Below are 72,089 nucleotides of genomic sequence, written 5' to 3'. Positions count from 1 at the left end.
GTTACTGCATGCTACTATCTGTTTTTGACTGCATGATACTTTTGTAGGATTTTGTTATATTGCTATGCTATGTACTGCTGTAGACGATCTAGGTTGCTGTAGTGCCTAATACGTGCTTGCTATATGTCTTACTGACATGAAAAAATTTATTTTTCCTTGTTCAGATGACGGATATACCGCCTATTGTCATTGACTTAGAGAGCGACTCAGATACATCTGCTACCTCGCCTACTATTGTTGCTGACTCACAGATCCCGTCATCGCTACCCTCCGGCGACTCTGGCGATTCGACCTCTAGGAACAGTAGCCACGCGCCTGACCCGATGATCATCTCGGACGGAGACGAGGATCCAAAGGAGATTCCAGCTCTACCCAGCCCTAGACTCCCGGGGCCACAACACCATTCCGGTGGTACTGTGATTCCTGGGGGAAATGGGGACGGTCCTTTCCGTAATGAGCGTGGACATTGGGTCAGACGCCTTGCTGATGGACGTGTCGTACCGATCCCACCAGGCAGATATCGACATATGACCACCGGCCAGGCACATCCACCTTCAGATGATTCAGACGGATCGTCATCCGATGGCACCAGCGAGGAAGATTTCGAGGATGATTCCAAGGAGGACCCCGAGGAGGAGCCCGTGCAGCCGCCCTCTACCCCGCCGAAGAAGCGGTATCATTTCGACGGTACTTTTATTCCAGGGGTTAACGGAGGTAAGCCATTCTTAGACGCACGTGGACAGCTAGTTAGGGTCACCGCCCGTAAGCGGGTTGTACCATACCCTGCAGATCCCTTCGTGCGTAAGGTTGCTCGTTACGCACCATCTACTTCCGGTACTGCACCATCTGCACCACTGGCGCCACCTGCACCATCTGCACCATCTGCACCTCCTGCCCCACCCGCATCCCCCGTAGTCAAGGAACTGACGAGGGAAGTGCATATCCTCCGTATCGGATAACTAGGCTCGAGGAACAGATGTCCCACCTGATGGACATCATTTACCCACCTTTACCATAGGATTATTATATTAGATTTCGTTATGTAAACTCTGTTAGTAGTTTCACGTTTTACTCACGTATTGTACGAACCTTATGCGGATGTATGCAACTCTCTTATTAATGAATAGAACTTAATGTTGTTTATTTTTTTTTGTACGGTGTTTTATCTACGCTACTGTATGTTGTATTTGTGGTTTCCGTATCTAGTTGCGTTACTTGATTACTATGTGTTGTTTGCTTCCATGTTAGTTGCCTTATGCTATGTTATTACCTATTGAGTGCTGAATTTTGACTTAAGGTCGAAATTTTGTTCAGTGGAACAATGGCTAACGGAAGAGGTCCGCGAGAAATCCCTACCGCTGCTCAGCTCGAGGAGATGATCGCTGCTCGAGTGGTTGCGGCTACGGCGAATGCCAATCCTGTACTAGCTCCACCAGCTAACCCAGCTGTTTAGAACGGGTGTACCTATAAGGAGTTTCAGAGCTGTAAGCCCCACAATTTTTGTGGTACTGAAGGGCCAGTCGGGCTGACACGGTGGTTCGAGAAGTTGGAAGCTGTGTTCCGTGTGAGCAACTGCTCTGAAGGGAACAAAACCAAGTACACTTCTTGTACCCTGTCAGACGGCGCTTTAACTTGGTGGAACACGCTTGCTCAAGCCAAGGGAGTTGACGAGGCATATGCTACCCCGTGGGAAGAATTTAAGGGAGCTATGATCGAAGAGTACTGCCCCAGAACGGAGATCCAGAAAATGGAAGCGGAATTCTGGGAGCTGAAGGTTGTGGGAACCGACCTGGACGGCTACAACCGAAGATATCTGGAGTTAGCTTTGATGTGTCCCACGATGGTTACCCCTGAATTTAAGCGAATGGAATGGTACTTGTGGGGACTTCCCAAGAGCATTCATGGAAATGTTACCTCTTCGAAACCAGCGGATGTCTCGGAAGCTATGCGCATGGCGCACACCCTGATGAACCAGATCACCTGCAAGGAACCGGAGAAAGCAAAATCAGAATCAGGAACTAGTATTGAGAAGCGTAAGTGGGAAAGCAACAAAGGAAGGGTCTTTGACCAAAACCCAGCTAAGAGGCATGAGAGTTTCAAGGGAAACAGCGACTGGAGGAACCCGAACCCTAGCTCGAACCCTAACTACAAGGGTAGTCTCCTGCAGTGCAACAGATGCTATAGGCATCACACTGGGTACTGCAACATGGTATGTGAGAAGTGCAAGAGGACTGGGCACATTGGCAAGGATTGCAAGATTACCACCCCAGCTGTGAAGACAAACCCTACTGGACCAAGGAAGTGTTTTGAGTGCAGTCAGTAGGGCCACTTCAAGAACGAATGTCCGAACAAGAAGAAGGATGGCGGGCGATCGCGTGGAAGAGTTTTCAACCTGAACGCTAAGGATGCCCATGAGGATCCTGACTTGGTTATAGGTACATTCACTATCAATAACCTGTTAGCCTTTGTCTTATTTGATACCGGTGCCGATAGGAGTTATGTGTGTAGACATTTCTGTTCTAAGATAGATTGGTCGTTAGTACCTTTAGACGAGAGTATTCTTATCGAAGTAGCCAATGGGAAACTTGAGAAAGTTGACCAGATTGGTCGCGGAGGTATTATTAACTTAGCTGGAGTGGATTTCGAGATCGATTTGATACCCATCAAGTTGGGAAGCGTTGATGTGATCGTCGGTATAGACTGGCTGTCCAAGTTAAGAGCCCAAGGTAAGAGCCGAAGTTATCTGTGGAGAGAAGATTCTTCAGATACCTCGCGAAGATGGAGAGCCGCTGATTGTTTACTGAGAGAGATGTAGCTCGACGCTGAACCTTATTAGTTGCATGAAGGCACAAAAGGTTATGAAGAAAGGGCGTTTTGCTATCCTAGCACATGTGAAGAAGCTAGAAGCTGAGGAGAAGAGTGTGGATGATGTACGAATTGTGAACGAGTTTTCCGACGTCTTTCCAGAGGAGTTGTCACGACCCTACTTTTTCCGTTATCTTTTACCGTTAATTATTTAACGACCGTTAACTGTTATTCGTGCCACATCATTTCTATGACCTATATTATTATTTTTGTAATATATATATTAATTATTATGTGTTACGTGAATATTTGTATTCATATTTTAAGTTATACGTTTCTACGTGTCGTGGATTTCTATCCGACGAATCTTTTCAGTTTTCAAACCAACGGTCGAGCTTTCGGGATTTTTAAGTCCTAATTATTTTAAAAATGATATTTTTATGTCATAAGATTATATATAGTATTTATATATATTTTTCGTCGCGTATTTGTTATCTCTCCGAATTTTCAATCGCGTAGTCGTGTTTTCGCGTTTCGGCCTTCGATCGGGCGTTCGGGCAACAAGGAATTTAACATTTTATAATTTGGGCTAAGTGGGGCCCACCCCACTACTAGTTTCAGCCGAAGCCCCATGGGGGAGGGGGGTATACTCCCTTGATTTTTCCTTTTTGCAAATTAATTTCTCATTTCATCAAAAACCTAACTTGTCATTTTGGTCTCTTCTCCCTCTTGCTCCCCTTTGGCCGTCGCCCTAACCACACCCCAACATCATCATCATCAATCAAAAAGCTTGCTTGGATCATCAATTCATATACATAAACGGATTCTACGCGATCTCCTCTACACATCTATACCACTTGATTCTCGATTAGGGTATAAACCCTAACCCTATATTTTTATTTTTTTTTATTTTTCTGTATTTTGATGTTATATTGATAGTATGATGATTACATGTTATTGTATTGATGATTGTATGCATAGAAATGCTCATGTATATATGTTTTCGGTTTGATTGAATTGGGACAGCAGAATTTTCGTTCATTTCTGGTTATGTAACTGATATAAAAGTGAAATTAAAGTGTTTAGATGAGTTCCTCTCATCAAGACATTAATTTTAGACTCCGGATTCATGTCATTTCGATTCCCGGAGCTCTAGATATGATTATAATGGTGTTTTGTTAAGATTAAATTATGAAAACGAATTGAACCAGGTTTGGTCCGACTTTTTGACCACTTTTAGAGTCTTTAGGGTGTACTAGTGTGTTAGGATTGATGATAGGATGAACTTTCATGTTCGGGTCATCAAAATCCGAGCCACGGATCACCCGTTATGACTAAAACACGTTTTTGAATGGATTAAGGTTCCAAGTGGTGTAATGGCTGATCATCATGACTTGGTTACTGTTCTTGGAGTGTTCTTGGTGTACCAATGTGTTGGGTGGTTTGATTAGGCAGAGATATATATAAGGCTCGTCGAAAACCGACACCCGGGGGCTCAAGATATGACCCGATGAACTTTTAATTAAAACTTATGGTTAATTATTAAAACTTATGATATAAATAATAATTTTCATTATTATTAAATTACTTATGATATAAAAAGTAATTATTATAATTTAAGACTCATGATATATATTTATTATATCATTTATTAATTACTTATGATTTAATTAAACTTTTAATTAAACTTATGATTAATAATGCTTTTATTATTAATGAAAAATACTTATGATAAGTATTAAACTTATATTATGAGATTATTATAATAAGACTTATAATAAGGATTAAATAATTATTTAATTATTATAAGGCTTAGTTATAATTTAATTATAATTTAATTATTAAATACTTATGATTTAATAATTTTAATTAGAAACTTATGATATGATTAATAATTCATTATTAATTAATAATACTTATGATATGATTTAAAATTTATTATTAATTAATAATACCTATATTACGACTAATATTTAATTAATTAATTAAATACTTATGTTATATTAATTATATCATTTAAACTTATGTTAACTTTAATAATTCATTTTACTTTAATTAAACTTATGTTATGACATAATTATACATATTTAACTTTAATTAACATTATAACTTATATTATTATTACAACTTACACTTTTAAAATTAATGTTGACTATGTTTGACCAAGGTTGACTTTTGAGTTGACTTTCGGTTGACTTTGACTTTCCGTTGACTTTTGTTCACTTTCTAATTAAGGAAACTTTCCTAACTTAATAACTTTCTAAAAATAGAAACTTTCTAAAAATAGAAACTTTCCAAAAATAGAAACTTTCCTAAAATAGAAACTTTCCTAAAATAGAAACTTTCCTAAAATAGAAACTTTCCAAAAATAGAAACTTTCCAAAAATAGAAACTTTCTAAAAATAGAAAGTGTGCGTCCGTACGCTGTTCCAATCAAACTGATGCATGTTGAGTGTTGTTCTATGTCTACTTGCAACATGTACAATATCTATCATACTAAGACTTGACCCAAATTAGTTATTTATATCGACCTGCTTTATTTATAGGTCGGCGTTGTGATCATTCCTGATCACTTTACTTCATTTGCTGTTCGCTTATTTGTGTGGTTACTTCGTTTGTTATTAAGGTGAGTTATAGTCCCGTTTTTACATACTTTTCAAAGTATATTTTTGGGATGTGATAACATGCATTTTTTTTTACGTTTAGACACAAGTGACAATTAAATTTAAATTATTCGTTATGAGTTGAACAAAATATTCCCTAGTCTGGTAACTGTAATCACTGGTTTCTACTGGTGAACGTGAATCCTACGGATAGATCTATCGGGTTTGACAACCCCATTTCGAGCTAGTCGCGCTAGCAATTTATAATCGAAATGTTTAATCCTTCGTATTTTGTTGTAGATACGCTGTTCGGTGTATATTATTTATTGTGTTTGGCAAGGGTAAATAAAGGGTTAAGTGGTTACCAGGTGGCTCATTGATAACGGAATAATGATTTATGTTTTCTAACATTTTAAATCTTGTGGTCTAAAGTTTATTCAATTATTTAAACCTATAATTCACTCAACCTTTGTGTTGACAGTTTACTCGCATGTTTTCACAGGTACTTGAGTTTATGTGATGCTTCCGCTGTGTTTAGAAGAGTCTGCATGCATTTGGGCAGATTTTATGAAACAATTATGAAACTTTGAACTTGCATTCTGTTTTTGAATAATTTAAATTTGTGGGTTTTGTTGACAATGTTTTATGTCAACTTTGGTATTTAATATGTTGGGTTATTTTAAACTACATATTTTGGTATGCTTTTCTTTTTGGGAAACTTTTGAAATAAAAGAATGCAATGTCGTTTATTAAATTCATTTACGTTCGATCAAGCTGTGGAACCAAGTGACGGAGCCGTTAAGTGTTTTGACGGGGCCATCACAGTTGGTATCAGAGCTCTGGTTGTAGGGAACTAGGCGGTCATAATGTGGTCAACCCGTGGTTTTTAGGGTGCATTAGAGTCTAGTCTACAGCCCGACCCTTTTGCTATAGCATTATTATGCATTTCATTTCGTATGAGTTATATCATAAGCATTTATTTCTATTTGGTATGTGGTTTGTGGTTTTACTATTTGCAGATGTCGACTTCGAGCAACAACTCCATTCCTGCTCCTGCTCCTTCGTCTGCTGCTAGACGCCGTGCTGATCAACCTTAGATCGATGATCCTGTTAACTACTACTTTTCCACCATCACTCACATGAACAGAGCTTACAACGACAGGACGTGTATTAATGCTCTTAGTGATTGTATGCGTACCTTGCCTCATAACGAGGTGATGGATGAGATTCGAGCTAGTATGGATTCGTTTGTTAGCTTCAAGCATAATGTTGGGTTCGAGAACCGGAAGCGTAACTGTGAGGTGGACGCTAAGTTCGAGGCTCTTGAGAGCATAGTTTGTGGTCTGAAGACAGAGTTGGAGGAGGTGAAAGGAATGTTATGGAAGTATGAGACTCCTGCCGAGCCTCATACCGGCCCAGCTTATCACACCCGCTCTAAGCAGATGTGATATGATGATTCATGATTGATTATTTATTTCATAAGACTTAATGTCCTTTTATACATACATTTCTGGGTGATGTACGGCATTTTGTCGAGGATTTTATTAAGGTTTTGTTATGGGATATTTTTCATTTATGTATGGATGGTTATTTCTTTATGACATCTAATATCATTATCATATTTTATTTCTGATGTTGTGACTCTTGGCATGTTATATTATGCGTAATATAAGTTCATGTATGTTAGGTGCTATGTATGTTGTATGATTTTTATCATAGGGTATGTATGCATGTGGTGGTTATTTTTATAACGATCATAACTGTCATGTTATTACTCATAGTGTTCGTTGACTATTAGTTTAATGGTTAATCTTTTTGTATTCGATCTATTACTTTATAACACTAGTATTATTCTTAGTACTATTATGTTATTCTGTTTTGAAGATCATGCCTCCCCGTGAGTCCAACGAAGCCCGTATGCAACGTCTTATCTCCGAAGGGATAGCTGCTGCTATGGCAGCAAATGCTAACGCTAATGTGAATAACAACAATTAGGTGGGATGCTCCCGCAAAACGTTCATGGCAAGTCGTCCACAAGAATTTAGTGGTACTGAAGGACCTATTGGACTTACTCGTTGGTTCGAGAAGATTGAGTCTATTTTCAGGGTTAGCCGAGTCCGAGAGGAGGACAAGGTTAGTTTTGCTAGCTGCACTCTCAAGGATAGTGCATTGACCTGGTGGAACAACTTGGTTAGTAGTTTGGGAAATGATGTAGCTTATGGTTTAACTTGGAATAATTTGAAAGAAAGAATGATCACCCGTTATCGTCCCCGGGGTGAGCTTAAGAAGTTAGAGGCTGAACTTAAGAACTTGAAAATGAAGGGCACTGATTTAGATGCTTATGAGCAAAGCTTCTTTGAGTTGACTCTACTGTGTCCTACTTATTATGCGGATGAGGACCGCAAGATTGAGGGTTATATCGACGGGTTATTTGAGAAGATTGAACATGGGGTTGAATCTAGTGAGTCCCAGACAATTGAAGCTGCTATGTCTATGGCTAATAAACTTAATGATAAGATTTTAAGGAGAAGTAAGGCTGCTGTGACTGAACCCATTGAGGAAGTTGTTAAGAAGGCTGATAATGGGAAGAGGAAGTGGGATAATAACCGCAACCAGAACCAAGGTCAGCAGAAGAAACAAGATACTTCTGGTGCTAATAACCAAAATTAACGTGTTTGTCCTCGATGTTACAAAGCTCATGATGGTTACTGCACGGTTACTTATAAGAGGTGTTCCAAGCAGGGACACATTGCTAAAGATTGTACGGTGCTTCTGCCGGGTTCTGCTACACCTGCTGCGGGTGGTAGTAACAATGCTGGTAACAAAGGTGGGAATGGTAATGGTAATGGGAAGCCGAATAATGGTGGTAATCAGAGAGTGTGTTATGAATGCGGTAAGCCGGGGCATTTTCGTGATGCCTGTCCTAACAAGAAGACTACTGAGAATGCACGTGGTAGAGCATTCAACATTAACGCCAGGGATGCTGAGGAAGATCCTAAACTTGTTACGGGTACATTATGGGTCAACGATTTATCAGTTTATGTAGTATTTGATTCAGGGGCTGATTTGAGTTTTGTGTCGAGTAAACTTAGTCCAAAAATCAAAACACCGTTAACTCCTTTAGACAATACTTATGTTGTTGAGATAGCTAATGGTAAAGTGCTTACTGCTAAGACTGTGTATCGTAAATATAACATTAAATTGGCTGGTAGAGATTTTGAGATAGATTTGGTACCGATTCACCTAGGTAGTTTTGACATTGTTATTGGTATGGATTGGTTGTCTGCGAATCGTGCTAAGATTGTGTGTTATGAGAAAGCTATTTGTATTAATAATGTGGTTGGAGAGCCACTGATGGTTTTTGGAGATAAGAAATGCAGACAGTTAAATCTTATTAGCTGTTTGAAAGTTCATAAACATCTTCGCAAAGGCTGTCATGCTATTCTAGCCCATGTTGTTGATTCAGATAGAGAAGAGAAGAGCATTGGCGATGTTCATATTGTTAGAGATTTTCCCGAGGTATTTCCCAAAGATTTACCTGGCCTTCCGCTTCAACGCGCGATAGAATTTCAAATTGATCTTGTTCCCGGTGCTGCTCCTGTAGCACGTGCTCCTTATCGATTTGTGCCTTCCGAACTTCAAGAATTGTCGAGTCAACTCCGTGAGTTGTTAGACAAGGGTCTTATTCATTCTAGCTCGTCCCCTTGGGGAACTCCTGTTCTATTTGTTAAGAAGAAATATGGTTCGTTTCGTTTGTGCATTAATTATCGTGAATTGAACAAGCTTACTGTTAAAAACCGATACCCTCTACCTCGAATTGATGATCTGTTCGATCAGTTTCAAGGTTCGTCTGTTTATTCTAAAATCGATCTTCGATCCGGTTATCATCAAGTGCGTGTTAAAGAATCTGATGTTCCGAAAACTGCTTTTTGCACCCGTTACGGTCACTTTGAATTCCTTGTTATGCCGTTCGAATTGACAAATACACCTGCTGTGTTCATGGACCTCATGAACCGTGTGTGTAGACCCTATCTGGACAAATTCGTTATTGTTTTCATCGACGACATCCTTATTTATTCTAAGAGTGATGAAGAGCACGAAGAACATTTGCGGTTAGTGCTTGATCTGTTGAGAAAAGAAGAGTTGTACGCTAAGTTCTCTATGTGTGCTTTCTGGTTAAGAGAAGTTCAATTCCTTGGACATATTGTTAGTAAACAGGGAATACAAGTTGATCCTGCTAAGATTGAGGCGATTGAAAAGTGGGAAATTTCGAAAACTCCTACTCAGATTCGTCAATTTATAGGGTTGGCAGGTTACTATAGGAGGTTCATTCAAGATTTCTCTCGTATTGCGAAACCTCTGACTGATTTAACGTACAAGGGGAAGAAGTATGAGTGGAAGGATGAACAAGAGGCTGCTTTTCAAACTTTGAAGAAGAATGAAACGACCCGTCCATATTACTATAAACGAGGTACGTTATTCATTGATCTCAATAGCGAGGTATTTGACCTCTATATAATACGTTTTATAAAATATTGCATTCTTATTTCATAATACATATAAATAAGTGTTATTAGAGTTAAGTTAGAAAGATTAGATTAGTTTTCCAAATAAGTTTAAAATTAACTAAACTATGTTCTAGTAGTTATTAGTTATGACTTCTTATATATATAGCTATAATCATATGAATTGAACAAGAGTTTTGGTAAGGCTAATACCTTGATTTAAGAAAGATAAGTAGCTGAATATGAAGAGGATTTCTAGAGCTTGAAAGACTCCTTGAATTGGTGCTAAAAGATACCAAACTTGGAAGCAAAAATTGAATCAAAGTAAGTGTTCTTGATTGCTTCTTATATGATGATTATAGATTGTTTTTGATGCTAAAAGATGAAGAAAATGCTTGGGGATGATCTAGTATAAAGATGGGAGTATTTTGAGAGAGAATTTAGAGAGTATGAATGAGAAAATGGAATGGGAAAATGGGTGTATGCATAAAAACGTTTTTAGGGTATTTATAGGCAACTTATGTTGTCCATTTTTGACTAATATCAAGTAAAGTTAAATTGATGTTGTCATGCATGACATAATAAGATTGATAATGTCATGCATGACATAATATATCAATCATGCATATTTCTATTGGTATATACCAATAGTAAATACTTCTAGAAGCTGCGTATAATACGCGTATAAATACCGTATAAATACCGTATACATACAAGTAGCATTCTTGAGAAAAATGAACGAAAATATGAATATAGCTATCCCTTATCTGTATTTGTATATTATTAAGTGTGTTTATACTCATTGTATGTAAATACATTTTAACATAATACATTGTATGTAAATACATTTTAACATAAGTTAATTTCGTCGTTTAAAAAAAAAAAACATATATACTGTTCAAAAACTCTTTAAATTAGTAGTATGAGAATGTATATATAATACCTTGTTAATATACTTACTGAGTTATTTAATTATCATATTTTCAAGTTAAATATATATATATATACATATATATACATACAAGTTATGACGTTCGTGAATCGTAGGAATAAAAGGGTGACCAAAAGCTTGTGTAAAACTCTTTCCGGAGGTTCAAGACTTATTAAAATTCATTGCTTATCAAGTCGGAATTATTAAATCATGTAGATAGTATAATCAAGTAGTCGGAAAAATCCGAGTCGTCACAGTACCTACCCGTTAAAGAAATTTCGTCCCGAAATTTAAAGTAGTACCTATTCAACGTATGATATCAGTAAACAGATGTGGGTACTTCTGCTTCATCTGATCTTCTCGTTCCCAAGTGAACTCGGGTCCTCTCTGAGCATTCCATCGGACTCTAACAATCAGTATGTTGCTTTGCTTGAGTCGCTTGACTTCCCGGTCCATAATTTCGATGGGTTCTTCGATAAAATGTAACTTTTCATCGATTTAGATTTCTTCGAGCGGAATAGTGAGGTCTTCTCTTGCCAGGCATTTCTTCAAGTTTGAAACATGAAAGGTGTTATGTACCCCGGCAAGTTGTTGAGGTAACTCAAGTCGATAGGCCACCGGTCCAATGTGTTCGATGATTTTAAACGGCCCTACGTACCTTGGGTTAAGTTTACCCCTCTTGCCAAAGCGTATCACACCTTTCCAAGGTGACAATTTTAACATAACCATGTCGCCAACCTGAAATTCCAATGGCTTTCTTCAAACATCAGCGTAGCTCTTTTGATGACTTTGAGCGGTTCTCAATCTCTCCTTGATTTGCACAATCTTTTCGGTTGTCTCATGTATGATCTTAGGACCAGTAAGTTGTCTGTCACCTACATCATTCCAACAGATAGGGGATCTACACTTTCTTCCATAAAGTGCTTCGAATGGTGCAGCATTAATGCTCGTATGATAACTGTTGTTATACGAGAATTCTGCCAATGGTAAATACTTATCCCATCTGTTCCCAAAATCGATCACACATGCTCTAAGCATGTCTTCAAGAGTCTGAATGGTCCTTTCGCTTTGCCCATCGGTTTGAGGATGATATGCAGTGCTCATATCCAGACGAGTTCCTAGAGCTTCATGTAGTGATTGCCAGAACCTTGACGTAAACCTACTGTCGCGATCGAATATAATGGAGATAGGTACTCCATGTCTTGAAATGACTTCCTTCATGTATAATCGTACCAATTTCTCCATCTTATCCATTTCCTTCATAGGCAGGAAATGTGCAGATTTGGTGAGACGGTCGACAATTACCCAGATGGTGTCATAACCCCATGCAGTCTTTGGTAGCTTCGTGATGAAATCCATGGTTATACATTCCCATTTCCATTCTGGGATTTCTGGCTATTGAAGCAACCCTGACGGTTTCTGGTGTTCCGCCTTAACTTTGGAGCAAGTTAAGCACTCCCCTATATATGTTGCAATATCTGCCTTTAAATTAGGCCACCAAAAATGTGCCTTAAGATCTTGATACATCTTTCCTGCTCCGGGATGTATCGAGTATCTCGTCTTATGCGCCTCGTCCAAAACCAATTTTCTTAACCCTTTAAACCTTGGTACCCAAATGCGTCCATTAAAATACCGGGTTCCGTCTTCTCGTATATCAAGTTGCTTGTCTAAACCCTTGAGCATCTCATTTCCAAAGTTTTCTTCAGTAAGAGCTCCTCGTTGAGCCTCCTTTATTTGTGAGGTGAGGTTCGTACGAATTTTCATATTCATTGCTCGTACTCGAATCGGTTCTCTTTCTTTCCTGCTTAAAGCGTCAGCTACTACATTTGCTTTCCCGGGATGATAACAAATTTCACAATCATAGTCGTTTATTAGCTCAACCCACCGTCGTTGCCTCATATTCAATTGTTTTTGATCGAATATGTGTTGAAGACTTTTGTGATCAGTGTACACTGTACATTTGACCCCATATAAGTAGTGTCTCCACATTTTCAATGCAAAAACAACTGCTCCTAACTCCAAATCATGTGTCGTATAATTTCGTTCATGAGTTTTCAACTGTCGAGAGGCGTAAGCAATAACCTTTGTTCGTTGCATGAGAACACAACCAAAACCTTGTCGCGATGCGTCACAATAAATTACGAAGTCTTCGTTTCCTTCAAGTAATGATAAAATAGGCGCCGAAGTTAGTTTCTTTTTCAATAGCTGGAATGCAGTTTCCTGCTCTGAGGTCCATTCATACTTCTTCCCTTTGTGTGTTAACGCGGTCAATGGTTTGGCTATTCGGGAAAAATCTTGAATAAATCTTCTATAATAACCAGCTAAACCCAAAAATTGGCGTATTTGTGTCGGAGTCTTTGGGGTTTCCCATTTTTCAATGGCTTCGACCTTCGCGGGATCAACCTGAATTCCTGGACTGCTAACGATGTGACCAAGGAATTGTATTTCCTTCAACCAAAATGCGCACTTAGAAAATTTGGCATATAACTGTTCTTTTCTTAATAGTTCCAGCACCAACCTTAAATGTTGCTCGTGTTCTTGCTCGTTCTTGGAGTAAATAAGAATGTCATCAATAAAGATGATAACAAATTTATCTAAATACGGACTACATACTCGATTCATGAGGTCCATAAATACAGCAGGTGCGTTTGTCAACCCGAATGGCATGACCAAAAATTCGTAGTGACCGTAGCGTGTTCTAAATGCGGTCTTCGGAATATCTTCTTCTTTTACTCGCAACTGATGGTAACCCGATCTTAGGTCAATTTTGGAGTAAACACGTGATCCTTGCAGCTGATCAAACAAGTCATCAATTCTCGGCAATGGGTACCGATTCTTGATAGTTAGCTTGTTTAACTCGCGGTAGTCTATACACATTCGGAAGGATCTGTCTTTCTTCTTAACGAACAGGATCGGAGCTCCCCATGGTGAAGTACTCGGTCGAATAAATCCACAATCTAGCAATTCCCGCAACTGACTTTGTAGTTCTTTCATTTCAGACGGTGCGAGTCTATACGGTGCACGAGCCACCGGTGCAGCTCCCGGTACTAGATCTATTCGAAATTCTACAGATCTATGCGGAGGTAATCCCGGTAATTCTTCCGGAAATACTTCGGGAAAATCTCTTACCACAAGCATGTCACTAATGCTATTCTCCTTCGTGTCGATCTTCTTCACATGTGCTAAGATAGCATAGCATCCCTTCTTTATGCACTTTTGGGCCTTCAAACAACTAATAAAGTTTAGCTTATGATTACCATTTTCTCCGAACACCATCAATGGTTTCCCGTTCACGCAGGGAAAACGAATCGCCTTTTTATAACAAACAATTTCCGCTCTCATCTTAGACATCCAGTCCATACCAATAATTACATCAAAACTACCCAACTCAACAGGTATCAAATCAATTACAAATGTCTCACTAGTTAATTTAAGCTTACGTTTACGACAGATTTTATCAGCTTTAACTAGTTTACCATTTGCTAATTCTACAATACATTTATCCTCCAGGGGCACTAAGGGGCAATTTAGTTTAGAGCAAAATTCATTACTTATGTAACTTCTATTGGCACCAGTATCAAATAAAATATAGGCAGGTAATTCATCGATAGTAAACGTACCCGTAACAAGCTCCGGGTCTTCTCGTGCATCGTTAGCATTTATATTAAATGCTCTTCCACGGACTGTACCATATTCACTCTTTTGGTTCGGGCACTTGTTCTTGTAATGGCCCTTTTTCCCGCACCCATAACAAACAACAGCTTCAAGAGCGGCTTTATTAACACCTGTGAGAGGAAACCTACAATTTTGAATATGATGCGCTACTTTGTTGCAATTTTTACACACCACCGTGCAATTTCCAAAGTGATGTCTCTTGCATTTCTGGCATTGGGGTTGTTTCCCCTGGTAGGTATTCTGGTTCCTCTCATTACTCACACCCTGCGAGACTTCTTGCTTCTTGTTGTGGTGTTGATAGTTGTGATTCTTATCACGATTTTCGTTCTTCCTCTTGTGGTCATTTGTTTTGACCTCAGCAGCCGCCTTTTCCTTGTTTCTTTCTTTGATTTGGTCCATTAACTTATGGGCCATCTTGCTTGCTTCGTACATTGTTGTTGGATTAGATGCACTTACATTTTCTTGGATTAGCTCAGGTAATCCTTTCACAAACTGTTCAACTTTTGCTTCTTCATCTTCAAATACTCCAGGACACATTAACGCTAGCTCTGTGAACCGTTGCTCATAGGCGGTGATGTTATCACCCTTGGTGCACAATTCCCTCAACTCTGTTTTCAATTTATTCATCTCGTTTCGGGGGCGATAATGCTCACACAACAAGTGTTTAAATGCTGCCCAAGGTAGGGCGTAAGCAGTATTCTCCCCCACGTTTGCTAGGTAGGTATTCCACCATGTTAAAGCGTTATTTTTGAAAGTATGAGTAGCATATTTTACACGGTCTCCTTCTGCACAATTACTTATAGCAAAAACAGCTTCTACTTTTTCAATCCAACGCTTTAGTCCAACTGGACCTTCCGTTCCTTCAAATTCATGGGGTTTACAACTCATGAAAGTTTTGTAGGAACATCCTACACGATTTCTGCTGTACCATGTTGAGTTCCACTGCTAGACCCTGACTGGTTGTTTTTGTTAAGTGCGTCCAATACTGCGGTTACATTTGCAGTAAGAAAACTACGGAAATCTTCCTCGCTCATGTCCATGTGCTGTTTGTTAACTGGTGCCATTTCCTTTAAAAATAGCCAAATGATATAAATTAATCATATATAGAATATTATAAGTAGTTAATAGTACTTTGTAGCATACTAATAATATGAACTAATTTTTATAAAAGCCTTTTTTCTTCTTATTGGCATTTTATAATTGCAGTTCGGGTAGTACCTACCCATTAAAGTTCATACTTAATAGCTAGTACACAAATTAACTACTGCAATCAAGAAAATATTCTATCATGAAAAACTTAATACATTAGTACTTCACGCTTAAACTTTTGGTACAATATTTTACAAAAATACAATACCACTATTTTACATAAAACACAGGTAAGATAAAATATAGCACACGATAACTATTATACAAGGCGTGAAGTATGGTAGCTGCTGGGATAGATTAAAAATGACGAGACTTCTTATTGTTTTGGGACAAATCTGGGAAATCTGCGGGATCTGGGAAACCAAAGAGTTTTCGCGTCTCAGCTACTGACATCATTCTCATTCTAGCGGTACGTTTGTACCTTGGTCGGGATGGTGCCTTAATAGAGTTAATAACAGGAGAATGACTAGGGGTAGAAGTGTTAGGTTCACTTTTAGCAATAAATCTTTTATTATACTCCGGATCAGGAAATTCTGGTGGGCGGACCACAAGTTCCTTTTCCTTATTAAATTCTGCCTCTGTAATTTCTTTTACTTCGTTCTCCTCAGGTTCCTCCTTCGGTTCCTCTGGGATTTGTGAATCTTCCCAAAATGCGTCCAACTCCAGGTCATCATCGTCATCAGTTATATAGATGATTTCCTTCGGATCATCGTCGTTATCAGATAAGTCGATGACTGGTACTTTTGCTGGAGATTCATCTTCGGAGTCACTGATTGTGATAATGAGATTGGTGCTAGAAGTAGGCATCTATCACACATTAACTACCACATTAGAAATATATCACATAATATTTACATGCTATAATATTCAATTCCCGACCACAAATGATAAGCAATAGTTTTCAAAAACAAGTTCGGTCAAAGTCCAGACTCACTAATGCATCCTAACAAATACCGGTCAGACACACTAATGCAATTTCTAGTTCGCTAAGACCTCTGCTCTGATACCAACTGAAACGACCCGTCCATATTACTATAAACGAGGTACGTTATTCATTGATCTCAATAGCGAGGTATTTGACCTCTATATGATACGTTTTATAAAATATTGCATTCTTATTTGATAATACATATAAATAAGTGTTATTAGAGTTAAGTTAGAAAGATTAGATTAGTTTTCCAAATAAGTTTAAAATTAACTAAACTATGTTCTAGTAGTTATTAGTTATGACTTCTTATATATATAGCTATAATCATATGAATTGAACAAGAGTTTTGGTAAGGCTAATACCTTGATTTAAGAAAGATAAGTAGCTGAATATGAAGAGGATTTCTAGAGCTTGAAAGACTCCTTGAATTGGTGCTTAAAGATACCAAACTTGGAAGCAAAAATTGACTCAAAGTAAGTGTTCTTGATTGCTTCTTATATGATGATTATAGATTGTTTTTGAAGCTAAAAGATGAAGAAAATGCTTGGGGATGATCTAGTATAAAGATGGGAGTATTTTGAGAGAGAATTTAGAGAGTATGAATGAGAAAATGGAATGGGAAAATGGGTGTATGCATAAAAACGTTTTTAGGGTATTTATAGGCAACTTATGTTGTCCATTTTTGACTAATATCAAGTAAAGTTAAATTGATGTTGTCATGCATGACATAATAAGATTGATAATGTCATGCATGACATAATATATCAATCATGCATATTTCTATTGGTATATACCAATAGTAAATACTTCTAGAAGCTGCGTATAATACGCGTATAAATACTGTATAAATACCGTATACATTCAAGTAGTATTCTTGAGAAAAATGAACGAAAATACGAATATAGCTATCCCTTATCTGTATTTATATATTATTAAGTGTGTTTATACTTATTGTATGTAAATACATTTTAACATAATACATTGTATGTAAATACATTTTAACATAAGTTAATTTCGTCGTTTAAAAAAAATAACATATATACTGTTCAAAAACTCTTTAAATTAGTAGTATGAGAATGTATATATAATACCTTGTTAATATACTTAATGAGATATTTAATTATCATATTTTCAAGTTAAATATATATATATACATACAAGTTATGATGTTCGTGAATCGTAGGAATAAAAGGGTGACCAAAAGCTTGTGTAAAACTCTTTCCGGAGGTTCAAGACTTATTAAAATTCATTGCTTATCAAGTCAGAATTATTAAATCATGTAGATAGTATAATCAAGTAGTCAGAAAAATCAAAGTCGTCACAAAGAAGTTGACTACCGCTCCAATATTGTCACTACCTGAGGGTGATGATGATTTTGTTGTATATTGTGATGCTTCGCGTCAAGGCTTTGGTTGTGTTTTGATGCAACGAAAGAAAGTTATTGCGTACGCGTCACGTCAGTTGAAGATTCACGAACAGAATTATACAACTCATGATTTAGAGTTGGGAGCTGTTGTTTTTGCGCTTAAGATTTGGAGACATTATCTTTATGGGGTTAAAAGTACTGTGTACACAGATCACAAAAGTCTTCAACATATCCTCGATCAGAAACAGTTGAATATGAGGCAACGAAGATGGATTGAGACTTTGAATGATTATGATTGTGAACTTTTATATCATCCGGGTAAGGATAATGTTGTGGCCGATGCGTTAACTCGTAAAGAAAGGGCCGAACCTCGTAGGTTTAGAGCCTTGAATATGACTGTTCAGTCCCCAAAATAATTAAGGATTTAATTATGACAAAACAGAATTTATTTACACTAAAATGTTATGTGCAGCCAGCACATGTTTGTTTATGTATAGTCAGCTAATATAGATGTGTCGAGTGTTTAGTATGCTGCCTAGTCTACCAGCACAAGGTAGAGTGTATTCTTCAATTCAGCACAGGATGTGTACTCAGCAAATCAAGAATATCAAGTGACTCAGCATATGAAGAACCAGTAAGTCTGGATAGCAGCATACAACACAAGACCGCCATGCTCCATTACAAGCATGGTAGTTTCCCTGAGTGGTCTACATCTGATGTGCGCAGAGGTGTATATGAAATAGCTTTATTTTTACAACTAAATACTATTAAATACGATACAATTTTACACAAGATATTTATTTATTTATAGAATGGATATACTTAAACCTTGCTACAACACTTATAGGCAGTGTACCTAATCGTACAGTAGTGTAGTTTTTAGTAAGTCCGGTTCGTTCCACAGGGAGCTAGTCGAATTTAACACTATATTTTATAAAATATAAATATATATATATATATATATATATATATATATATATATATATATATATATATATATATATATATATAATTATTATTATTATAAAAGGGGGGGGTTTTACCATTTAACGACCGGTTTGTCAAATTTTTAGTTTTAGCAAATAAGATAAATTGCGATAAAGTAAAATACGAGTAAATAAAATAACGATGAAATATGAAATAAAAGTATTATGCTTATTTAAACTTCCGTAATCATGATGTTTGACGTTTTGGTTATATATTATTATCCCGGGTTAATTGTTATTTGGCCTGGTTTATTTGATACGGCTATCTGGCTTTTGCCCATAATAGTCCATCGGTCATAAATATAAAGTGCGAGTGTCCTCGTCAAATTACCCTTATACCCGAAGTCAAATAGTCCAACTAATTAAAGATTTAAACTGTGACACAGTTATCACTTCTGTCAATAATTACACCAGCTATCACTGTATGTAATCCACCCCTGTTTTAATTAGATATGAATATGAATATTAATTTACCCACTTGATCAGTTTGAATACTCAATTACCCAATCCGAATAATTAATTAAATGATTATAATAGACTCCGTATGAACGTCACTAAATAGGACAACCATAATCATTATTAATTATTTAGATTAATTAATTTGAAGATAGGTTCGACAGACTCCAATGAGTTGTCACTCGATTAGACAATACCCCCCATCTATTAATAGTCCATAGTCCAATGTCCACAAGTGTCGGTCTTTGTCCAAACATTAATTATGGTCCAAAGTTCAATAACCCGGTCTTTAATATTTAGTCTAACATCACGATTACTTCGGCTCAAATAAGCATAATAATAACTTAGTTACGAGACATTAAAATAAAAATTTTAAACATAACTTACAGTGATTAAAAATCGCGTAGTGTTACACGGACAGAGTTTTGACTTACAAAACCTTAAAACATTTGTTACAATAACCTTATTATTGAAATTATCTTAACTTAAAATTATAACATAAATACAGAGAAAGAAATTTAGTATTTTGAAAAAAAAAATATTGGTATGGATTCAGCAGAACTCGGCTGCTTTTATAGGCATTTTCGAATTTCATTGCTCCGTTATCGCGTAATTATTGTGCCTTGGGGCTCCGCGATCGCGGAGTTCCCTTTTCCAGCTGGTACCGAGTTTGTAATCTAGCTTGTCGACATAATATAATATAATATAATATATAAATAATTAATTATATATTATATTATATTCTTGTGCATAGTTGACTTGTACTTTCAGCTCCGTTGAGTCGTACGTTGATAGTTGGTTCATGTGTCGTTTCCGGATTTTCGAACGTGTTTTTGTATGCTGAGATATCTTGTACTTTGCGTTCCGCGACTTGTACTTTTTGTCATTTTTGGAAGTTAATCATCAATAAATTGAACCACTTGAGTTGTATCTTGTACTTTTGAGCTTTTTGGTCATTTGCGTCTTCAATTTGTCGAATCTGCCTTTTGTCTTCACCTTTTATTATTTAAACAAATATCACTTGTAAATAGAACAATTTCAACTAAAAGCTTGTCTTTCTTGAGGGATAATGCTATGAAATATATGTTCGTTTTTAGCATTATCAAATATTCCCACACTTGAGCGTTGCTTGTCCTCAAGCAATATAGTCTTGAAATAAAAATACTTGAATCACTTCTTTATTCTTCACAATTTGTACATTAGTGACTTCAATACGGCGGTATGAACAATGATAGTAACATTGTGGTTTACAGTCCCACATGACTATAAAAATTTAGATCCTTTCGGAAATAGGATCTTTATGAAAACATTTGATCTTTTGAAAATTCAAGCTAGGTTTTACCCTAGACAGGTTTTCCGGAATAACCCTTCACCGGTGTTTGCAAAATTGTTTTTGTGGGTTGTGGGTTTCAGATTTTTTTTTAAAATTTTGGCTCAAAACTTGTGGTTTTGTGTCACCCACTTGCTAACCTTGTATTAGGAAAGCACACATCCAGTCTACTTGTCCCGTATATTACCTTTCGGTAAACGACCGTCCGGTTGTAAAGGAAAGCGTTGAACAAGCAACTGTTAAGACGATGTCTAATGACATGCGTATGATTATGGTCTAAAACGTGTCGGATGCAATTACTATTCTTGGTAGGAGCAAAAGTAAAGATCACCCTATAGTTTTTTGGTCTGGCACAAGGTCCTGTCTCCGACCATGCTATGCAACCACCGTTCTTACGGTTGACACCCGATTTGGTTCAGGTGACCTAATGAATTCTGACGAAATCTTAGGATTTTACGTTCAATGGTAATGAACGCATTGAAAATGGGTTTTTCAGAAAACAAATCAGTTTTAATTTGATCAAAATATTTTCTCGTTCAAGCTCGAGTTTAGATATCATCGAATTCCATGAGTTTGTAATTCTCAATCTTTAAAGTCAATCTCAAGGATTGAGTAATATCAGGCTTAAAAGCTGATTTTTAATCTTTAAGGAGATTTTCCTTTCTGGGGATATGATTCATTAGTCTTATCCAGCTAATTTGCACGGCGCCCTCCCCATATTACGAGACAGATCCTCTCATGGTTAGGATAAGTCTGACCACTTGGCAACCCTGTTTGATGCTGAGGTCCGTGGATTTCCTGCTGATTTTAGAGATGACTTTTCTAGATTTTTCGTCAACCTACAGCTGGTCTGGACGACAACTTCTTGACCTAAATCAAGAAGCGCGTGTCTTTTTCGGAAGACTTTACTTCCTATAATGATGGAATTGATTCATCATGTAGACCCATCTTTCTTTCAAATATATTACAATAAACCGGGTAAAACTGATTAATATTGTCCAAAGCAAAAGTACCTGCAATAATCTTGTACAAAAATGTGTGATATATGTTTTAAATAACTTGGTAATTCTTCCCACACTTAGCTTTTATTTATGTTTTTCTTTCCCTTTATTCCATTTTAAATGAATTCAAGCATTTTAAGTTGTTTCTCAATTTATGTCCTTTTCGAGATAACGATAAATTCGGTTTTATCACCAAATTTTATCGTTCATAAATATGTATAAACATGATTTTGAATTCATGTAATTGGAAATTTTGAAAAATTTTACTAGAATTGGGTAGTCAGTATATAAGACTAGGGCTGTTCTTTATTATCAGAGAGCACTAGATTCTAATACAACTACTGCTTTACTAGTATTTTTAATGGTAACCAAGTGTTTAAATCAAAAATTTTTAAAATCCGAAAGAATTTAATCCCTTCCCACACTTAAGATCTTGCAATGCCCTCATTTGCAAGAAATCAGTAACAATTTAAATTATTGAGGGTGATTAGCATAGAAAAATGATTAAATTTTACCAAAGTTTCCAAACATATTGGCGTTTGTTCGCTGAATGATAAATGGTGCACATCATTTGTTCATTCTGTCTTGTTGTTATATCACATTTGTTTTTCGTTTTGTCGTCAAAATTAGTAGCTTTTGCTGAACTTAATGCCAGTCTTTGAAAATGCGCTGTTTTACCCTGTTTTGTACAATTTACAATATACATACATACAAATATAAACATGCATGGTAATTTGAAATGGGACTTAATATCCCACTTTCAAATCCTAAATGTGAAATATTAGTACACATAATAAAAATATTAAAAATTACATAAAAGTATCACAATATAATATGTTTAAACATAAATAAATTTTAAAAATTTTGTTTTCCTTATGGAGCGAGGGTGTTTCGGATCGTTGTCCTAGTCCGTCCCTTGACAAAATTTTAAAATTTGTCAATTTAAAGCGCGGTTTTAAAAGCAAAGATTTTTGGGTTTTTTAATGTTTTTGGCATACTTTAATTCAATAAGATTAAAAATAATGATAATAAAAGTTCTCGTCCCTCCCTCGGGTAGAGCAATTTCTGTTCAAAGACCTAGTCTTCAACTCACGACGAATTTTTAAAAATCATATTTTTAACTTAGTGGAATAAAGTAAATTTTTGTTTTTAAATTCACACCAAACTTAATTTAAAATGCATAAAATTAAAAATTCATATTTTTAAAAATTTTAAAAATTCACACCAACTTATATTTTATTTTTGTTTTTATATAAACAAACTTATATTAAAAATATAAATTTTCAAATATTTACAAACTTAAAAATATTGATTTTAAAAGGTTCACCTTATTAATTTAATATTTATATATTAATTTTAAAAACATGGTAAAAATTAAAAATAAAAATCTTTTTGGTCTTTTATCCCACTTTAATCAATCAAATATTAACAAAAATATACGTCCCTCTTTTGGGTAAAGTAATTTCGGTTTTATCACCTATTTTTACTCTTGACGAATTTTTGGAATACTTTGAATTGATTGATTAAAGATATTTATACCTTATGAATAAACGGTAAATTTCGCTGTGATGTAATAAATTTTTTTATGATATTAATAATTTCGGTTACGTATACCTAGTTTTATTGAATACTAATTTAATACTTTATAGCGAACAATTCAGCGTTTATTATCAAAAAGTTAAAAGTAATAAAATAATTAAAAACTTACCTTTGAAGCTTATTAAACCATGGCTGATATCAAATGCATGCTTCATCTTGTAAAACCTAAAAACAAAAAATTCAGAATGGGGGGAGAGGACTAGTTCTTTAGGGTCTGCTAGTAGAAAAGACCAATCGAATTCCATTCTCGGAACTACACGAAAACAGAATATCAAACTAGCATGAAATTATCTTTAAAACTTTTGAATCTCCCACACTTAGCTAGCTGTGGTGTTGAAATCGTGATTAACTTCATCGTCAATTTCCATCAGACCATCATCAACTTGCATATCTGTGATTTTTGTTTTAAGCCATTGGTTGGTTTCTTTTGTAATCTTCACAAAATCAACTAATTTCTCTTTTTCTTTTGATGACAGATTAGATACTAATCGGTTACATAACTTAAAGTTCCCCTTAATCCTAGCATTGTGAACTCGTTTATAAAGCTTCTTCATTGAACTATTAATAATGAGGTCATCTAATTTCGTATCATTAGTGGGGTTCTGTGTTTTCTGGTCATCGTTAGGTGTTACTTCATCTTCCCCACACTTAGGTGTTTTAACATTGTTAAGCACTACCGTTGGAGTTATTGGTTCAACGGTTTTGGTTGGTGGAGATCTAGACTTTCGACTCACAAAGGTGATCGATTTTTCACCATCATTAAGTGTCATTCTACCTTCTCTTACATCAATTAACGCCTTGGTGGACGCTAAGAATGGTCGACCTAAAAGTAGAGGAAAGTTTGAGTCTTCTTCTATGTCTATGATAATAAATTCGACTAGAAAGATTAAATTACCTACGTGAATGGGTAGGTTATCAGCAATTCCAACTGGGTGTCTAATGGTTTGGTCAAAGAATCGAACACTCATCTCTGTTGGACTTAACCCTCCTAAATTTAACTTCTTATATAATGAAAGAGGCATAATACTCACACTTGCACCTAGATCTGCTAGTGCATTATACATGACACAATCACTAAGTAAACAAGGAACAATGAATTCACCCGGATCACCCGACTTAGGTGGAAATTCTGGTGGAATAGTATTCAATGGTTCTATTTTGACAGCTTTAGTTTCTTGTTCTTGCTTACTCTTCCTCTTCCTTTTCGAAGTATCATCAACACAAACTTTATTACCTATTTCTTGCTCATAATCAACTTTTATTGGAAATGGAATAGGTGGTTTGTATGGTGCATATATTGGTTTTTTAAAACCTGGTGGTGGTGTGATTTCTTCATCGTCTGAAATCTTTTCCTCTTTTATTTCTGGTTTTTCAGAATTCGTTGAAACCATGTTAACATTTTCATTTCGAGGATTTACTTCAGTATTACTTGGTAACTTTCCTTGTTTCCTTTCACTCGTCAGGCCTGCTAGAGTACCTACTTGTTTTTCTAGATTTAAAATGGAAGTTTGTTGAGTTCTAAATGATTGATCAAACTTTTCATTTGTTTGGGTTTGAGTTGTAATAAATTGTGTGTGAGATTCCATTAGCTTTGCCATCATGTCTTCTAAATTTGGCTTTTTATCTTCGGTTTGTTGTGGTGGTTTATATAAGCCTGGCCTTTGTTGATTAAACGTGTTATTTTGAGTTGGTTGGTTATTTAGACCTTGTTGGTTGTACGAGTTATTGTTTGGCCCATTTGGATTATAAAGAATGTTTTGATTTCGATTAAAATTTGGCCTTGGCTGTTGATAATTATTCTGATAATTATTTCCAGGCCTTTGGTTCATGTATGAAATATTCTCTCTTTGTTCCATTGTTTGTTCAATACTGAGACAATCTTTTGTCAAATGTGGTCCTCCACACTGCTCACAACTAATTCGTATTGAGTGAATATCTTTAGTCATCTTTTCCATTCGTCTCTCGACAGCATCTATCTTTGCGGAAATGGAATCAAAGTCATAGCTAGAATCGGCTCTAGCTGCTTTAGATGATCTAACGATATCTTTTTCTTGGTGCCACTCATGTGAGTGGGAAGCAGTGTTATCAATAATTTTGTAAGCTTCAGTTGCGGTTTTCTTCATAATGGAGCCACCAGCTGCTATATCAATGTTTTTTTTTTAGGAGTGATGTCGCATCCTTGGTAGAATATTTGTACTATTTGATAAGTGTCTAAACCATGTTGCGGACATCCTCTTAATAACTTTCCAAATCTTGTCCATGCCTCATATAGAGTTTCATTTGGTTTCTGTGTGAACGTAACAATTTCTCCTTGAAGTCTTACGGCTTTAGATGCCGGAAAGAATTGTTTAAGAAATCTTTCAACTAAAACATCCCATGTATCAATCGCCCCTTCAGGTAACGATTCTAACCAATCTTTAGCTTCCCCAATTAAAGTCCAAGGGAATAACATAAGATAGATTGTTTCATCTTCAATTTCTCGGATTTTAAATAAAGTACAAATTCTATTAAAGGTTCGAAGATGTTCGTTGGGATCTTCTTTTGGTGTACCACCGAATTGGCATTGATTAGTAACCATATGGATGATTTGTCCTTTGATTTCAAAATTTGGTGCATTAATGTCTGGTTGAGTAATTGCATGACCTTGACCAGTGCGTTTAGCTCGCATTCGGTCTTCCATACTTAGAGGTTCCAGATTTTCCATGATTGAATTTGTTGAATCTGAATCACTAGAGGATTCTGATTTAATGGGTTGTTCCTCGTCAATCTCCATTTGAATGATTGGTGGTTCTGGAGGAAAGATTAATGGTTCAGGATCTCTGAATTGTTCCTGAATATTCTCCGGATTCTCAATTGTGAGGTCGGGTTCAAAAAATGGATTATCAGAAATTTGAATTGAAGTACTTGGTTGACTGGATGACGATTCTAAAAATTCAATTGCAGCAATATTTACTAAATGTCTTGATCGAGTTACAGGTGGTGAACGTATAAAAGGTGGTGAATGTTTTGCTCGGTGCATTCACTGAATATCCTATTAGTTAAAAAGATAAAAATTATATAAGTATCAAATTAATAGATTTTTCTGATTTTGCCCACGTTTCGAATAGCCAAAAGATGCAGCAGGTAGCCAGGACCCTTTAAATCGGAAGTCCACAACTCGCCACTAACAAATCCAACTATTACTACGAACCAGAAAATTTGGATGTCTATCAATTTAACTGCTCACAATAATTTTTCCGTCGAAATTCTAAAGAAATTCTAGATAAGAAATAGAAAATTCTAGGTCCTAAAAACTAGAGCGTACAAAAAGAAAAAGAAAAAGAAAAAGATTGCGTCGAAAAACGTCGAAAAATAAAAGGTCGAAAAATAATAAAAAGAACGTAGTGCGTTGAAACTTAAAAGTCTAAAAACTAAATCTAAAAAGTTTATGCCTAAAGGTATTAAAACTTAAAAGGAATCTTATAACTAAAATGGCAATACTTAAAAAGTACTAAAATCTATAAACTTATTAAAGCGATAAGCGACGTCGTAAAATTCTAAGGTGCCTGAATCTTAATCTAAAGAAAAAGCACTTAAGGGATTTTACGGCAAAAATTATAAGTCTAGAAATAAAAATTACTACGGCAAATATTAATTTAAATTTAATTACGAACGATAATTATTACAAATTACGAATTAAACGATAAAAATACAAATTATAACTAAAATGCTAAAAATACAATTTTTATAAAAATATTATCTTTATATTATTATTTTATTAAAGTATTAATTTTTATATTTAATTAAAACTAATTAAAACATAAATATAACAAATTAAATTAAAAACCCTAAATAATTAATTAATAATAATAATAATTAATTAAAACCCTAATCTGCAATTAATACTCCTGTCAGAGGCGGCTCCGTGTTCGCGGAGTTCTCTGCGAATGAAGCTCCGCGATCGCGGAGTTCAACAGAATCCGAGTGTAATTGGGCTGGAACAGTATCTGGCCCAAATTAAATTTTAATTATATATATTTTTTTTTAGATTTTTAAGTTTTATAAAATACAAAATATTATATTTTTACAAAATTAAAAATAAAGATTAAAAATTTTAATATTTTACAAAAATATGGCGTTTAACCGATTTGGTGTTCCCCGGCAGCGGCGCCAAAAATACTTGATGTGCGCAGAGGTGTATATGAAATAGCTTTATTTTTACAACTAAATACTATTAAATACGATACAATTTTACACAAGATATTTATTTATTTATAGAATGGATATACTTAAACCTTGCTACAACACTTATAGGCAGTGTACCTAATCATACAGTAGTGTAGTTTTTAGTAAGTCCGGTTCGTTCCACAGGGAGCTAGTCGAATTTAACACTATATTTTATAAAATATAAATATATATATATATATATATAATTATTATTATTATAAAAGGGGGGGTTTTTACCGTTTAACGACCGGTTTGTCAAATTTTTAGTTTTAGCAAATAAGATAAATTGCGATAAAGTAAAATACGAGTAAATAAAATAACGATGAAATATGAAATAAAAGTATTATGCTTATTTAAACTTCCGTAATCATGATGTTTGACGTTTTGGTTATATATTATTATCCCGGGTTAATTGTTATTTGGCCTGGTTTATTTGATACGGCTATCTGGCTTTTGCCCATAATAGTCCATCGGTCATAAATATAAAGTGCGAGTGTCCTCGTTAAATTACCCTTATACCCGAAGTCAAATAGTCCAACTAATTAAAGATTTAAACTGTGACGCAGTTATCACTTCTGTCAATAATTACACCAGCTATCACTGTATGTAATCCACCCCTGTTTTAATTAGATATGAATATTAATTTACCCACTTGATCAGTTTGAATACTCAATTACCCAATCCGAATAATTAATTAAATGATTATAATAGACTCCGTATGAACGTCACTAAATAGGACAACCATAATCATTATTAATTATTTAGATTAATTAATTTGAAGATAGGTTCGACAGACTCCAATGAGTTGTCACTCGATTAGACAATACCCCCCATCTATTAATAGTCCATAGTCCAATGTCCACAAGTGTCAGTCTTTGTCCAAACATTAATTATGGTCCAAAGTTCAATAACCCGGTCTTTAATATTTAGTCTAACATCACGATTACTTCGGCTCAAATAAGCATAATAATAACTTAGTTACGAGACATTAAAATAAAAAGGTTAAACATAACTTACAGTGATTAAAAATTGCGTAGTGTTACACGGACAGAGTTTTGACTTACAAAACCTTAAAACATTTGTTACAATAACCTTATTATTGAAATTATCTTAACTTAAAATTATAACATAAATACAGAGAAAGAAATTTAGTATTTTGAAAAAAAATATTGGTATGGATTCAGCAGAACTCGGCTGCTTTTATAGGCATTTTCGAATTTCATTGCTCCGCGATCGCATAATTATTGTGCCTTGGGGCTCCGCGATCGCGGAGTTCCCTTTTCCAGCTGGTACCGAGTTTGTAATCTAGCTTGTCGACATACTATAATATAATATAATATATAAATAATTAATTATATATTATATTATATTCTTGTGCATAGTTGACTTGTACTTTCAGGTCCATTGAGTCGTACGTTGATAGTTGGTTCATGTGTCGTTTCCGGATTTTCGAACGTCTTTTTGTATGCTGAGATATCTTGTACTTTGCATTCCGCGACTTGTACTTTTTGTCATTTTTGGAAGTTAATCATCAATAAATTGAACCACTTGAGTTGTATCTTGTACTTTTGAGCTTTTTGGTCATTTGCGTCTTCAATTTGTCGAATCTGCCTTTTGTCTTCACCTTTTATTATTTAAACAAATATCACTTGTAAATAAAACAATTTCAACTAAAAGCTTGTCTTTCTTGAGGGATAATGCTATGAAATATATGTTCGTTTTTAGCATTATCAACATCAGACGTACTATTCAACAGAAGTCAAAGACAAAGTTGAACAGAAAAGGACACGTGTCGGCGGCTGACAAGTGACCTTACAAGACCACGTGGGAATGCAGAAGTTTAACCTATGTGCAGACATGGGTTATCCTTTGTCAACGCCTAGGGAACACAATGAAATGTCCCGTTCTTATTGATTAAAAACGTTCCATATTAATTGATTTCGTTGCGAGGTTTTGACCTCTATATGAGACGTTTTTCAAAGACTGCATTCATTTTTAAAACAAACCATAACCTTTATTTCATAGATAAAGGTTTTAAAAAGCTTTACGTAGATTATCAAATAATGATAATCTAAAATATCCTGTTTACACACGACCATTACATAATGGTTTACAATACAAATATGTTACAACAAAATAAGTTTCTTGAATGCAGTTTTTACACAATATCATACAAGTATGGACTCCAAATCTCGTCCTTATTTAAGTATGCGACAGCGGAAGCTCTTAATAATCACCTGAGAATAAACATGCTTAAAACGTCAACAAAAATGTTGGTGAGTTATAGGTTTAACCTATATATATCAAATCATAATAATAGACCACAAGATTTCATATTTCAATACACATCCCATACATAGAGATAAAAATCATTCATATGGTGAAAACCTGGTAATCGACATTAACAAGATGCATATATAAGAATATCCCCATCATTCCGGGACACCCTTCGGATATGATATAAATTTCGAAGTACTAAAGCATCCGGTACTTTGGATGGGGTTTGTTAGGCCCAATAGATCTATCTTTAGGATTCGCGTCAATTAGGGTGTCTGTTCCCTAATTCTTAGATTACCAGACTTAATAAAAAGGGGCATATTCGATTTCGATAATTCAAACATAGAATGTAGTTTCACGTACTTGTGTCTATTTTGTAAATCATTTATAAAACCTGCATGTATTCTCATCCCAAAAATATTAGATTTTAAAAGTGGGACTATAACTCACTTTCACAGATTTTTACTTCGTCGGGAAGTAAGACTTGGCCACTGGTTGATTCACGAACCTATAACAATATATACATATATATCAAAGTATGTTCAAAATATATTTACAACACTTTTAATATATTTTGATGTTTTAAGTTTATTAAGTCAGCTGTCCTCGTTAGTAACCTACAACTAGTTGTCCACAGTTAGATGTACAGAAATAAATCGATAAATATTATCTTGAATCAATCCACGACCCAGTGTATACGTATCTCAGTATTGATCACAACTCAAACTATATATATTTTGGAATCAACCTCAACCCTGTATAGCTAACTCCAACATTCACATATAGAGTGTCTATGGTTGTTCCGAAATATATATAGATGTGTCGACATGATAGGTCGAAACATTGTATACGTGTCTATGGTATCTCAAGATTACATAATATACAATACAAGTTGATTAAGTTTTGGTTGGAATAGATTTGTTACCAATTTTCACGTAGCTAAAATGAGAAAAATTATCCAATCTTGTTTTACCCATAACTTCTTCATTTTAAATCCGTTTTGAGTGAATCAAATTGCTATGGTTTCATATTGAACTCTATTTTATGAATCTAAACAGAAAAAGTATAGGTTTATAGTCGGAAAAATAAGTTACAAGTCGTTTTTGTAAAGGTAGTCATTTCAGTCGAAAGAACGACGTCTAGATGACCATTTTAGAAAACATACTTCCACTTTGAGTTTAACCATAATTTTTGGATATAGTTTCATGTTCATAATAAAAATCATTTTCTCAGAATAACAACTTTTAAATCAAAGTTTATCATAGTTTTTAATTAACTAACCCAGAACAGCCCGCGGTGTTACTACGACGGCGTAAATCCGGTTTTACGGTGTTTTTCGTGTTTCCAGGTTTTAAATCATTAAGTTAGCATATCATATAGATATAGAACATGTGTTTAGTTGATTTTAAAAGTCAAGTTAGAAGGATTAACTTTTGTTTGCGAACAAGTTTAGAATTAACTAAACTATGTTCTAGTGATTACAAGTTTAAACCTTCGAATAAGATAGCTTTATATGTATGAATCGAATGATGTTATGAACATCATTACTACCTTAAGTTCCTTGGATAAACCTACTGGAAAATAGAAAAATGGATCTAGCTTCAACGGATCCTTGGATGGCTCGAAGTTCTTGAAGCAGAATCATGACACGAAAACAAGTTCAAGTAAGATCATCACTTGAAATAAGATTGTTATAGTTATAGAAATTGAACCAAAGTTTGAATATGATTATTACCTTGTATTAGAATGATAACCTACTGTAAGAAACAAAGATTTCTTGAGGTTGGATGATCACCTTACAAGATTGGAAGTGAGCTAGCAAACTTGAAAGTATTCTTGATTTTATGAAACTAGAACTTTTGAAATTTATGAAGAACACTTAGAACTTGAAGATAGAACTTGAGAGAGATCAATTAGATGAAGAAAATTGAAGAATGAAAGTGTTTGTAGGTGTTTTTGGTCGTTGGTGTATGGATTAGATATAAAGGATATGTAATTTTGTTTTCATGTAAATAAGTCATGAATGATTACTCATATTTTTGTAATTTTATGAGATATTTCATGCTAGTTGCCAAATGATGGTTCCCACATGTGTTAGGTGACTCACATGGGCTGCTAAGAGCTGATCATTGGAGTGTATATACCAATAGTACATACATCTAAAAGCTGTGTATTGTACGAGTACGAATACGGGTGCATACGAGTAGAATTGTTGATGAAACTGAACGAGGATGTAATTGTAAGCATTTTTGTTAAGTAGAAGTATTTTGATAAGTGTCTTGAAGTCTTTCAAAAGTGTATGAATACATATTAAAACACTACATGTATATACATTTTAACTGAGTCGTTAAGTCATCGTTAGTCGTTACATGTAAATGTTGTTTTGAAACCTTTAGGTTAACGATCTTGTTGAATGTTGTTAACCCATTGTTTATTATAACAAATGAGATGTTAAATTATTATATTATCATGATATTATGATATATAATATATCTTAGTATGATGTATATACAGTTAAATGTCGTTACAACGATAATCGTTACATATATGTCTCGTTTCGAAATCATTAAGTTAGTAGCCTTATTTTTACATATGTATTTCATTGTTAATACACTTAATAATATATTTACTTATCATTTAACATAATTAATCAAGTGTATCAATATCTTAATATGATTCATATGTACCTAGTAAGACGTTGTTATAACGATAATCGTTATATATATCGTTTTCGAGTTTCTTAAATTAATAGTCTCATTTTTATGTATATAACTCATTGTTAAAATACCTAATGAGATACATACTTATAATAAAAACATGTTAACTATATATATAACCATATATATGTCATCGTATAGTTTTTACAAGTTTTAACGTTCGTGAATCACCGGTCAACTTGGGTGGTCAATTGTCTATATGAAACATATTTCAATTAATCAAGTCTTAACAAGTTTGATTGCTTAACATATTGGAAACATTTAATCATGTAAATATCAATCTCAATTAATATATATAAACATGGAAAAGTTCGGGTCACTACAGTACCTACCCGTTAAATAAATTTCGTCCCGAAATTTTAAGCTGTTGAAGGTGTTGACGAATCTTCTGGAAATAGATGCGGGTATTTCTTCTTCATCTGATCTTCACGCTCCCAGGTGAACTCGGGTCCTCTACGAGCATTCCATCGAACCTTAACAATTGGTATCTTGTTTTGCTTAAGTCTTTTAACCTCACGATCCATTATTTCGACGGGTTCTTCGATGAATTGAAGTTTTTCGTTGATTTGGATTTCATCTAACGGAATAGTGAGATCTTCTTTAGCAAAACATTTCTTCAAATTCGAGACGTGGAAAGTGTTATGTACAGTCGCGAGTTGTTGAGGTAACTCAAGTCGGTAAGCTACTGGTCCGACACGATCAATAATCTTGAATGGTCCAATATACCTTGGATTTAATTTCCCTCGTTTACCAAATCGAACAACGCCTTTCCAAGGTGCAACTTTAAGCATGACCATCTCTCCAATTTCAAATTCTATATCTTTTCTTTTAATGTCAGCGTAGCTCTTTTGTCGACTTTGGGCGGTTTTCAACCGTTGTTGAATTTGGATGATCTTCTCGGTAGTTTCTTGTATAATCTCCGGACCCGTAATCTGTCTATCCCCCACTTCACTCCAACAAATCGGAGACCTGTACTTTCTACCATAAAGTGCTTCAAACGGCGCCATCTCAATGCTTGAATGGTAGATGTTGTTGTAGGAAAATTCTGCTAACGGTAGATGTCGATCCCAACTGTTTCCGAAATCAATAACACATGCTCGTAGCATGTCTTCAAGCGTTTGTATCGTCCTTTCGCTCTGCCCATCAGTTTGTGGATGATAGGCAGTACTCATGTCTAGACGAGTTCCTAATGCTTGCTGTAATGTCTGCCAGAATCTTGAAATAAATCTGCCATCCCTATCAGAGATAATAGAGATTGGTATTCCATGTCTGGAGACGACTTCCTTCAAATACAGTCATGCTAACTTCTCCATCTTGTCATCTTCTCTTATTGGTAGGAAGTGTGCTGATTTGGTGAGACGATCAACTATTACCCAAATAGTATCAAAACCACTTGCAGTCCTTGGCAATTTAGTGATGAAATCCATGGTAATGTTTTCCCATTTCCATTCCAGGATTTCGGGTTGTTGAAGTAGACCTGATGGTTTCTGATGCTCAGCTTTGACCTTAGAACACGTCAAACATTCTCCTACGTATTTAGCAACATCGGCTTTCATACCCGGCCACCAAAAATGTTTCTTAAGATCCTTGTACATCTTCCCCGTTCCAGGATGTATTGAGTATCTGGTTTTATGAGCTTCTCTAAGTACCATTTCTCTCATATCTCCAAATTTTGGTACCCAAATCCTTTCAGCCCTATACCGGGTTCCGTCTTCCAGAATATTAAGATGCTTCTCCGATCCTTTGGGTATTTCATCCTTTAAATTTCTTTTTTTTAAAACTCCTTGTTGCGCCTCCTTTATTTGAGTAGTAAGGTTATTATGAATCATTATATTCATAGATTTTACTCGAATGGGTTCTCTGTCCTTCCTGCTCAAGGCATCGGCTACCACATTTGCCTTCCCTGGGTGGTAACGAATCTCAAAGTCGTAATCATTCAATAATTCAATCCACCTACGCTGCCTCATATTCAGTTGTTTCTGATTAAATATGTGTTGAAGACTTTTGTGGTCGGTATATATAATACTTTTGACCCCATATAAGTAGTGCCTCCAAGTCTTTAATGCAAAAACAACCGCGCCTAATTCCAAATCATGCGTCGTATAATTTTGTTCGTGAATCTTCAATTGTCTAGACGCATAAGCAATCACCTTCGTTCGTTGCATTAATACACAACCGAGACCTTGCTTTGATGCGTCACAATAAATCACAAAATCATCATTCCCTTCAGGTAATGACAATATAGGTGCCGTAGTTAGCTTTTTCTTCAATAACTGAAATGCTTTCTCTTGTTCATCATTCCATTCAAATTTCTTCCCTTTATGCGTTAATGCAGTCAAGGGTTTTGCTATTCTGGAAAAGTCTTGAATGAACCTTCTGTAGTAACCAGCTAGTCCTAAAAACTGGCGTATGTGTTTCAGAGTTTTCGGGGTTTTCCACTTTTCAACAGTTTCTATCTTTGCCGGATCCACCTTAGTACCTTCTTTGTTCACTATGTGACCGAGGAATTGAACTTCTTCCAACCAAAATGCACACTTTGAAAACTTAGCGTACAATTCTTCCTTCCTCAATACTTCTAACACCTTTCTCAAATGTTCACCGTGTTCTTGGTCATTCTTTCAGTAAATAAGTATGTCATCAATGAAAACAATGACAAACTTGTCAAGGTATGGTCCACACACTCGGTTCATAAGGTCCATGAACACAGCTGGTGCATTAGTTAAACCAAACGACATGACCATAAAATTCGTAATGACCGTAACGTGTTCTAAAAGCAGTCTTTGGAATATCATCTTCTTTCACCCGCATTTGATGATACCCGGAACGTAAGTCAAACTTTGAATAAACAGACGAGCCTTGTAGTTGATCAAATAAGTCGTCGATTCTCGGTAGTGGGTAGCGGTTCTTGATGGTAAGTTTGTTCAACTCTCGGTAGTCGATACACAACCTGAATGTACCATCTTTCTTCTTGACAAACAAAACAGGAGCTCCCCACGGTGATGTGCTTGGTCGAATGAAACCACGCTCTAAAAGTTCTTGTAATTGGCTTTGCAGTTCTTTCATCTCGCTGGGTGCGAGTCTGTAAGGAGCACGAGCTATTGGTGCAGCTCCTGGTACAAGATCTATTTGAAATTCAACGGATCGATGTGGGGGTAATCCCGGTAATTCTTTCGGAAATACATCGGGAAATTCTTTTACAATGGGAACATCATTGATGCTCTTTTCTTCAGTTTGTACTTTCTCGACGTGTGCTAGAACAGCATAGCAACCTTTTCTTATTAGTTTTTGTGCCTTCAAATTACTAATAAGATGTAGCTTCGTGTTGCCCTTTTCTCCGTACACCATTAAGGGTTTTCCTTTTTCTCGTATAATGCGAATTGTATTTTTGTAACAAACGATCTCTGCTTTCACTTCTTTCAACCAGTCCATACCGATTATCACATCAAAACTCCCTAACTCTACTGGTATCAAATCAATCTTAAATGTTTCGCTAATCAGTTTAATTTCTCGATTCCGACATATATTATCTGCTGAAATTAATTTACCATTTGCTAATTCGAGTAAAAATTTACTATCCAAAGGCGTCAATGGACAACTTAATTTAGCACAAAAATCTCTACTCATATAGCTTCTATCCGCACCCGAATCAAATAAAACGTAAGCAGATTTATTGTCAATAAGAAACGTACCCGTAACAAGCTCCGGGTCTTCCTATGCCTCTGCCGCATTAATATTGAAAACTCTTCCGCGGCCTTGTCCATTCGTGTTCTCCTGGTTCGGGCAATTTCTAATAATGTGGCCCGGTTTTCCACATTTATAACAAACTACATTGGCATAACTTGCTCCGACACTACTTGCTCCGCCATTACTCGTTCCGACACCATTTGTTCCTTTCGTTCTATTAACCCCTGGTCCGTAGACCTCACACTTCGCCGCGCTATGACCATTTCTTTTACACTTGTTGCAAAATTTAGTGCAGAACCCCGAGTGATACTTTTCACACCTTTGGCATAGCTGCTTCTGATTGTTGTTGTTGTTGTTGTTGCGGTTATTATTGTTGTTGGGATGATTGTTGTAGTTGCTGTTGTTGTTGTTGTTGCTGTTGTTGTTGTTGTTGTTGCTGTTGGGCCGTTTGTTGTAGTTGCGATTGATGTTGCGATTGTTGAGATAATTGTTGCGATTATTGTTGTAATTGCTGTTGTTGTTGTATTGGTGATTCTTATCACCGTTTTCCTCCCACTTTCTTTTGACTTGCTTCACATTGGCCTCTTCAGCAGTCTGTTCTTTAATTCTTTCTTCAATCTGGTTCACTAGTTTGTGAGCCATTCTACATGCCTGTTGTATGGAGACGGGCTCGTGTGAACTTATATCTTCTTGGATTCTTTTCGGTAATCCTTTCACAAACGCGTCGATCTTCTCTTCCTCATCTTCGAATGCTCCCGGACACAATAGGCACAATTCTGTGAATCGTCTTTCGTACGTGGTAATATCAAATCCATGGGTTCGTAACCCTCTAAGTTCTGTCTTGAGCTTATTGACCTCGATTCTGGGACGGTACTTCTCGTTCATCAAGTGCTTGAATGCTGACCACGGTAGTGCGTACGCATCGTCTTGTCCCACTTGCTCTAGATAGGTATTCCACCATGTTAACGCAGAACCTGTGAAGGTATGCGTAGCGTACTTTACTTTGTCCTCTTCAGTACACTTACTTATGGCAAACACCGATTCGACCTTCTCGGTCCACCGTTTCAATCCGATCGGTCCTTCGGTTCCATCAAATTCCAAAGGTTTGCAGGCAGTGAATTCTTTGTAGGTGCATCCTACACGATTTCCTGTACTGCTAGATCCAAGGTTATTGTTGGTATGTAGCGCAGCCTGTACTACGGCTATGTTTGAAGCTAGAAAAGTACGGAATTCCTCTTCGTTCATATTCACGGTGTGTCGAGTAGTCGGTGCCATTTCCTTCATAATAGTCAAATGGAACAAGTTAATCATACAGAATATCAAGAGTAGTTAATAGTATTTCGTAGCATAATATGAACTCATTTATAAAAGCTTTTTCTTCATATTAGCGTTTTATAAGTTTAAATTCGGGTAGTACCTACCCGTTAAGTTCATACTTAGTAGCTAATATACAATTCAACTACTACAATTCTATATGAAAAACTGATTATAATAATATTTCGCGTTCAAATTTTTATACAACATTTTACAAACTTACAATACCGCTTATTTTACATAAAGCATGAAATATAGCACACAATAACTTTGATACAAGATAGTTGTGAAGATAATTCTAGCTAGTACACAAGTCGTTCAGCAAAGGCAATAAAGACACGTAATTCATACGTCCAGAAACAAGTCATGCATTCTGGTTTTACTAGGACTACTTCCCATCCTTGGTCTTGTGGAACATAACCGTTATGGCCGTTGATAAGACAGCGTGTTGTAACATCGTCAAAGGGACGAGGGTTACGTAATGTCCAACAGTCCCGTAACAATCTAAAAACTTCATTTCTTACCCCAATTACCGACTCCGTCACTTGTGGGAACGTTTTGTTTAATAGTTGTAGGCCGATGTTCTTGTTCTCACTTTGGTGAGAAGCGAACATTACTAATCCGTAAGCATAACATGCTTCTTTATGTTGCATGTTAGCCGTTTTTTCTAAATCACGAAGTCCAATATTCGGATATATTGAGTCAAAATAATTTCTTAACCCATTGCGTAAAATAGCATTTGGGTTCCCCGCAATATATGCGTCAAAGTAAACACATCGTAACTTATGGATTTCCCAATGTGATATCCCCCATCTTTCGAACGAAAGCCTTTTATAAACCAAGGCATTCTTGGAACGTTCTTCGAATATCTTACAAACTGATCTCGCCTTAAATAGTTGTGCCGAAGAATTCTGACCGACTCTAGACAAGATTTCATCAATCATGTCTCCGGGTAGGTCTCTTAAAATATTGGGTTGTCTATCCATTTTGTGTTTTTATACTGTAAAATAGACAAGAGTTAGATTCATAATATAAAAAAATACTTATTAATACAAGCAATTTTTTACATATATCATAAAGCATAAGCACACTATATTACTTATATTACACCACACGAATACAACTATCTTATTCCGACTCGCTTGTTTCTTTTTCTTCAGTTTTGGTTCGTTTTGCCAAGTTTCTAGGGATATATGATGTTCCCCTAATACGAGCCGTCGTTATCCACATTGGTTTAGAAAAACCTGGTGGTTTAGAGGTTCCCGGGTCATTGTTACAACTTAAGGACTTCGGGGGTTGACGATACATATAAAGTTCATCGGGGTTGGAATTAGATTTCTCTATTTTTATGCCCTTTCCCTTATTATTTTCTTTTGCCTTTTTAAAATTCAGTTGGTGTAATTTCTATAACATCATCGGAATTCTCGTTAGAATCCGATTCATCAGAGAATTGGTAATCCTCCCAATATTTTGCTTCCTTAGCGGAAACACCATTGACCATAATTAACCTTGGTCGGTTGGTTGAGGATTTTCTTTTACTTAACCGTTTTATTATTTCCCCCACCAGTTCTATTTCTTCATCCGGTTCCGATTCTTCTTCCGGTTCCGATTCTTCTTCTGGTTCCGACTCTTCTTCCGGTTCCTCTTCGGGAACTTGTGAATCAGTCCACGAATCATTCCAATTTACATTTGACTCTTCATTATTATTAGGTGAGTCAATGGGACTTGTTCTAGAGGTAGACATCTATCACATAATATCAAACGCGTTAAGAGATTAATATATCACATAATATTCACATGTTAAAAATATATAGTTTCCAACAAAATTTGTTAAGCAATCATTTTTCAAGTAAACACGGTCGAAGTCCAGACTCACTAATGCATCCTAACAAACTCGATAAGACACACTAATGCAAAATTCTGGTTCTCTAAGACCAACGCTCGGATACCAACTGAAATGTCCCGTTCTTATTGATTAAAAACGTTCCATATTAATTGATTTCGTTGCGATGTTTTGACCTCTATATGAGACGTTTTTCAAAGACTGCATTCATTTTTAAAACAAACCATAACCTTTATTTCATAGATAAAGGTTTTAAAAAGCTTTACGTAGATTATCAAATAATGATAATCTAAAATATCCTGTTTACACACGACCATTACATAATGGTTTACAATACAAATATGTTACAACAAAATAAGTTTCTTGAATGCAGTTTTTACATAATATCATACAAGTATGGACTCCAAATCTCGTCCTTATTTAAGTATGTGACAGCGGAAGCTCTTAATAATCACCTGAGAATAAACATGCTTAAAAGGTCAACAAAAATGTTGGTGAGTTATAGGTTTAACCTATATATATCAAATCATAATAATAGACCACAAGATTTCATATTTCAATACACATCCCATACATAGAGATAAAAATCATTCATATGGTGAAAACCTGGTAATCGACATTAACAAGATGCATATATAAGAATATCCCCATCATTCCGGGACACCCTTCGGATATGATATAAATTTCGAAGTACTAAAGCATCCGGTACTTTGGATGGGGTTTGTTAGGCCCAATAGATCTATCTTTAGGATTCGCGTCAATTAGGGTGTCTGTTCCCTAATTCTTAGATTACCAGACTTAATAAAAAGGGGCATATTCGATTTCGATAATTCAAACATAGAATGTAGTTTCACGTACTTGTGTCTATTTTGTAAATCATTTATAAAACCTGCATGTATTCTCATCCCAAAAATATTAGATTTTAAAAGTGGGACTATAACTCACTTTCACAGATTTTTACTTCGTCGGGAAGTAAGACTTGGCCACTGGTTGATTCACGAACCTATAACAATATATACATATATATCAAAGTATGTTCAAAATATATTTACAACACTTTTAATATATTTTGATGTTTTAAGTTTATTAAGTCAGCTGTCCTCGTTAGTAACCTACAACTAGTTGTCCACAGTTAGATGTACAGAAATAAATCGATAAATATTATCTTGAATCAATCCACGACCCAGTGTATACGTATCTCAGTATTGATCACAGCTCAAACTATATATATTTTGGAATCAACCTCAACCCTGTATAGCTAACTCCAACATTCACATATAGAGTGTCTATGGTTGTTCCGAAATATATATAGATGTGTCGACATGATAGGTCGAAACATTGTATACGTGTCTATGGTATCTCAAGATTACATAATATACAATACAAGTTGATTAAGTTTTGGTTGGAATAGATTTGTTACCAATTTTCACGTAGCTAAAATGAGAAAAATTATCCAATCTTGTTTTACCCATAACTTCTTCATTTTAAATCCGTTTTGAGTGAATCAAATTGCTATGGTTTCATATTGAACTCTATTTTATGAATCTAAACAGAAAAAGTATAGGTTTATAGTCGGAAAAATAAGTTACAAGTCGTTTTTGTAAAGGTAGTCATTTCAGTCGAAAGAACGACGTCTAGATGACCATTTTAGAAAACATACTTCCACTTTGAGTTTAACCATAATTTTTGGATATAGTTTCATGTTCATAATAAAAATCATTTTCTCAGAATAACAACTTTTAAATCAAAGTTTATCATAGTTTTTAATTAACTAACCCAGAACAGCCCGCGGTGTTACTACGACGGCGTAAATCCGGTTTTACGGTGTTTTTCGTGTTTCCAGGTTTTAAATCATTAAGTTAGCATATCATATAGATATAGAACATGTGTTTAGTTGATTTTAAAAGTCAAGTTAGAAGGATTAACTTTTGTTTGCGAACAAGTTTAGAATTAACTAAACTATGTTCTAGTGATTACAAGTTTAAACCTTCGAATAAGATAGGTTTATATGTATGAATCAAATGATGTTATGAACATCATTACTACCTTAAGTTCCTTGGATAAACCTACTGGAAAAGAGAAAAATGGATCTAGCTTCAACGGATCCTTGGATGGCTCGAAGTTCTTGAAGCAGAATCATGACACGAAAACAAGTTCAAGTAAGATCATCACTTGAAATAAGATTGTTATAGTTATAGAAATTGAAACAAAGTTTGAATATAATTATTACCTTGTATTAGAATGATAACCTACTGTAAGAAACAAAGATTTCTTGAGGTTGGATGATCACCTTACAAGATTGGAAGATTCTTGATTTTATGAAACTAGAACTTTTGAAATTTATGAAGAACACTTAGAACTTGAAGATAGAACTTGAGAGAGATCAATTAGATGAAGAAAATTGAAGAATGAAAGTGTTTGTAGGTGTTTTTGGTCGTTGGTGTATGGATTAGATATAAAGGATATGTAATTTTGTTTTCATGTAAATAAGTCATGAATGATTACTCATATTTTTGTAATTTTATGAGATATTTCATGCTAGTTGCCAAATGATGGTTCCCACATGTGTTAGGTGACTCACATGGGCTGCTAAGAGCTGATCATTGTAGTGTATATACCAATAGTACATACATCTAAAAGCTATGTATTGTACGAGTACGAATACGGGTGCATACGAGTAGAATTGTTGATGAAACTGAACGAGGATGTAATTGTAAGCATTTTTGTTAAGTAGAAGTATTTTGATAAGTGTCTTGAAGTCTTTCAAAAGTGTATGAATACATATTAAAACACTACATGTATATACATTTTAACTGAGTCGTTAAGTCATCGTTAGTCGTTACATGTAAATGTTGTTTTGAAACCTTTAGGTTAACGATCTTGTTGAATGTTGTTAACCCATTGTTTATTATAACAAATGAGATGTTAAATTATTATATTATCATGATATTATGATATATAATATACCTTAGTATGATGTATATACAGTTAAATATCGTTACAACGATAATCGTTACATATATGTCTCGTTTCGAAATCATTAAGTTAGTAGCCTTATTTTTACATATGTATTTCATTGTTAATACACTTAATAATATATTTACTTATCATTTAACATAATTAATCAAGTGTATCAATATCTTAATATGATTCATATGTACCTAGTAAGACGTTGTTATAACGATAATCGTTATATATATCGTTTTCGAGTTTCTTAAATTAATAGTCTCATTTTTATGTATATAACTCATTGTTAAAATACCTAATGAGATACATACTTATAATAAAAACATGTTAACTATATATATAACCATATATGTGTCATCGTATAGTTTTTACAAGTTTTAACGTTCGTGAATCACCGGTCAACTTGGGTGGTCAATTGTCTATATGAAACATATTTCAATTAATCAAGTCTTAACAAGTTTGATTGCTTAACATATTGGAAACATTTAATCATGTAAATATCAATCTCAATTAATATATATAAACATGGAAAAGTTCGGGTCACTACACACAACATTCTATTTGTTTAAACAAATAGTGGTGCCAAACCGAATTGGGGTGTTCCTGCAAATAGCTACCAAAGAGGAAAGAAGGGAGCACTCCTCCTTACACAATTGTCCCCTCAAGTACAAACATCCTATGTACCAGTGGACAATGGATCAATTACACGGATAATAGGACTACTATAAATTGTTGTATCCACTATTGTAACAACTAGTGGTGTGGGTTTATTTACTTAGAGTCCAAAACATGTAATAGCTTTTAGTTTACCTCTTAGCTATATTCTAGGTAATCTGTATCAACCAACTATCATTCCGCCAAGGATAGTTGTGATTCTTTGTGATTCAATCAATAAAGAATAATAGTTGAAAATTACCTTTGACTCTATTTAATTTTCATGCTAGAATACTAAACGTGTTTAACTGACAAGTTAATTAAAAAGAAATTGTATTTACCCCCCTACAATACTCCTGTTGTTATTAAGGGACCAACAACTGGTATCAGAGCATCAGTCTTGATAATTAATATCTTGGATCTGAATTCTTTCATGGCTGCATACTCAAATACAGCTTACCTTGAAAATGGCTCATCCAATAGACCACCCAAATTCGATGAAGATGAGTATGAAACTTAGAAGGCAAGGTTCATGCTTCACCTTGAGTCTATTGACCCACTCATGACTGGCATTGCCACAGATGGCCCCTTTGTTCCTACTGAGACTATTGGTAGTGCACCAGCTACAGCTGACACTCCTGCCGTTCCTGGCAGAGAGGTTATTCTCACTCCTGCTAAATGGGATGTTGAGGATAAACGTCGTGTTGGACTTGACCCTAAAATCAGAACCCTGTTAGCCATAACTTTGCCTAACCCACTATTCAAACTGATTAGGGAAAAAAAAATGCTAAGCTTATGATTGACTACCTAGATGTCACCTATAAGGGTATGGGAGAGGTAAGGCAGAACAGAATGATAGCTTTAAAAAGAGAATATGAAATGTTCTTTGCCTATAAGAATGAAACCCTTAAGCAAACCTTCATTAGGTTTAACTCGTTGATAGCAAACCTGATCACTTTGAATGTGACCTACACTTAATTTAAACAAGTGAACAAATTCATTGATTCACTGCCTGCTAAATGGAAATATGTTACTCACCCTTTAAGAACTACTCAGACCTTAAAGAACTTTAACATGTCTTCTCTCTTCAGTTCCCTATGGAACCATGAGATGGTAGAGGCTAAATTTGAACTTAACCTGAAAGAAAACTTTAGGTCTGCCCCCACCACTTCAAAATCTTCTAAAACAGATGATACTGCTCTTATTGCTGCTGCTAAAAAGAAGAAAGCTCAAAAAGCTTTACTGGTTCAAAAGTCGTTAGCAGAAGAAGAGTCAGCTGATAGTGATGGAGACAGTAGTACTGGGTTTGAAGAAAGCAGTGATGATGAAAGTGATGTAGAAGGGTTTGCTGAAGGAATGGCTTTGCTGGCTAGGCAGTTCAAAAGGTTCAATCGTAATAGAACCAGGAAGTCATTCAAAGGGAGTAAGAAACCAAGTGCTAGGTATAGCAGCAAGTCAGTCAAGGGTCCTAAATCTGAGTGTTACAATTGTGGGAAGGTTGGACATTTTGCTGCTGAATGCATGTCCAGAAAACCTTCCACTTCACATGCTAACTGTTTCTCAAAAGCTGATAAGTACAAGAACAAGTACAAAGCTATGAAAGCTCAGATGAAGGAAAGTGCTAAGACTGACAAGAAGGGTAAAAAGCCAGAAAAGGTTCTAGTTGCTAAGCATCATGATTGGGATGAAACCAGCTCGTCTTCATCTTCTGATAGTGATACTGATGATGATGGTGCTGGTTATGCTACTGGTAACAAGCTGTGTTTAATGGCCAAAGAGGTCGAGGAGTCTGATGAGGATGATGGTGGTAGTAATTTTTTGGCTGATATGAGGGAAGCTGATCAGAAAAGAGATTCTCCTCAATGGAAAACTGAAATGATGTATAAGGTTGATAATTTTCGAACTTATACTCATGATGAAAAAGCCGAAATGTTTGACTACCTAAGAGTTGACTTATGTAGAGGCAGCAAGCGTGAAGAAGTTTTGAAAAATGATAACAAATCTTTAAATGAGAAACTTAAAAGCAAAAATGATGAAATTAAAATCTTGAAAGATGATATTTCCAAACTTGAAAAACAAAACTTTGCTTTAGAGTCTCTTCACGCTAAGGCAGCAGAAGTCAAGAACCAGCTGGATAATCTTAAAAAGGTTATCGCTTCCTGGTGTACGTCTGCTCAATGCACAGCTAAGTATGTTAACAAGCAGATGCCTGCCCAAGTTGAAGCTTTCTTTGCTGGTGACTATGCTGCTGCTGCTGCTATTGTAGAAGTTACTTTCATGGACCCAATTCTTGAAACTGATCCTGAAGCAGTCTTGCCAAATACTTTTGCCAAGATAGTTAAGGGTAAAAAGGTCTTGACAAATAAGTTTGTTAGACCTGCTGTGACCCCACCACCTGCCATGAAAGAGTTTTTGGAGGATGAAGTTAGAGCAAGAGAAGCCAGTAACTCAATTGATGAGACTACTGACCCCTCAAGCATCTACTACGTGCTTCTGAAAGAAAGAAGGATTAAAAGGGAAATCACTGAGAACAATCTAAGAAAAATTAAACCTATTGATTCCCCTTCGTGTTCGAGTTCCACCAGTGCTAAGCCAGCTGATGACCAACTTACTGGTCACCCAGTAGCTGCAGACAAGCCAGTGAAACGAAATACTGGCAAGTCTAAGGCAGCAGTTAAGATTCTTACTTGTCATTCAGCATCAGCAGACAAGCCAGCTACTTCCCACGCTGGCTCGTTAAATGATAAAGGCAAGGAAATACGCCATGACTATGGTACTGGTTCTAAAAAGAAAGCTGCCCATAAGGGAAAAGCAAAAGTGGACTCAGATGATGAGCTATCTATCACTGAGATAATGATAGTCAAGCTTGACCAGCTAATTGAGGCAGTAACCAAAAGTCGACCCGATCTTACTGCCCCTATTAGATCTGTGTATGATCAACCACCAAGGCCAAAAGTGAGAAAGTGCTACAAATGTGGCAGCAAAAATCACCTGGCCAATCAGTGTACTCAAACCCAGACCCCCTCTGCTACTACTTCTTCTAGCAAGCTAGCAGAAAAGAAGAGATCATCAAAGATGTCTCTTCCAGAACCCATCCTTGGATGGGTTCCCAAAAGGAACTAATCTCTAAGCTACTGTGCAGGGCATTCAAAACAAGCAAATCTGGTATCTCGATAGTGGTTGTTCGAGACATATGACCGGAAGTAAGTCCCTACTAATGGACTATCAGGAAAAGGATGGTCCAGTTGTGTCGTATGGAGATAATTCATTGGGTTATACAAAGGGTTTTGGTACTTTGACAAATTGGAATGTCACGTTCTCAAATGTTGCATATGTCGTTGGGCTTAAACATAATTTACTCAGCATAAGCCAACTGACAAGTAAGAATAAAATAGTCCAATTCAGAAGGAAAATTGGCACTATTTTTGATAAGATAGGGAAGCCACTACTGACTGCAAAACTTCATGAAAACATGTATCAAATTGACATGAACACAGCAGTCACAACAACTGATACGTGTTTCTATTCAAAGGCAGCAGATAACCTGAAGTGGTTATGGCACAAGAGACTCTCACATCTCAACTTCAAAGATATTCACAAATTATCCAGTAAAATTTTGGTGTCTGGGCTTCCCATGATGTCTTATGTGAAGGACAGATTGTGCCCTGGTTGTGAAAAGGGAAAACATCACCATGCCTCGTTCAAATCAAAGCAAATCTCATCTGTTGAGAAACCATTTCATTTACTTCATATGGATCTGTTTGGTCCTGTTAATGTGGCCAGCTGTAGTGGGAAGAAGTATACACTGGTTATTGTTGATGAATATTCCAGATACACTTGGGTATTCTTTTTGAAGCAAAAGAGTGAAGCTGCTGATGAAATTATCAATTTTATCAAAAGAATGGAGCTTTTGAATGGGCAACTGGTGAAACAGCTAAGAAGTGATCATGGTACAGAATTCAGAAATGCTACATTGGAAGAATTTTGTGCTGACAAAGGTATTTCCCAGAATTTTTCTGCTGTGAGAATACCTCAGCAAAATGGTGTTGCAGAAAGGAGAAACAGAACTCTCATTGAAGCAGCAAGATCTATGTTGGCTGAGTCTGGGTTGAAGAATTCTTACTGGGCAGAAGCTGTGAATACTGCATGTTTTACCCAGAATAGATCTCTTATAGTGAAAAGACATCAAAAAACTGCTTATGAAGTTCTCAAAGGAAGAAGGCCATCAATTTCATTTCTTCATGTATTTGGCACTCCCTGTTACATTCTAAACAATAGGGATCAGCTGGGCAAGTTCGATGCTAAGGCTGATGAAGGTATATTCCTTGGATATTCCAACATGTCAAAGGCATATAGGGTCTACAACAAGAGAAGGGGTTGTTTTGAAGAATCCATTAATGTTACATTTGATGAAACTGCTCCTACTTCATCTACTGATCGTGAAGATGAAGAGTTACTGTTTGAAGAGCCTACTCAGCTGTGACGACCCGAATTTTTCTGACTACTTGATTATACTATCTACATGATTTAATAATTCCGACTTGATAAACAATGAATTTTAATAAGTCTTGAACCTCCGGAAAGAGTTTTACACAAGCTTTTGGTCACCCTTTTATTCCTACGATTCACGAACGTCATAACTTGTATTAATTATATATATGTACATATATGTATACATATTTAACTTGAAAATATGATAATTAAATATCTCATTAAATATATTAACAAAGTATTATATATACACTTTCATACTACTAATTTAAAGAGTTTTTGAACAGTATATATGTTACTTTTTAAACGACGAAAATAACTTATGTTAAAATGTATTTACATACAATGTATTATGTTAAAATGTATTTACATACAATGAGTATAAATACACTTAGTAATATACAAATACAGATAAGGGATAGCTATACTCGTATTTCCGTTCATTTTTCTCAAGAATTCTACTCGTATTTATACGGTATGTATACAGTATTTATACGCATATTATACGCAGCTTCTAGAAGTATTTACTATTGGTATATACCAATACAAATCTGCGTGATTGATATATTATTTCATGCATGACATTATCAATCTTATTATGTCATGCATGACTTCATCAATTTAACTTTACTTGATATTAGTCAAAAATGGACAACATAAGTTGCCTATAAATACCCTAAAAACGTTTTTGTGCATACACCCATTTTCCCATTCCATTTTCTCATTCATACTCTCTAAATTCTCTCTCAAAATACTCCCATCTTCATACTAGATCATCCCCAAGCATTTTCTTCATCTTTTAGCTTCAAAAACAATCTATAATCATCATATAAGAAGTAATCAAGAACACTTACTTTGATTCAAGTTTTGCTTCCAAGTTTGGTTATCTTTAAGCACCAATTCAAGGAGTCTTTCAAGTTCTAGAAATCCTCTTCATATTCAGCTACTTATCTTTCTTAAATCAAGGTATTAGCCTTACCAAAACTCTTGTTCAATTCATATGATTATAGCTATATATATATATATAAGAATTCATAACTAATAACTACTAGAACATAGTTTAGTTAATTTTAAACTTATTTGGAAAACTAATCTAATCTTTCTAACTTAACTCTAATAATACTTATTTATATGTATTATGATGTTATATTAAGATATTATAAGAACTTATAACTTGCACATATGAAGAACACCTTAAAAACTATATTAACCATATCCTTGCTAACTTTTCCTATATCCTATATATATTTGGACATGTTATCATTAGATTCCGAGATTGTATATATATAATAATCTTGGTACGTTCCATGACAATACGTAAACAATATGTTTTGATAAATCCTAAGTCAATACGTCTCTGGATTGATGCAAGAAAATATGTACACAATACGCCGTGGGGTAATTCTAATATTATATATATATACCGATTATTGGACTGTTGGACTTTTTGGACTATTTTGGACTTTTCGGACTATTTTGGACTACTAACAAAGGACTATTAACAATGGACTACTAACATAAAATGTTAAAAATTATTATATAAGTATTCTATGAACTTGCTATATTAATTTTGTTCACATATATTATTATCTGAATCGTTATTATTATTATAGGTTCGTAAATCCAAGGACGTCGGCTGTATTTTAATAAGTTGGAAACTTGTTAAAACTATACTTTTACGACAGTGAGTATATAGTCCCATTTTTAAACTCTACAAATATTTTGGGATGAGAATACATGCAGCTTTTGTTTTTCGAAATAGACACAAGTACTTAAATATTTATTCTATGTTGAGTTGTACCTTTGTATATATCCCTAATAGTCTGGTAACTATTTGTTACATATGGTTAATATGTAAGCGCAAATCCTATTGATAGATCTATCGGGTTTGACAACCCCACTCGGGCTAGATAGCACTAGTTCATAACGGGTGTTTAGTACTTCATTTTACTACACTTGGTACGGTGTAGAGATAACTTTGAAAAGGGAATATGCACGGAAAACATCTGTTAAGTATAGTTACTGGGCGCTCAACAAACGTATAGAATATCTTTGTAGAAACGTTTATAACATGAAATCTTGTGGTCTATTATTATATCTTATGCTGACTTTAAAACCTATATCTCACCAACCTTTGTGTTGACAGTTTAAAGCATGTTTATTCTCAGGTTCCTAGAAGTCTTCCGCTGTTTGCTTATACGTTATACAAGCTATGTGCATGGAGTCATACATGCTTTATTCGAGAAAACTTTGCATTCACAAAATCATCATCATGTATCTTATTTTGACTGTATTGTCTATGAATGTATTATTGTAAACTATCATTTACGGGGATTGTCTATACGTAGAAATCATCAGATTTCAAAAACTTTGGATTTTATATATTCATTTATGGTGTGTCTTTCAAAAGAATGCAATGTTTACAAAACGTATCATATAGAGGTCAAATACCTCGCTATGGGACCAATGAATGATGTACTGCGTCTAAAGGGATTTAGACGGGTCATCACAGTTGGTATCAGAGCGTTGGTCTTAGAGAACCAGAAATTTACATTAGTGTGTCTAACCGAGTTTGTTAGGATGCATTAGTGAGTCTGGACTTCGACCATGACTGTTTTTTTTAACGATTGCTTAACAAATTTTGTTGGAAACTATATATACTTAACATGTAAATATTATGTGATATATTAATCTCTTAACATGCTTGCTATTATATGTTAGATGACTTCATCCGATCATGCTAGGCTATCAAACGACTCTGATTACAGTAGTCATTCAAGCGACTCAGATATTGAGTCAAAATCTTCAACCAATGTACCAAAGTTAAAAATGGTCGAAGGTGTCTCAGCTGAGGAAGAAAAATACTGGGAAGATTCCCAATTTCCTGAGGAACCGGAAGAGAATCCCGATGAGGATTCCAATGAAGTGATAGAAATTACACCGGCTCAGTTTAATAAAAAGAAAAAGGGGGAATCTCCATCTATCAAGATAGAGAAACCCGATCCCAAGCCCGATGGACCATTAGTTATCAGGAATTACCCTGACCGTACATACCGTAAACACCCGTATCACTTAAACTTTAATTATCGACTTGGAACATCTATAAGACTAGGTCCTCCTAAAAAGAGTGTGAAAAGGACTGCTCGTATTAGGGGCGGTATGGGTATCAGTAAGAAATTAGCAGAACGAACTAAGTCAGAAGAGGAGGAAACAAGTGAGTCCGATTGAAAAGTTCGAAATTAATAAGTTTTACCATGTCTTGTAATATATGTATTATAGCGTGCTTGTGTTTCCATGCTATATGTGAATATTGCTTGTTATGGCTTGTTATTTCTCATCATCTTCTTTTATAAATCTAAGTATAATTTTCGTCTCTTTTACAGTTTAAAATGAATTACAAAAATGAATGTTAGGGATAGACAACCGAATATGTTAGAAGATCTACCATCGGAGATGATTGTTGAAATCTTGTCTAGAGTTGGTCAAGATTCATCGGCCCAATTATTTATAGGAAAGTCGGTTTGCAAAGCATTTGAGAGGCATTCTGAGCATGCCTTGGTTTATAAAAGGCTTTCATTTGATAGGTGGTGTATCTCACATTGGGGAGACCCTAAGTTGGCGCATATTTTCTTTATGGCTATGTATTCTGGAAACCCTAATGCAATTTTTCGCTACGGGTTGAGGGCTTATTTCGATTCCATATACCCCAATATAGGGCTTCATTCATTAGAAAAAGCTGCAAATATGCAACTTAAAGAAGCGTGTTATGTTTATGGTTTAGTCTTGTTTGCCTCACACCAAATAGAGAAAAAGAACCTCGGATTACAAATTCTCAATCGAACATTTCCACTAGTAACGGATTTAGTGGTTGAGGTGAGGACTAAGATTTTTGATTTGTTACGACGCTGTTGGGTATTACGTAACCCCCATCCTTTCGACGACATCACCACGTCCTGTACCATCAAGGGCCACAACGGTTATTTTCCACTGGACATAGGTTGGGAAACAATACTAATTAAATCGGAATGCTTGTCTTGTTTTTGGTCCTATGAGTTACGTGTTTTTACTGAACGGTTTGAGTTTAACTAGGATTGTCTTAACAACTGCATTGTATTATAGTTATTGTGTGCTATATTTCATGTTGTGTGTAAAATAATGGTATTGTATGATTGTAAGATATTGTACCAAAAGTTTAAGCGTGAAGTATTAATGTATTTAGTTTTTCATGATAGAATTGTAGTAGTTAAATTGTGTATTAGCTATTAAGTATGAACTTTAATGGGAGAAATTCTATAGCAATATATTCCTCTTCCTTGTTGGAAATTACCTGCTTATCATTCTTAGTCTAGACACGTCTTACTGCATTTATTGCATATCTAGTGTATAAACAAATTCATATCTTAGCGTATCTATTACAGTAAACTTTGCATGACATCTTCCGAAAATTCCTCCGTAACTTATGGGATGTTGGGATTATATATACATATGTAAATTATGTATTGAAGAATACCAATCTAAGTCCTATAATCTATTTCATATCAAAAAAAATTTTCCCTGATTGTACAAGATGGATCCTGCAACCAGTTCAAGTTCCTCAGAGTCTGACAACTATTCCGATATGGATTTTTACCTGAGCTCCGAAAGTAGTGTAACCGGAATGGATCAACCAATTAGCCATCACCTATTCTGGATGAATTGGGGATGGGTTCGTAGTCGACTTAATCAATGGAGACAAGAAGAAGGTGATCCTTTCCACCAACCGAATTTCCCTCTTGGCGAAGAATCTGAAGCACTTACCGGTGAACCAGTCCGAAACACCATTTTCACCCTCATTTCCAGAATAGCTCGCAACGATTATGTAATATCTACTATTCTAAACCTTATTCATCCTCTCATACCAACCGCCAATCATTCCGGAGTGATAGAAGAAGTCAACGAGCTTCGTGTTCGAGTAGTGGCTTTGGAGAATATGATGCACAACTTACAGGCATCACAGACACAACCGGCATCAGCACCAACAACTCCATTACCACCAACATCCCACGCCTTAACATCACACGCCTCAACCTCACAATCTGTACCTCCAGCATGATCATCGTTCTACATATTGTTCTATATAAAAAATTCTTTTGTACAAACTATTAATGATGAGAATATTTCAACGGGTAGGTAATACCCGAGAAATATTTAAGTTCACAACTAATATGTTACACTGTACATTCTTCAATTATTCAATAATCATTATCTATACTCACTACTTTCACAACGATATACATTCTTTCATAGAAATCAGAACAACCATTCTCATTCAATTTCAATTACATATTCTGATTTTGACATATCAGAATCCAAGTCAAGATATAACATATAGCATCACTCTTGGATCCCTACATCTTTCAAAACTATACTTTGAATTCAAAACTGTCCTAGAACATCACTCTTATCATAAAACCCAAAAATATATTAATTTCATTCAAAATCCTAAATGATTTCATCTTGAACATCATGTGTATATTGACGATTACAACCTGCGTTCAATCCTTTCATGATTCTTGAAAACACTTCAACTGATGAACAATCAAGACGATGAACCAACCACACAAAAAAGATTTACACATATATTCATACACCTGGAAAACTCTCGTACTAAGTAACAGCCTAACACGTATCTGTGCTAGATCTTTTGACATTGTTATTACCAAAAATAACCTTACAATCCTTTTTCAAAGTATTCAGTTTTATCACACATCCAACAAGTCAACTTCGACTTCTCGTTTGGATTAGCCCTATTATAATCTTGATATATACGTTTGCCTTTTTTGCTTTTGTTACCAGGGAACCTTTTATATTCCACCATATTAACAGTAAACGTATCAGCAGCTTCATTACTCCTTGGCGTAAGTCCCTCCAAAAAATCACGATATTCATCCATTGAAACCCTATTATATACTCATCTGCATCATGTAACAACAATTGCCATACCAAATATCGGGAAGCATCAATCATTATTCTTGAATTTCGCAGCATTTCTACGTCAACGGTTATATATATACTTATAACGTCTATCTCCTGAACTTACGTACTTCAATTCTGGAATTCTGAAAAGCACCCCAACCTGTGAACTAGTTCTCTGAATTTTTTGAAAATACTAAAGAAGCAGCAAAAACTGTAAACGACCTTAACAGTCAAAAGTTTGATGATAAAAAAATAATATAAAAAAATAATAATAAAAAAATGATGTGGTGGAAAAACTCAGAAAAGCTGATTGAGCCAATCGTGAAGGAGGCTGTGGACAAATCACAAGAACTAAACCTATACCTAAAGAATCTAGATATTTGATTTATGATGGAAATCACAAAAGATCTCTCTACGCATTCTAAACCCTTACGGAAGAATTTTCCTCATTATCCTTCAACTTTAGATATTCTAAGATATCGTCGTATCTTTCATTATAAATATCTTCGATATTTTTGAAGATATCTCCATGACTATCCTTGTCCGAAATTATTTATCTCTTCTTGCTATCTGTAATACATCATAAAGGAAACTAATTTAGTTTCTACATTCTGTAAAATTCGAGTTTAAATTATGAATGTTTTTGAAGTAGTGTTGGGAATTGAAGCATGAGTTAGTATAATATAATGACGCCTGATCAACGTGGTTATATTATAGTAAGTCATGCTAAATTTCTAATGGAACGTGATGATTCACATATCATACCCTCATCATGTGCCATGTAACACGATTCTTTCATTCTATTTAACCTCTAAACATACAAAGAAAATATTTTCTTGATATTTCTATCTTTTCCGTAATTTCTGGTAATTTAACAAAATCAGATTGTGCTATTACAATTTCTTCCTTAGAACATTAGTTATGTTCATTCCGAATTTCATACCTACGAATTCTGGACTATTACCTGTTTTACTTAAAGTCGAGAAGAGAAAACAAAAGCATGGAACTCCAAAAATTAAAGGAAAATATAAACACGACAACAACATAGAGATTACAAACCGTGTATATCAATACGTATAGCGATATAAAGACACGGGAGAATGATAAAAACAATAATCCCTAGAGCATAGTAGAAGTAAACATATTCCTCCGGTGGGAGTTGAAAAAGAAGGATGATTGTGGCAATAGTCAGAATAATGTCAAGAACCAGAGCTGGATTGAGCATTTTTACAATCTATTGGAAGTAGAAATTGAGGAAGAGAATATAGGAGTGGTGAAAAATAATGGAACGGAAGAGATTAATTTATAGTGGAAATATCAGACAGAGCAATCGAGGCAGATTATCGCATTTAATTAAAGAGGATCCAAATTTCCTTAAATCCCGAAGAATCAGATCTTATATAGATTACGAAGATTTTCTTTAAATTCCTTGAATTCCGGAAATCCACAGTGACTACGTCAAAAGCTAAGATGAATCTCTATCTCTTTATTTCACACTTTGCGATAGCTTCTCTCATACGCCTCGAGTAATCGAATTATTTTATCCATATTACTCAATGATGATAAAACTCTATTTATCAACTCATATTCGTCATGAAAACATTCTTATTATCAGCCATTACAACCTCTATCAAATTTCGGGACGAAATTTCTTTAACGGGTAGGTACTGTGACGACCCGGATTTTTCTGACTACTTGATTATACTATCTACATGATTTAATAATTCCAACTTGATAAACAATGAATTTTAATAAGTCTTGAACCTCCGGAAAGAGTTTTACACAAGCTTTTGGTCACCCTTTTATTCCTACGATTCACGAACGTCATAACTTGTATTAATTATATATATGTACATATATGTATACATATTTAACTTGAAAATATGATAATTAAATATCTCATTAAGTATATTAACAAAGTATTATATATACATTTTCATACTACTAATTTAAAGAGTTTTTGAACAGTATATATGTTACTTTTTAAACGACGAAAATAACTTATGTTAAAATGTATTTACATACAATGTATTATGTTAAAATGTATTTACATACAATGAGTATAAATACACTTAGTAATATACAAATACAGATAAGGGATAGCTATACTCATATTTCCGTTCATTTTTCTCAAGAATTCTACTCGTATTTATACGGTATGTATACAGTATTTATACGCGTATTATACGCAGCTTCTAGAAGTATTTACTATTGGTATATACCAATAGAAATCTGCATGATTGATATATTATGTCATGCATGACATTATCAATCTTATTATTTCATGCATGACTTCATCAATTTAACTTTACTTGATATTAGTAAAAAATGGACAACATAAGTTGCCTATAAATACCCTAAAAACGTTTTTGTGCATACACCCATTTTCCCATTCCATTTTCTCATTCATACTCTCTAAATTCTCTCTCAAAATACTCCCATCTTCATACTAGATCATCCCCAATCATTTTCTTCATATTTTAGCTTCAAAAACAATCTATAATCATCATATAAGAAGCATTCAAGAACACTTACTTTGATTCAAGTTTTGCTTCCAAGTTTGGTTATCTTTAAGCACCAATTCAAGGAGTCTTTCAAGTTCTAGAAATCCTCTTCATATTCAGCTACTTATCTTTCTTAAATCAAGGTATTAGCCTTACCAAAACTCTTGTTCAATTCATATGATTATAGCTATATATATAAGAATTCATAACTAATAACTACTAGAACATAGTTTAGTTAATTTTAAACTTATTTGGAAAACTAATCTAATCTTTCTAACTTAACTCTAATAACACTTATTTATATGTATTATGATGTTATATTAAGATATTATAAGAACTTATAACTTGCACATATGAAGAACACCTTAAAAACTATATTAACCATATCCTTGCTAACTTTTCCTATATCCTATATATATTTGGACATGTTATCATTATATTCCGAGATTGTATATATATAATAATCTTGGTACGTTCCATGACAATACGTAAACAATACGTTTTGATAAATCCTAAGTCAATACATCTCTGGATTGATGCAAGACAATATGTACACAATACGCCGTGGGGTAATTCTAAGATTATATATATATACCGATTATTGGACTGTTGGACTTTTCGGACTATTTTGGACTTTTCGGACTATTTTGGACTACTAACAAAGGACTACTAACAATGGACTACTAACATAAAATGTTAAAAATTATTATATAAGTATTCAATGAACTTGCTATATTAATTTTGTTCACATATATTATTATCTGAATCGTTATTATTATTATAGGTTCGTGAATCCAAGGACGTCGGCTGTATTTTAATAAGTTGGAAACTTGTTAAAACAATACTTTTACGGCAGTGAGTATATAGTCCCATTTTTAAACTCTATAAATATTTTGGGATGAGAATACATGCAGCTTTTGTTTTTTGAAATAGACACAAGTACTTAAATATTTATTCTATGTTGAGTTGTACCTTTGTATATATCCCTAATAGTCTGGTAACTATTTGTTACATATGGTTAATATGTAAGCGCGAATCCTATTAATAGATCTATCGGGTTTGACAACCCCACTCGGGCTAGTTAGAACTAGTTCATAACGGGTGTTTAGTACTTCGTTTTACTACACTTGGTACGGTGTAGAGATAACTTTGAAAAGGGAATATGCACGGAAAACATCTGTTAAGTATAGTTACTGGGCGCTCAACAAACGTATAGAATATCTTTGTAGAAACGTTTATAACATGAAATCTCGTGGTCTATTATTATATCTTATGCTGACTTTAAAACCTATATCTCACCAACCTTTGTGTTGACAGTTCAAAGCATGTTTATTCTCAGGTCCCTAGAAGTCTTCTGCTGTTTGCTTATATGTTATACAAGCTATGTGCATGGAGTCATACATGCTTTATTCGAGAAAACTTTGCATTCACAAAATCATCATCATGTATCTTATTTTGACTGTATTGTCAATGAATGTATTATTGTAAACTATCATTTACGGGGATTGTCTATACGTAGAAATCATCAGATTTCAAAAACTTTGGATTTTATATATTCATTTATGGTGTGTCTTTCAAAAGAATGCAATGTTTACAAAACATATCATATAGAGGTCAAATACCTCGCTATGGGACCAATGAATGATGTACTGCGTCTAAAGGGATTTGGACGGGTCATCACATCAGCATGCTCTAGATGATGAAGAGCCAGCAGCACAACCCTCACCAATCCATGCTGCTGGGTTCTCTGATGATGAGATGGAACACTCTGTTCCATCTGTGTCCAAACCAGCTGGACCTACTGGCTCTACTGAAGTTTTACAACTTGAGCCTAGGTCTGCTGGTTCTGAAAGATCTCAAGCTGGTACTGATTCTACTGATATTGAACAGCTGTCTCCTATTGCTGCTCAAACTACTGAACCAGCTGATGATCAAGATGCTGTGTATTCCACAATGTGACGACCCGGAAATTTCCGACCAAATTTAAACTTAATCTTAATATGATTTCGAGACGATAAGCAAAGTCTGTAATATTGAGTCTTAAAATGTTTGAACTGTTTACAGTGATTCAATTACCCTCTGACTAGTTTTGACGATTCACGAACCTATAACTATAATCAGAAATGTAAATATAAATAATTATATTAAATGTACTAACGAATTATTATGTATTTTAATTACTATGAAGGATAACTTTAAATAACTAAGATTTGTTATACAAAGAGTATATTAAATATAATTGATTTCGAATATATATTTTACAAATTCAGACATCAAAATATACGGATATAATTTAAAAACTAGAGGAAATCGAATATATAAAGATACATATAGATATAAAATACAGTTATATGATTATATATAAAATTACATATATTGATAAATTTATAAAAATATGATTATATACAATAATATCTATATTCTATTTTTAAAACATAAACAAGATGTAAAGGATTTTTCTTGGATTCTGTCTATTAGCTGTACAAGAACAAACCCGAATTCAGAAGCATCCAAATTCTGATATCAGTCCATATCTACTTTAAATTTTGTTACGTACCTTGTCTCTTTTTTCTTTGTCTGATTATATATATTTTTTTTGTTTATATATTCTTGAGTTGATTGAAACTGTCGACCATACTTGATATATAAACGATCATTACAAGTTGTTGATAAGTTACATTCAAATTCTTATCATCATTATCAACTACAAACACCCTTTTTCAGCTTCCAAATTGAGAGAATTAATCAGAAAATCCAACAAAGAAGTCGATACACCTGTACCTGCACTTTTCAGTCAAAACCCAAATTCGAATTCAATCTCAAAATGTATAAATGCAATTGTGTTGGTAATCTTATATTAAAACTTTCTGCAAAATATCATATCTCGATTCATTATATCCAGTTCGAATTTCGTAGTCAAAGTTTTCAAGTTAAAAAGTCAACCCTGTGTTCATCAATTAAATTGGAGTTTATTAGATCGTTTCTCTAGAAATTAGTGATTGGAAAAGTTTTTATGAATCAGTTGGAACCAAATTCGTGTTATAACATTTTCTAAAACGCACTAAAAATCGAAAACATGATTTTTTTTTTTAAAAGAAACCTGCGACAGCAGGTATACTTTTTTTTTTTTTCGCTTTCAAATTAATTCAAGATAATTATAGGTTGTTTATAAATCGTTTGAAAGTTCTTAAATCATTTAGACAAGTGATTATCATGTGGATGGAGCCTGAGTCGTATGAGGTACTAAAGAAGAAGGAATATTTAGAACAAAATAAGTTATGGGTTAAATAAATATGAATTGGGCATTAATTCAGAAATACATAAGTGGTGGAGTGGTGTTGTGTGTTTGTGGGTGAACTAAGGGTCGCGGGTTCAAGCCTGCTGTGGTATATTTGATTTTTTTTTTTAATTGAGAAGATAAACAAACAGAAGACCATATGGGTTAAATAGGTTAATATGGCGAATTAAAACAGAAAATAGGTAACGGAGCAAATGGTTAGGCGTGTTGGTGTTAAACGAGAGGTCATGGGTTCGAGTCCCGTTGGGTGCATTTCTTTTTTTGGGTATACCTTTCCTACTCATTTCCATTATTAATATTAGTAATATTATTATTATTATTATTATTATTATTATTATTATTATCATTATAATTAGTTGTGTTATTATTATTATGATAATAATTGTTGTTACTCCTAAAATGTTAGAAGTATTATTATTATTAATCACATTAAGAGTTATTATTATTGTAATTATTAATATAAGTATTATAGTTACTATTACAATTAAAATTAAAATTTTTATTATTTAATATTGTTATTACTAACATTATTATCCTTACTAGTAATATCATTAAGTAGTATCATTATAAATATTAACTTTAAATAATAAAAAGATTGTTGTTATTATTATGAACATTAAGTATTATGTATTTTTATCAAAGGTAAATATTATTTTCGTTACTATTAATATCAAACTTTTTGTTTCATTTAAAAACTACAGTTATTATTATTATTATTATTAAGATTGGTAATAACACTAAACATTATTTGTTTTATTTTTATATGAAGATATTAGAATATTAGGAAGGGTGTTATGAAATAAAAATATTATCATTATCAATAAGATTTCTATTATTGTTATAAATATCAGTATTAACAATATTATTATTATTATTAATAAAGTTATTATTATTATTAGTAAATTATTATTTTTATCAAAAATTATCTTTTCAAATAGATAAATATTTTATACATAAATATACTCATTACCTATACTATAATTATAATAAAACTTCATATAACTATATACATATATATATATATATATATATATATATATATATATATATATATATATATATATATATATATATATATATATATATATATATATCAAATGTGTTAAGATTTTTTTTATAAATACTAACATATGACAAACTATCGATTTTAAATGTAACACTAAACAATTACGTATATAAAAAATGGACATATTAATATAACTATACAAATATTAAATCAATTTGAATATATACACAAATCAACTATACATAATATATAAAATAAAATATTGTAAAACTATTTATTCGATTACTATTATATATATTAATGAATATACAAATGATATAGGTTCGTGAATCTGAGGCCAACCCTGCATTGTTCAATATCGTTATATGTATTTTTACTACAAAATACATTAGGTGAGTTTCATTTGCTCCCTTTTTAATTGCTTTTGCAATATATATTTTTGGGCTTAGAATACATGCGCTGTTTTATAAATGTTTTACGAAATAGGCACAAGTACTAAAACTAATTCTATGTGGGTTTAAACCAGAAATATACCCTTAGCTTGGTAACATTAAACTACTTGTCTATGTACGGTAGGCGCGAATCCTAAAGATAGATCTATTGGGCCTGACAAACCCCATCCTGACTATGGGATGCTTTAGTACTTCGAGGTTATTGTAAACACACCTGATCTGGTGTACTTCAGAGGGTAAAACATGAACGTTAAGGCTTGTTACCGGGTGCCTACAACTTATAGAATACTTTTATACACTTGCGAGTGTACATATATTTATAAACGGAAATCTTGTGGTCTATTAATTTATTGAAATGATTATTTATGATAAACCTATGAACTCACCAACCTTTTGGTTAACACTTTTAAGCATGTTTATTCTCAGGTACGAATTAAGTCTTCCGCTGTGCATTTGCTCGTTTGAAAGATATTACTTGGAGTCATTCATGGCATATTTAGGTCAGTACCTCGCTATGGAACCAGATGTTGAAGACTTCGTCCAGGTGGATTAGGACGGGTCCTTTCACACAACCAGCTCACCTGTTCATAACACTAAATGGACAAAGGAGCACCCGATTGAGCAAATTATTGGTAATCTGGCTAGTGGTGTTAAAACAAGAAGGCATGCAACCAGCAATTTTTGTATGCATGTGAATTTTGTGTCTACCATTGAACCCACCTGTCCTGAAGAAGCACTTAAGGATCCTAACTGGGTAGGATCAATGCAAGAAGAAATTACTCAGTTTGACAGGAATAAAGTGTGGAAATTGGTACCTAAACCAGAGGACAAGACGAAGAAAATCATTGGTACCAAGTAGGTATTTAAGAACAAGATGGATGAAGATGGGATTGTGATCAGAAACAAAGCAAGATTGGTTGCTCAAGGGTTTAGACAGGAAGAAGGATTGGATTATGGGGAAACATATACACCAGTGGCTAGGATGGAAGCTATAAGATTGTTCTTGGCATACGCTGCTAAGATGAACTTTAGGGTATTCCAGATGGAAGTTAAATATGCTTTTCTGAATGGGAAGCTGCAAGAAGAAGTTTATGTCAAACAGCCTCCTGGTTTTGTAAGCAGTAAATATCCAAACCATGTCTACAAGTTAGACAAAGCTCATTATGGCCTCAAATAGGCTCCAAGAGCATGGTATGAGACACTTCATGTGTATCTCACTGGTATAGGTTTTAAAGTTGGAACAATTGATACCACTCTGTTCTCAAAAGAGATAGATGGTGATCTCTTGCTGGTATAGATATATGTGGATGATATTATTTATGGTTCTAAAAATGAAACACATTGTCAAGAATTTGCAAAACGTATGTCAAAGACATATGAAATGAGTTTACAAAGAGATCTGCAATACTTTCTAGGATTGCAGATAAAACAACTTGATGATGGGATTTTTATAAGTCAAGATAAATATATCAAAGATATGTTAAAGAAATTTGGTCTGACCTGTTTAAAAGATATAGGGACTCCAATGGCAGCATCCATTAAAATAGATGCTGATCCCAATGGTGAACCAGTCAATATCACTGAATATAGAGGTATGATTGGATCCCTACTTTATCTCACAGCCAGCAGACCAGATATTATGTTTGCCACATGTCTCTGTGCCAGATATCAAGCTGATCCTAAAGAGTCACACTTGCTAGCAGTAAAAAGAATATTCAGATACCTAAAAGGTACTGCTAAACGTGGTCTTTGGTATCCCAAAGACCAGGATTTTGAAGTAATTGGGTATTCAGATGCTGACTTTGCAGGTTGTAAAATAGACAGGAAAAGTACTACTGGTGGTTGCCAGTTACTGGGTGGTAGGCTAGTCAGCTGGACGAGCAAAAAGCAAAATACTGTGTCCACATCTACTGCCGAGGCAGAATATGTTTCTGCTGGTAGTTGTACAGCTCAAGTACTATGGATGCAAAGCCAGCTGAAGGACTATGGTGTTCATGTTACAAAAACTCCAATCTATTGTGACAACACCAGTGCAATTGCTATCACCAACAATCCTGTGATGCACTCAAGGACTAAGCACATTGATGTTCGGTATCATTTTATCAGGGATCATGTTCAAAAAGGAGATGTTGAGTTACATTTTATTTCTACAGACCAGTAGTTAGCAGACCTATTTACAAAGCCATTAGATGAGAAACGTTTTAACTATCTCATCTCTGAGCTGGGTATGCTTGAACTTTAAATAAGAGACAATTTTGTTGGTGTGGTGACTCTACAACATGTAGGGCAAACCAGTAAGTCACATTCATTAACTTACTACCTACATGTCAAACACTCAGCACAACAAGGTCTTTTATACTTTGGTTACTTAAATGTTTTAAATGAAATAATAAATAGCTCACAAAATTAAATGATTCCTTAAACTGAAATCTCATTTACTTCCAATGATTTAAATTAAATTCATGACATATTAAATGTAACAAAGTATTTTGTATTTAATACAAAACTTATTTTGTGGTTTTTAAATCATTTTTGAAATAAAACCTGCTACATTTAATGCTGAATGGGAGGTATGAGTGTTCAAGCCGTATAAACGTCATGTCAACAGTCTGTGTCCTCTCGAAAACATGCCAGTCTGTCACATCTGCCCACACGCCTGCAGATGACAGTTGCCACTTTCTCTCTCCTGCACTTTTTCACCCAATCAGAACGGATAAAAGTTTGTTTAATCTTCCATAATAACCTTCGGTTATTCATTATTCAAAAACACACACTTTTCCTCTCAACAATCTTCCAATCTTCCACCTTCATATCTTCATATCTTCATCTTACAATCATCAATGGCAGAACAAACACAATCACCACGTGCTGAAAACCAGCCAGAGGAACAACAACAACAACAGCAACAACAAAAACCGGTAGAACCACAACAACCACCACAACCTGCTCCACAACCACAACCGGCACCGGAGGAACAAGTCGTTCAGGGACCACTGTTCAACCTCCATCCAAACTTGGTTAGGGCTGCCAATGCACCCGATCACACGTTGATTCGCCTATCGAGAGGCAATGCTGCTCATGCACTTTCAATCCCCAAATCGAAAGTCAATATGTGGTATGAAACATTAATCGATTACATCCGCCAATCCCCTCTGGCGAGAGCAATTACCAGTGTACCTTCACATCTTTATGCTGCCTGCTTGGCAAGATTTTGGTATACTGCCACCACTGCCACCACTCCCCAGAATGTTCCATGTATTCGTGGCATGGTAACAGAAACCCTAACTTGCTCCATCACCGTTGAGGCCATCCGCCGTGCTCTACAACTGCCACGTGGACCGTTTGTTGACTCACCCACAAGTGATGTTTTCAGGAGGGAAGTACTTGAAGTTATTGGTTTCAACGGGACAGTAGCTCATACGCCATTGAGGAAGCATATGCCACCTTTATGGTACTATTTCTTTAGGTTGCTGACCCAGTGCATCAGCCAAAAGTCAGGAAGTTTTAACCAGTGCTCAGATTTTGAGCTCAAGATTGGTCATGGTTTGTTGTTCAATCGAAACATTGATTATGCCGGGGAAATCTATTTGAGGCTAAGGGAGATGGTGCAAGCACCAAAAAGAACACATTTAATTCCCTTTCCACGATTCTTAAGTCTGGTTTTTGAAAATGAGCTGGATGAAGCATACCAGCAAATCACAGATGAATCGTATGACCTTCCTCTAAAATAAGGGGGAATGCTAAAAGAGGCTCTTGCTGCTCCATATACTGGTTTGACACCAGGAATGATCGAGTATCTTTCTGCTTGACGTGGAGCTAACAAATCGACTGCCTCTGGTTCTGCACCAGCTGAGGGGGAGGGTCCTCAGCGTAAGCCAGCAACGCATAGGAAGCAGCCAGCTACCTCAACTAGAACAGCCACCGTCTCACATACTGGTAAAGCAGTAGTTGTATTAGAATCTAGTGCTCTCTGATAATAAAGAACAGCCCAAGTCTTATATACTGACTACCCAATTCTAGTGTTGGAATCCGTTGCTCATCTATTTCTTGGTAACAGGCAAATCCAAACGTGCAAAAGCTGGCTCCTAGCAAACCACAGGGGAGATTGCACCAGTCTCAACTGCTGCTCCTGCAAAGGATGTGGCTATGGAACCTGGTGCGTTTCTATACCAAACAGCAGAAAACTCTAACTTAATTAAAAATCTTTTAACTGCTGACTTGAAAAATGTTGAGGGAGTTAAAGGTATAACCCTGGCTCCCAAGCTGACTGGTTTTAAAACTAGTGTTAAGAAGAGTAGCAACCCATACTCTTCTAACCAGGCACTTCCACATTTTTCTGAAATGAACTTAATGCAATATCCTCTGCTGACAGTACAACCAGCAGAGAACATCACTGACCCCCAAAGCAGACTTGAGCTGGGTCCTCATCGTGTTGAACCAGCTCAGGATACTGCACAGCCAACATGTTACTTGGATCATGATAAGAGTCTCACTCCTACATCATTACCAGCCAGAACTCTTACACTATCTGGGTCAACATGTGTTGCCAATGAGTCAGCAGAGTCACAGCTGTACTTACAGACACCTTATTCTGTCTCATTCGAAGGGCTGACCAAATCACCAGTCTGTCCCAGAGACCAACACCAGATGCAATTGTTGAGTCAAATTTATTTGGTTCTATAGTTGTTAACATAAAATGTTCTATTGTTTCAGTTCTTAGCAGGGTAGATGAACAGGCAGAGGAGGAGTAACAAAAAGATGTTATTATTCCTACTGAGGAGATTGCTGCCTCTGCTACTGGTGTTGGTGCTACTGATTCTATTACTGGTGGTGCTGATGCTGGTACTGTTGCTTCTACAGCTACTGGTGATACTGGGAAGTTGGTTGATGCTGGTTCAACTATTGCTTCTGAGGAGCTGGTTTCTGATGTTATTCCTACTATTACTCCTAAAGCTCCCAGTATTACTGCTTCCACTACTGAACCTGAAGTGGAAGATGAAATCTTGATGGAACCTCCTGTCCTAGAAAAAGTAATTGATAATATTGTCAAGGAGGTTCTACTTGATGAACCTGTCACTAAGCCAAAGGGTGACTCTGTGTTTGATTTTGATAAAGCTGCTGCTACTACTGATTCTGCTGATATGGACTTTGAAACCATTCAGCCTAATGCAGCTAATGTTATTGTCATCCTTGGCTCAGATTCTGGTGTACAGGATGTTATTGCAGATGCTGGTACTCGTGCTACTTTTCCATCTGATTCTTCTGATATGGAATCTCAAGTCCTTCCAGAATCTGCAATTCACCATCTTGTTAGTCCTGGTTTAGTTTCTACTGAACAGGCTGTTAATATGGAAGCTAGTGCAAGTGCTACTTTTCCATCTGATTCTGGTGTGGATGCTAGTACAAGTGCTACTTTTCCATCAGATTCTACTGCACAGGTTGTTACTGTTACGGATGCTGGTACCTCTGCTGCTGCAACTACTGATTCTGCTAAGGCTCCTGCTACTGAGGAGAAACAACCATATGTTGTGCAGGTACCAGATCCAGAAGAAGTTGTACCCAACTTCATCTTCAAGGGAGCTTCTATCTCTCCCAAGATTGCTTTGCTGGTTGATCAGCTGACCATTGATCCACAATCTGCTATAGTCTCAGTCAGCAGGTTACCACGAGAAGAGATGATTGAGCTATTATCTCAGCTAGATCAACCAGCAAGAGAAGAAATTTATGAGAGGTTGGCCCTGCTGGAGCAAATCAACGAGCAGCCATACTATCATGTTTTTGGTATGGCTCCAGCTGTCTCACCATGGCCTGGTACTTGAAGGCCTCTCAAGTTCGTCATCGATCTAGTCACCAAGAAATGTGTCATGCAAAATGTCCCTGATTCGCCAGTACCTTCTTCTTCATCAGCTTCTTCCTCATCATCTTCTTCTGATGGTGATGTTGATGAAGGTACTGGTAAGGGCGAGCCAGTCACTCATGATAATGTGACTGGTTCCAAAGACAAACCAGTGGATCTGACTGACGATGCTGATAATGATGCTGACAAGGATACCAGTGGTTCTAAACCTTCGGGTGAAGGTAAAAATGATGGTGATCATGGTGATGAGTCAGATCATGACCTTCCACCTCCACCACCCCATGGAGGTACTCCTCTGTTTGCTGGTAGTGACTAACCTTCCACCTCTGGCACTTTAAAGTTTGATGCTGATGAGGTTGCTGACATCTCCAGCTTTGCTGTCTATAAGACACTGCAAGGGATTACACCGAATCTACAGAACACCATTCGCACTGCTATTGTTGATAGTGTCTCTGAAGCCATACGTTCTGCTGGGGAAGCTACAACTACTCCTATTGACAACAAGCTCAAGCAGGTATGTGCTTTTGCTGATCTAGCAGTGGAGGCCATTGCTAAATAGTATGAAGAGGAGGAAGATCTGAAAAAGCGAATCATCTCTCACAATGAATACTGTGAGCACATTAACCGTCTCCAAGCTGATCTTGATGCTGCTAATCGCAGAATTACCTTTTTAAATGAGGAGAATACGGTTTTACATGAGAGATTGGATTCGCAGGAACAACAAATGGCTAACATGATTCCTGTTTCTGCCTATGTTCAAATGGTAGAAAATATGCAACGAATGGCTGCCTTACAAGGTGATGTTAGGGCCATTGTTGAACAGATGGCTATGGGTGTTGCAAGGAATGAAGTTGGAACTTCCAACCTCCTTCTTCGACAATTTGGTGTGGATTCGGGTGCCCATCTTACTCCTGAAGTTGCTAAATGGAATAATTTTGCTTTCTCTGTTCCAAATTCAGATAGTGACCTTGATGCACAGGTCTCCCCTGTTCACCCTTCTACCCCTGCTGATGACAAAAAGGGGGAGAAGAAATCTAAGAAGAAATCAAAGAAGAGAAAACAATCAGAGGGGGAGCATGAGCATGAAAAGGCTCCTAAACAACCAAGGAGGGATGGTGATGGTGATGGTGATGGTCAAGACTCTGGCACTAAGCCCAGCAACGCTCATACTGAAGCTGGTGTACAGGCAGCTGGTGAATCTCAACCCAGTGTGTCTGCTGCGTCAGTGGATGATATTGGTTCTGGCATTAAGCCCAGTGATGTTTCTGAAATGGCTGTTGCTGAAGCTTTTGTTATCTCTCAAACTATTGAAAGAAGAATGAAATGAAAACTGGAGAGACATCAAAAGAGACAGCAAGAATTAAATGATGCCTTCAATGTCAAATGGGATGCCTTTGTTGCTCTTAAATGCCACAAAATTGAGCACAGGAGATGGCTGACCCTAACGAAGAAGGACATTGATGATGATCTGATTAGCATTGATAAATACAAAAAGGATGCACGAAAAAGAAATGCTAAGTTCATGGTCAAATACGATAAAAAGAGGGCAAAGTTGTATGCTGATCGAGCAGACAGGATCAAAAAGATGACTCCTGAGGAAATGAAAGATTATCTTGCATCTACTGAGTCAGGGGGAGGAGTTAGAGCTGACGTGTTTATGAAGTGGTTAGATGCTATGCTAGAAACTAGTTCATCTCCTTAACCAGCTGCGTCTGCTCAGCCAGCTACACAACAACAACAGCCAGCAGAAACAATCAATCTTGATGATGATGTTACTCAGGGGGAGCATCTTGCTATTGTTCCCTACCTGCCTCCACTCGAGCCAGTATCAACACAAGAACCATCAGCTGAACCCAGGCCTATTGATAAACAAAGGGTGAAATCTGCTCCTAGGGACAATCAGCCCCTAAGGAAAGGACCCTTATTTGAGGCAGCTGATAAAGATACTGAGGTGGTTGTACCAGCTGATATTAATCAGTCAGCTGGTACTGAAGACACAACAAGGAGTGCTGTGAAAGAAGACCCAGTCAGAAGTGTGTTGCTGGGTAATACAAGTGTTGAAGACCCAGCAAAGGTGGTTGAGCTGGGTGCTAATCAAGATAATGACACAGTTGATCCTGCTAACTTTACATTCTGGGGTAGAGGAGATCACACATTTATTCAATCACCTATCCCTTCCCAGATTCTCACTTATTTTGATAGAACATAGGATAATCGTGTTAATCAGTTTCCCGTAAGTTCATCTGGCATCTTTGAATCAGTCATGTATCCTCCATCTTCCCCAAAACTTCATGATAAACATACTACTTGGGAAGATGATTCAGTTGCCCGTGGTGATCCAGATATTAGAAAGATGAATCCTGATGAAAGAGATGCTTATAGACTGCAAATCACTGTTCCAGAATTGCTTGAGCAAAGACAAGCAGAGATTAATGAAAGAATTCGCCAAGTTAGACTGCTGCATCATCCTCTTGATCAGCCACTCTACATTACTGCATTGACTTATGGCATCGACATTGGCGTATACTTAAGTAACAGTGGTCTTAGGCTCTCTACTGCTGTGGAAAGGATTCGATTTGAAGAAGCTCACCAGCTGGGTATGGATCTAAGAGAGTATTGTGCTGCCCTTAGAACTGAAGAGGGTAGAAAGATGATTGAAGCAGTCAGATCCCTGAAAATTACTGCCGATGATTATATGTTGGGCTTAGTTGCTGAGAGGCAAAATAGGGAGGCTGCTGATGCTGAACTTATTGTGAGGTTAAGGCTTCAGGATGTAGAAGACAAGTTGGCTGATGATAGAAAGGAAGAGGCTGAGTCCCTTAAGCTGATTAAAGCCATTGTCGAAATACAGGATAAGGCATTTGATGAGAAGGAAGCTGTTGAGAAAGCATCTGCTACTGCTCCTATAGTACCTGATCGTACTATTGAGTTTCCTGATAATTATAATAGGAGTAGGTATGGCAATGTGATGAATAGAAGATCAAATCCCAGCAGGATCATCAAAGTGCACAGAGGCTCAAAAAGAGCATTCAATGTCAGCAGGGAGAATAATGTTCAAGAAAGGATAAGCTTTGATGAGTTAAGATCCCTAGGATTTAGTGAATGGATGGAGATCTTGGAGTATTTCATTGGTAAAGGTGAAAGTGCCATTAAAAATACACTTAAATCTGAACTCCAACAGCTCTTCAAGAAGGCAACGAAGTTTGGGAATGCACCAGTAGTGAATGTAGAAGAATTTTTTTCTCAAAAGCCTAAAGGAAAGCAATCTACTGGTGAAGGACCAACTGGAAGAGGCCCCATCATTCTACCTCCTCATATCCCTGTATTCGACCCTGCTGATGTACCTTATATGTTCCTTGAAGCCTGGAGAATCAACCAAGAGGAGCTATCTGAAGAAGAACGAGAGAAAGATAAAGATAGATAGTCTCCTATGAGCTTAAAATTGTATCTTTTGTTATTTACTTTTCATTATGACATTTTTGTAATTATTGTATATATTCTGATGTAATGAAAGTAAAATGAGTTTATCTTCAAAATCATATCGAATTATAAGATATAGATAACTCAGCAAAAGATCCCAAAACAAACTTAAAAAGGGACAAATTTACTGCATATTTTCATTAGTTTCCTTAGTGCTGGCTTTAGTGTTTTCTCAACATGTCATAGGTTTTGTCATCATCAAATAGGGGGAGATTGTTGAGTCCCCAAAATAATTAAGGATTTAATTATGACAAAATAGAATTTATTTACACTAAAATATTATGTGCAGCCAGCACATGTTTGTTTATATATAGTCAGCTAATATAGCTGTGTCGAGTGTTTAGTATGCTGCCTAGTCTACCAGCACAAGGTAGAGTGTATTCTTCAATTCAGCACATGATGTGTACTCAGCAAATTAAGAATATCAAGTGACTCAGCATATGAAGAACCAGTAAGTCTGGATAGCAGCATACAACACAAGACCACCATGCTCCATTACAAGCATGGTAGTTTCCCTGAGTGGTCTACATCAGACGTTCTATTCAACAGAAGTCGAAGACAAAGTTGAACAGAAAAGGACACATGTCGGCGGCTGACAAGTGACCTTACAAGACCACGTGGGAATGCAGAAGTTTAACCTATGTGCAGACATGGGTTATCCTTTGTCAACGCCTAGGGAACACAACATTCTATTTGTTTAAACAAATAGTGGTGCCTAACCGAATTGGGGTGTTCCTGCAAATAGCTACCAAAGAGGAAAGAAGGGAGCACGCCTCCTTACACAATTGTCCCCTTAAGTACAAACATCCTATGTACCAATGGACAATGGATCAATTACACGGATAATATGTGATGACCCGTCCAAATCCCTTTAGACGTAGTACATCATTCATCGATTTCATTGCGAGGTATTGATCTCTATATGATACGTTTTGTAAACTTTGCATTCTTTTGAAAGACACACCATAAATGAATATATAAAATCCAAGGTTTTTGAAATCTGATGATTTCTACGTATAGACAATCCCTCTAAATAATTGTTTACAATAATACATTCATTGAGTCAAAATAAGATACATGATGATGATTTTGTGAATGCAAAGTTTTCTCGAATAAAGCATGTATGACTCCATGCACATAGCTTGTATAACGTATAAGCAAATAGCGGAAGACTTCTAGGGACCTGAGAATAAACATGCTTTAAACTGTCAACACAAAGGTTGGTGAGATATAGGTTTTAAAGCTAGCATAAGATATAATAATAGACCACAAGATTTCTTGTTATAAACGTTTCTGCAAAGATATTCTATACGTTTGTTGAGCGCCCAGTAACTATACTTAACAGATGTTTCCGTGCATATTCCCTTTTCAAAGTTATCTCTACACCATACCAAGTGTAGTAAAATGAAGTACTAAACACCCGTTATGAACTAGTGCTAACTAGCCCGAGTGGGGTTGTCAAACCCAATAGATCTATCAATAGGATTCGCGCTTACATGTTAACCACATGTAACAAATAGTTACCAGACTATTAGGGATATATACAAAGGTACAACTCAACATAGAATATATATTTAAGTACTTGTGTCTATTTCGAAAAACAAAAGATGCATGTATTCTCATCCCAAAGTATTTGTAGAGTTTAAAAATAGGACTATATACTCACTGTCGTAAAAGTATAGTTTTAACAAGTTTCCAACTTATTAAAATATAGCCGACGTCCTTGGATTCACGAACCTATAACAATAATAATGATTCAGATAATAATACGACATATGAATAAAATAAAGCAAGTTCATAGAATACTTATATATTAATTTTTAACATTTTTATGTTAGTAGTCCTTTGTTAGTAGTCCAAATATAGTCCAATAGTCCAATAGTCCAACAGTCCAATAATCGGTATGTATATATAATATTAGAATTACCACACGGTGTATTGTATACGTATTGTTATAGACTCAATCATGACCCATGGTACGCGTATTGTCTTAGAATTAACCCAGACGTATTGTGTACATGGTGTCTTTCGATTTATCCGAACGTATTGT

The sequence above is a fragment of the Rutidosis leptorrhynchoides genome, chromosome 11, assembly GCF_046630445.1.
Source record: "Rutidosis leptorrhynchoides isolate AG116_Rl617_1_P2 chromosome 11, CSIRO_AGI_Rlap_v1, whole genome shotgun sequence".
NCBI lineage: Eukaryota > Viridiplantae > Streptophyta > Magnoliopsida > Asterales > Asteraceae > Rutidosis > Rutidosis leptorrhynchoides.
This window is presented reverse-complemented; position numbering follows the sequence as displayed.